The sequence below is a fragment of the Dipodomys spectabilis genome, unplaced genomic scaffold, assembly GCF_019054845.1.
Source record: "Dipodomys spectabilis isolate Male_0828 unplaced genomic scaffold, ASM1905484v1 ptg000002l, whole genome shotgun sequence".
Taxonomy (NCBI): Eukaryota; Metazoa; Chordata; class Mammalia; order Rodentia; family Heteromyidae; genus Dipodomys; species Dipodomys spectabilis.
The window spans coordinates 3,516,899-3,582,759 of record NW_024870679.1 but is presented as its reverse complement, the minus strand read 5'-3'; the positions used below and the strand labels follow the sequence as shown (position 1 = coordinate 3,582,759).

Here is a 65,861-nt window from a genome sequence, read left to right as displayed (position 1 = left end):
TCTACCACTTGAGCCACAGCTATACTTTCAACTTCTTTCTTGGTTCGTTGGAAATAAGAGTCTCGTGGACTTCCCTTCCCACACTGGATTTCAAGCATGATTCTCAGATCTCAGTCTCCTGAATACCTCGGATTACAGGCATGAGCTACCTGCACCCAGCCTGAAATTAAAACTTTTAACTAAGAATTTAAGTCCTTTCTTTTGGCATTTTTCTCAAGAAGGAACTTGTATACTTTTGTATTTGGCAACATCAGACTTTCAAGGTGTTTCATTTCTGTAGCTCTTTGTGCATACCTGGCCTGGTAGAGGCCTGAGCTAAGAGCCCTTTGGCTTCTCTCTTTAGAACAAAGAAGAACAAATTTAGTAGGCCTGGGGCCATTTCTGGCTGTTTAATCTCCCAGGATAGGCTGCAAACTTAAGGCCAGAATTTTTACTCTAATGCCAGTAACCTGAGAAGTGACTCTAAAGCATTCTTAACACAGTTTGAATGAACAGACTATTTGATTCTAAAACACTCTGTAGCTTTTCAGGTGAAGCAAACCCCTCCATTGTTTGAGTACTTTCTGGTACAACTCTTTCACTTTGCTCTAGAAAAATCAATTCCCATCATGGTAGTACACGTCTGTAATCCCAGCTACATGGGAGGTGGAGACAGGAAGATCATGGTCTCAGGCCAGCCCAGGCAAAAAGTGCAAATCTCCATGTCAAAATACTTTTTAAAAAGATAGGGGCTGCTGGGTGCCGGTGGCTCATGCCTGTCATCCTAGCTACTCAGGAGGCTGAGATCTGAGGATCGCGGTTCAAAGCCAGCCCGGGCAGGAAAGTCCGTGAAACTCTTATCTCTAATAAATTACCAGAAAACCGGAAGTGGCGCTGTAGCTGAAGTGGTAGCGCGTTAGCCTTGAGCTGAAGAGCTGAGGGATAGTGCTCAGGCCCAGAGTTCAAGCCCCACGACTGACAAAAAAAAAAAGGTAGAGGGGTGTCTGGAGGCATGGATGAAGGTAGACAAAAAAAGAGACATGGGAAAGGGCCGAAAGAGGAGATTTATTATATGTTATTATATGGCAGCCATTGAAAGACAGCACTTTAGTACATCTTCAGGGCTGCAGATATTGGCTTCAGGTTAAATAGGGAGAATTGAGGCAGAAGATGAGAAAGGTAAGTATAGTTAAAAACAGGCTTGAGTCACAAGTATGGCCTGATTGGCCATTAGTTCTGTCTTTGTCCTTGGAGGAGTTCTGGAGAAGTTACTACTTTATTACTGGAAAAGAACAGGAACACAGTGGTTTTCTGAGTTTTGGGCTGTTTTCTTTCTTTCTGGATTTGAACTGCCAACCTCAGATCTCAGCCTCCTGGCTAAAGGGCTAAGGGCTGATTACAGGTATGAGCCACCGGAGCCTGGCTGGGCTGTTTTTTTTTTTAAATAATAAGAAAACATCACTAGTTTGAAGGGCAGATTGTCTTCTACACAACATGATAAATGAACTTTTTCTTCTTTCCTGCAGTTCAAGGTGAATGTACAGGGATGGGAGCAAGGAGTAGTTCAGATCAAATAGCACAGATACAATCGCACAGATACAATCGCACAGATACGGAGCAGGGGGAATTTTAGCTCATTCACACGGGCCAGTAAAAGCATGTTTTACTTTGCTTCTTACAGTCATAGAAGAGAAAGCAAACTAAGCTAATGACAAGCTTATATAGTTTAACTTTTGAAACCCCTACCTAAATTGAGATGTTGAATTGAATCCCCTTTGTACACTATTTAAAAATTATAATAATAGAAAAAATAATCCGGATACTGGTGGCTCATGCCTGTAATCTTAGCTACTCAGGAGGCTGAGATCTAAGGATCAAGGTTCAAAGCCAGCCCAGGCAGGAAAATCTGTGAGATTCTTATCTCCAATTAACCATGAGAAAACCAGAAATGGAGCTGTGGCTAAAAGTGGTAGAGCACTAGCCTTGAGCAAAAGAGCTCAGGGATAGCACCCTGGCCTTAAGTTCAAGCCCTTACAACCAACAAAAAGAAAACAAAACCAAACCAAAAAGCCCCTCTCTTTGATCAGTAAAGGATCATCATAGGGAATACATGATCCAGTCAGCCAACTGGACTTTCCAAGCAGGACTGTTGGTTTGTACTTGCTCCTTCTAGGCACGCTATTAGTCTTGCTGCATTTGACCTTGTTAGTAAATTTATTTCCCCTGTTGGCTTTTCTGCTACTAAGGTTCAATATATTATACACATATGTGTGTGTGTGTGTGTGTATAATTGTCCATTAAATACAGCTCTATTTCTGGTTTTTTGCTGGTTAACTGAACATAAAAGTCTATTGGAGAGGCTGGGAAGGTGGCTCAGTGGTAGAGTGCTTGCCTTGCATGCATGAGGCCCTGGTTTGATTCCTCAGCATCACATAAGGAGAAAAAGCCGGAAGTGGCACTATGGCTCAAGTGATAGGGCACTAGCCTTGAGCTGAAGAGCCCAGAGTCTGGGCTGGCTTGAACTTTGAACCTCAGATCTCAGCCTTTTGAGAGTAGCTAGGATTTCAGGCTTAAACTACCAGTGTCTAACATAATCCTATTTAATTGCTATGGATATGCCTTAGGGATGTTAGCGTATTAACTGCAGAGTCCAGAAGTCAAGTTGTATCCAATACATTTTATCTTGCAGTGTTCCTTTAAACAATTAGAGCTTGTTTACTCTCTGCAGTTGGGACAGTGCACACAGAAGTTCAGAGAGTCCAACAACCCTGGAGGCAATTTCTGTGAGGTCATGAACTGACTACCATCCTCTGCTTTAGACAACTTTGAAGCATCCTTAATCCTGACTGCTCCCTCTTCTTGCCTTTCAGAGACTCAGGAGACCCCCTGGATGTCTCTCCTAGCTTGTGGGGACCTTGCTTTTGAGTGGCTTCTGGCCCAGTCTGTCCCTTCATTCTACAGAGCTCTTCTCCTGAAAGGCCCTGTGACTGGAATCTACCTCCCCAGCTCCTGAGAGCCCTTATCATGGCCAGCATGGCCTCCCTCTCCTTCTCTCAGCCTCCCTCTCTGTCCACTCCTCTTAGGGCATAAAAACATGAAGACATGCCTCATATTTCCAAGGTCTCTCCCTGGAGTTTCCACCTCGCTTGTGATGGTTAACTGCCAAATTACACTCACTATGGAGGACTATGAAGAATCTAGTGTGTGGTAGGATCTTCAGTAAAAGAAGGACCAGATGGGTGAACACTACTGTACTACTATTACCTAGCTTTCCAAATTGATATTTGAATGAATGTTAAAGTTTTCAAAACCCATTTCTTCAACTGAATCTAGAAATACTCTTCTTCATGATCAAAATTCATAAAGAAAAAGATGACAAATAATTAACGTATGATGAATGCTATACTAATTCAAAGGCTCAAATATTTGTATGTGTGCATGTCTGCATAGAAATGGTAGCATGGCCTTGCAAGATGATAGGAATTCCCTTGGAGGTCTAACACTGCCTCATCAGCCTACAACCAGTCTAATAATAAGAGCTGGAGGGTTGACCATGTCTGAGAACAGAGACAATATTTGTGATAGGTCCTTTACTCTGTCAGCCCCAGTGACTGGGTCTCTAAGCCTCCATGTTCACAGAGACCAGCACAGTATGTGATATGCCTCTCCAGGGATGAGAGGACCTCTGCCCGTCTTCCACTTCCAGCCCAATATTGGTTTGAAGAGTTAAAACCATTATTGATATGCTGGGTTCAGATTCTGTGGTCCTAACACTAGGTTCAGACTCTGCCGTCCTAACCAAGCATTAGCTGAACTAATTCCTCAGATTTATTGCCTGGAGATAACAACCTTGCCCTTATAAATTCACTTCCTTTTTAAGTTCCATTATCTGTTCTCTTAGTTATTATGTCCCTTAACTTTCTTTTAGACAAGGCAAAGTCAACCAATGGATTTCACACCTTTTGGTTTTGACTGTTTGGAAGGAAGAAGGCTGGCAGGTGGATCAATGTTCTTGTTAAGATAATGTGCGTGTGGGGGTTTTATTCCAGGTCTGAGAGACTTGGAAGGCCATTTGAACCTCCCCCCATGATAGCAAGAGCACTGAGGGGTTAGTGACCTGGGCCAGGGCTGAAACCTAGGGACCTGGACAGGCTGAGGGTCTGGCTCTGGTCTTCCTGTGGTTCTGAGTGGCACCTTGGAAGGAGAAAGGTATCTGGCCCCCTGGAGCTCTTAAGATCTTCCACTGTAGCTCATAGCTGGACTTGAACTCTGCATCCAGGCCATGGTGCTGCCAATGTGAAGTTCTGCTAGCTGACTGCAGGCCCTGTGCTGGGGACACCTCACACTCCTGGCAGGACCTTTGTCTGCTTTTGTTTTTGTTTTTTTAATTTAGATCCACTATCAGGGCCAAAATACTAAGTAGCTAGTTTACATCATCCTTAGCCAGATGAGCAATGGCTGGGTGCCACAAATTCTCTGCAGGAAAACAAGGAGACCAAATATCCTTGGTTAGGCCCTTGGGTCATTAACTATTCTATGAGGTTTTCAAGGTTTATAAAAAAAAAAATAAAAAATAACAAAAATCAAGCAGCTTTCTGATAGGTCCAACTTTTTTTCTTTCAGTAATAGATACTAAATTAAATTCTCAGGTTAGTGATATCCTCCCTCTAAAAAAAAAATGTCATTAAGTGGTTGTACAAGATGGTTTCAACATATCATAGCAGTTTATGAGTACAATGCATCTTTTTTTTTTTTTTTTTGGGTCCGGTCATGGGGCCTAAACTCTGGGTCTGGGCACTGTCCCTCAGCTCTTCAGCTCAAGGCTAACACTCTACCACTTGAGCCACAGCGCCACTTCCGGCTTTTTTCTTTTTGCTTATGTAGTGCTGAGGAATCGAACCCAGGGCCTCAGGCATGCAAGGCAAGCACTCTACCACTGAGCCACCTTCCCAGCCCCAGTACAATGCATCTTAAGGCCATACCTTCCATCTCTCTCATCTATCCCAACCTGTCTCCTCAGGTTCCTCGGCATCCTCTTTTTGGCTAAACCTCGGCATTTCTGCCCAAGGAATCTCTCCAGTTAAGAGCAAAGAGTAAGGAACTGGAAAGGGTTAATTGAGAATGCCTTGCGGTTGATCAACTTGCCACATCTGCAAAGGGCTGCCAGCTCCCGGTGGAGCTAGGGGAGGAGGGGGGTTGGGGAAAGTCTCTGGCAGGGTTTTGGGGAGCAGGCTGGGTGACCTGTGCCTTTGGTTTCTGGGAGCCCACACTTGGCTCCCTGAGGCCTGGAGGGTGAGACAGCACTAATTCATCCTCTTTCCTGCCTCTGAGTCCCTGGCTCCCTTTCCTAGTTTCCTGGCCAAGAGGCTCAGCATCCACAAGAGGAGGAGGTGCATGGGGAGTAGAAGCCAGGAAGCAGAGGGGCGGGGGAAGCAGAGGGGCGGGGAGAAGCAGAGGGGCGGGGCTGTCATCAGACCCAGACCCTGCCTCTCAATGCTCAGATAGAAAAGTCCCAGCCCTGTCCTGCAGAAAGCACTAGGCTTGGTCACAGGGAGCATCATGGCCATGACGCTGGGTTACTGGGACATCCGTGGGGTAAGGAGGCAGGGGTGGTGTCTTACCTCTGTGTGGGTGGGAGACTCAGCAAGAGGCAAAGAAAGTTGTGAGTATTTGGATAGATTCTAGATCAAGAATCCTCTGAAGGCTTTCTGGATTTCTGTGGTATAACAGCACACAGGTGCTCTCTGTCCGTCTGTCTCTCTCTTACATGCACGCATACAACTACACACACATGTGTAATGCAGGTGTGTGTAGGTAGGTGTAGGCTATGCTGACCTGGAGAAGGTGAAGTCCCACAGCCTCCCTGTCTGACCTCTGTCACCTGCCATCTCTTCCAGCTGGCTCACGCCATCCGCCTGCTCCTAGAATACACAGGCTCAAGCTATGAGGAGAAGACATACAGGATGGGGGATGGTAAGGACACCTCTTGGCCAGGCCTTTGTCCAACCCCTGCCCATTAGTGACCAACTCTGTAGGCCTCCATTACCTACACCCAGGGCCTATCTCTTCCCAAAGCCTGTAGGAGGCAGTTTGGTATGCCATTGCAGGGATCTGGGAGAGGAGGGCTGGGGTCCCCTCTGTCTGAAGTTGGGTGGGGTTGTCTAGCACTGGCCTAAACCTTTTGTGACCCTGGTCCTTAGATCCCTCAGCCCTCACAGCATTCTTCACCCCTGTAGCCTTGGAATGTGGGACACAGATGGTCAGAGTGCAGATCCACTGCCTCAGGGGGTCCTGGGGAAGGAGGGCTGGACTCAGGAAAATTTGCTTTTAATTGATCTTGTCTACCACAGCTCCTAACTATGACAAAAGCCAGTGGCTGAATGAGAAGTTCAAGCTGGGCCTGGACTTTCCCAATGTAGGTACAGGGGAAGGGGTGGTCTAGGGAAGTGTGGCCTCCCTCCTTCCTTCCCTCCTTTCCTTGCCCAGCTGAGAGTTTCTAGGATCAGTGCTTTTGCTCTCTTTCCCTCTTTCCTGGCTGTCTCTGGTTCTATGATGCTTTATGCTCCAGTTCTTGCATTCATTCTGTAGTGTATTCATGTAGGGCTCACCATGGCCAGGCACACTGAGTGCCAGGTCCTGTGTCTGCTCTAACCCAGAGAAGGGCTGCTGGGACCTGGGGCCCCTTGTGACCTTCCCTGCTTGTCCATCCAGCTGCCCTACTTGATTGATGGAGCTCACAAGATCACCCAGAGCAATGCCATCCTACGTTACATTGCCCGCAAGCACAACCTGTGTGAGTGGGGCTGGCGGCTGGGTGTGTGTGGGCACAATGGCTAGCCCCGGGGCTTGGCTGGGGCAGGATGGTGAGGATGCATCTGTATGGCCACAGGTGGGGAGACAGAGGAGGAGAAGATTCGTGTGGATGTTTTGGAGAACCAGGTTTGGGACATCCGCATTCAGCTTGTCATGGTCTGCTACAGCCCTGACTATGTGAGTTTCCCAATTGTGCTGTACCTGGCAGAGTTTGGAGCAGGAGTTAAACTGGGTTCACATGCATGCTGATCTTGTTTGTCATTTGAACTCTTTGTCATTTCTGATTCCCCACAGGACTACTTATTCATCATGATCAAAATCTGGCCATGTAAACACCAAATCAATTGCCCAATCTTAGGGAATAATTTAGCTTAGAAGTTTTGAAATTCAGTTGTTAGACTTTAGAGTTTGTTTTTAGGATCCCTTTCATCTCTGACCTTTAATTGAGCAATGGGCTCTCCCAAGATGTGGTCCCCCCACCCCTCTTCCTGCTTCTGGAATAAGAAGACTCAACCCAAGAACAAGATAGTGGAAAGTAATGCACCTTAGTCTCCAGCCCTCTGTCCAATGGTTTCCCCAAAGTTGTGCCCTTAATACCACCAGTAAGAATAAAGACTGTTTCTTAATAGTCATCCCAGGATCAGCCAGAAGATCACCATCCCTTTCCTTCCTTCCTTTCAGGATCAGACATTCTGATGGGCACTGGTGGTCTGAAGTTAGCCCTAGCAGGAAAGTCTGTGAAGACTTATCTCAAATTAACCAACAATACACCAGAAATAGAGCTGTGGCTCAAGTGGTAGAGTGCTAGTCTTGAGCAAAAAATTAAGGGACAGTAGCTAAGCTCTAAGTACAAGCCCCAGTACTGGCATACACATGCATACATGTATGTGCACACACATACAGATCAAACATTCTTCAACTTTCCTGAAAATATGCCAATATTCACCTGCCATCCATTAGGTACAACTTCCCTCCTGGGGTCTTTCAGTTCTTGCTTCTTTAATTCCCCAGTACTGGCACACACAAAAGATGTCCCGATGAGGGGCTTTTATCTGAGGGTCCTGACTTGCTGTTTTTTGCCTCAGGAGAAGCTGAAGCCTGAGTTCTTGGAGGGCCTTCCTGACAAGATGAAGCTCTTCTCCCAGTTCCTGGGGAAGCGGCCATGGTTTGCAGGGGACAAGGTAAGGAGGAGGGCCACAGGGAGGAGAACTCTTCTATTGTCACACTTTATGTGAGAATTCAGCCCACTCATTCTGTCTCTGCAGATCACCTTTGTGGATTTCCTGGCTTATGATGTCCTTGATATCCACCGAATGTTTGAACCCAAGTGCCTGGATGCGTTCCCCAACCTGAAGGACTTCATGTCCCGCTTTGAGGTGACACCCCCCAGTCCTCTTTCCTCATGGGTAAACGTCTTTTCCCCCTTTCCATGATGGCTTTCCATGATGGCTTCCTAGTCCTGGAGCTGAGTGAAGAATAATGAGGGTTTACTGAGTGCTGGCTTTCTGGCAGTCCCTGTGCTTAGCACCATATATAGTGAGCCAAGTTTATCATTATAGCATTCCTATGGGTGGACAGAGCAACCCTTCCCATTGGACAGATTAGGAACCTGAGGCTGTAGAGGGTGAGCAGCTTATTGAAGGTTCCAGTGCCAAGGGAGGTTGTGGTGGGCCTCTGGCTTAGTCTAAGGGCAACAGTCCTTGGCTGTCCTTGATTTATAGTGGAAGGAAAATCTTCAGGCCTTCTGCAGCCTGGGTTTCCTGCCCAGGACCCTGTGGAGAAGGAACACAAAAGCGTATACAGGTGTCATTGAGTAGGGTGAGACAAGTTGAGAGTAACTGAGAAGTATCAAGAAACACAGACAAGAGTCACTGTTGCTCTGCAGGGAGGTTTTACATACAGTTATGACCCCCTAATGAGAAGGCACCAAGACTGTAGTTGGTGCTTGACGAGTAGCTATGTGGGGCCCCTGTTGGAGGAGTTTATCTTCAGGTGTTCTATGGTAGGGACCTTCTGCCCCTCTTCTGTTTTCTTTCAATATTCCTGTGTTGCATCTGTGAGAGGCTCATATACTTTCTTTTATTTCTTCCTTTGTTTCTTTTCTCTTTTTTTTGTTATTGGTCATGTTCTTAAACTCAGGGCTTGAACACTGAGCTTTTTTGCTTTTTTGCTCAAGGATAGTGCTTGACCACTTTGAGCCAGCTCCACTTCTAGTTTTCTGGCAGTTAATTGGAGATAAGAGTCTCACAGACTTTCTTGCCTGGGCTGGCTTTGAACCTTGATCCTCAGATCTCAACCTCCTGAGTAACTAGGATTACATGTGTGAGCCACCAGCACCTGGCTAATTTTCCTTTCTGTTTGCTGACCTTCTCCTGTGTAAGAGGCTCTAAGTCAGGCCTCATACAACATATAAAGAGCTCCTTCATGCCTAATCTGCAAATGAGTATAGCAGAAAGTGCCCAAAACACCACCTGGGTTCTGAGAATACAGCTTGGACCTCATGCCACAGTTGATAATGATGTACTGAAAGTGCACTTGTTTATTAATACCAACAAAGCCTACTTTCTTAGAGATTTGGGAGTCAGAGGCATAATTTGCAACAGTTGTTGTTTTAGCCCGAAATCCATTCTCCGGCCTTCCTCCCCATCAAGTGAAGTCCTTTCTCAGCAAGTTCTTATCAGCTTTGGTTCTGTTCCAGGCTTGGCCTTGGGGTGTTTGAAAGCTCACTGGAGCACAGATAGGGAGGAAAAGGAGCTCTGAGAGCTGCAACATGGTCTGCTGGGTCTGGCTTATTAGATCTAGGCAGTCTTGGATCTCTGAATCCTTTTTGTTGTTGTTGTTGGTTGTGAGGCTTGAACTCTGGGCCTGGGTATTGACTGTCCTTTAGCTCTTCAGCTCAAGGCTAGCGCTCTACCACTTAAGCCACAGCACCACTTCCTGCTTTTTCTGTTTATGTGGTGCTGAGGAATTGAACCCAGGGCCTCATGCAAGTGAGGTAAGCACTCTACCACTGAGCCACCTTCCCAGCCCTCTCTGAATTCTTTTTAGTTACCTGGTTGCTGAACCTTTGTTAAGAAGTCACACAACACAACTAAATGTCATTTGGCCTGGTCCCTATATTAGGTTGCCATGAGGTTGTACAGGGACACAGTGAAATTAGACTCAGGTACTAGGTAGAGAAATTTGGACATTCTGCTCTCAGAGGACTGGGTAGGACCCTGTCCAACCTTTCCCTGTGGGTCTTCCTCCATCTTGAGCACTTTTCACTCAAGGTTTTCTGAGTTGCTTGGGTAAGACCTTGTGTATCTTCCATGCAATGCTGATAAGCTCTCAGCTCCTTTGTTCTTCTAGATCTTTCCTCCTGTGTGCAAATTCAGATGTGCAGAAACTTTCCTGTGAAGCAGAGCCACCCCTGTGGGAAGGGAAGAGGGGTGAGCACAGAAAGCATAGAGTGACAGACAGCCTGGGACTCACTAGTTCTTCTCATTAGCTCTGTAAGGAAGTTGTTTAATCTCTTTGGACCTTAGGTTTCCTACTGATCAGTGGTGAAGGCAGTTTGTATCTTGCAGGATTGCTAAGTGGATTGATGCTTTTTTCTTTTTGTGAGTCATGGGGCTTGAACTCAAGGCCCAGGTGCTGTCCCCTGAGCTCTTTTGCTCAAGCCGAGAGCTCTACTACTTTGAGTCACAGCTCTAGGACTTTCCTGCCTGGGTGGCTCCAAACTGCAATCCTCAGATCTCAGCCTCCTGAATAACTAGGATTATAGGCATTGAGCTACCAGTGCCTAGGACGAATGGATTTTCTGAGCCAATATGGAATGTTGAATATAAAGCACCTTGCCCAGTATCTACAGGACACTCAAGAGGTCCCAGCCCAGAACTGGGGAGCTGAGCAGACTGGTCTTGATTCCCATGCATGGGCTTCTCCTGGAGGGAAATTGCTTGGGTCAGTCTTCACCAGGCCTGAGCTCCTGCTTTTCCTTCCCAATTGCAGGGACTGAAGAAGATCTCTGCCTACATGAAGACCAGCCGCTTCCTCCGAAAGCCTCTGTTTTTAAAACAGGCCACATGGGGTAACAAGTAGGGGCCCTGTAATGCCAATACACACACGTGGAGAGGATCTGCACCTGTGGCCCTCTTGCTTCTTAGCACTGCTGCCTCAGTCTTCTCAATCCTTTGTCCTTCCTTCTCCTCCCTTCTCGGCAAAGGCCACTATCTCCTTCTATTCAGACCCCTCTACAGTTGAGCCTCTGTAAGCTTCAGATCCCAGTTTCTTCAACAAAGCCTCTACCTTCTTGTTCTTGCCCTGAATCTAACCATATAGCCTCTGTCCTGCTTGGAGGAGCTTGATTGACCCCAGTACCCCTGAAGTTCCTGCACCAGTTTTGTGTGTTCAGGCCCTGGTTCCCAGTGTGGGGGCTGCCCAGCCTTATGTTACCCCCAGTAAAGCCTGAGCCACACTTACTCTGTGTCTTGTCTTATTGCCTCTGGCCCTTTGGGTTGTGTTCACAAGGTTGAGGTTCTTTGCTCTATTGTCCAAAGCTGGGCTGAGTGAGGAGCTGTATGGTGTCTGGGTCATTAAATGTACCTGTATCCAAATCCCAAGTCCTGCAGAAGATGCTCCTTCTGTGCCAGGCAGCTCACTGGCTCAGGAGCATGTGGTTCCTCCAGTGGTCATGGGCAGTGTGTATCATGCTTCAGAGCAGTGCTGTGCTGATGCGAAGGCCCCAAACATCATGGGCCAACCGCTTTCTGACCTCCTATCCTGGAGCCTTCTCTGATCTGGAGATGGTCCTCTCTTCTCAAGATATATTTCACATAAACGTTTCCTGCCAAATTGTAGTTGATGTGTATATTTTCCCTCAATTCAGTTGTAAGTTTATTTTAGGAGGGAATCTAAGCCTTGTTGAACTTTTTTTTTTTTTTTGCCAATCACTGACCTGAACTCTGGGCCTGGGCGCTGTCCTTCAGCTCTTCAGCTCAAGACAAGCGCTCTACTGCTTGAGCCACTTCTGGCTTTTTCAGTTTATGTGGTGCTGAGGAATCGAACCCAGGGCCTCAGGCATGCAAGGTAAGCACTCTACCACTGAGCCACCTTCCCAGCCCTTGTTGAACTTTTTTTTATCTCTGATATGTTTGCTAGTGCCTGGCATATCACCAATGTTCAGGAAACTTAGAAATTCAAAACAGTTATCATCAGAGAAGCCTGTGTTGTCATTATGGAGTTCAGATCTCTGGAAATGTATATATACAGTCTGAGCCCAAAGGGGGATAAGGATTTTACATGTAAGGGCTTAGTTGTGAGCCAGGAACTCTTTCTTTTACAAGCACTTAAGAAGCCCCAGTTGTCCTAGCAAGAGTGTGATCTGAGATGGACAGGCCCAGTGTATGGGGCCTCAGCACAGCGTGTGTGGTGAGAGGTCCTTGAGCTTTCTATCAGTGGGATTCAAGACAGAAGCATGTGATGAGCAAGCTCTGAGACAGCAGCTGGATCTTGGGCTCTGGCCTTGGTCAGGTACTGCCTGAGACTCTGCTGTAACAGGGAACAGATCCAAGGAGGGACCCGATGGGAATTTGTCCATAGTATCACTGCGCGCTTCTGCTGCCTTGTCTTCTGAAAAAGCAAGGGAACCCAGGCAGCATGTTAGAGATCACTGTGAAAAAAGTGGCCAGTTAAAAATACAAATCTGGTGAGAGGTCATGGAACCAAAAGTTTATCTGTGTGCTGGGCACTGGTGGCGCAAGCCTGTAATCTGTGATCTGAGGATCATGGTTCAAAGCTAGCCCGAGCAGGAAAGTCCATGAGACTCTATCTTCAATTAACACCAGAAAACTGGAAGTAGTGCTATGGCTCAAAGTGGTAGAGCATTAGTCTTGAGCAAAAGAGCTCAGGGACAGCGCATAGGCCCTGAGTTCAAGCCCTACAACCAACAAAAGAAAAGAAAAATCTGTGTGTGCGTGTGTGCGTGAGTGTGTGGGTGCGCGCGCGCGCGCGTGTGTTTGTGTGTGTGTGTGTGTGTGTGTGTGTGTGTGTGTGTGTGTGTACCCAGGCACACCAGTTTTGGGAGTTTTACTCAGGGCATTTCATTATTGTTTGTTTGGTGTTTTTCATTTGTTTTTACACAGTGTTGGGGCTCTGCCATGTGAGACACACCTCCACCACTAGATTTTTTTAGGACCAGTATTGGGGCTTGAACTCAGGGCCTGGGCACTGTCTCTGAGCTTTTTCACTCAAGGCCAGTACTATACCACTTTGAGCCACAGTGCCACTTCTGGTTTTCTGGTGGTTAATTGAAGTTAAGCTCTTGTGGACTTTGCGGGCCCCAAATGGCTTCGAGAGCCTTAATCCTCACCCCCTGAGTAGCTAGGATTACAGATGTGAGCCACCAGTGCCAAGTCACTTCTGGGTTTTTATTGGTTAATTGGAGATAAGACTCTTTCAGATTTGTTTGCCTGGGCTGCCTCTGAACTTTGATCTTCAGATCTCCCCCTAATGAACAGCCAGGATTCCATGCCTGAGCCACCAGCACCCAGCTTTCAAAATTTATTTAACCCAAATCTGCTTAATTAAACACAAATAATACGTGAGCCTTTGTCTTCTACGAGATCTATGCCGGTCTCCATGGACTATGGGCTTAGGGTATGATATAGCATTGTAGTTACAATTGCTGCATATGGGTGATCCCATTGTGGTGATTCTACTCAGGGCTGGGCAGAGTTAGATACTTCCCTATTTCACACTGCACGGCACACGAAGTACAGATTTGGGACAACCCTAGTTTATTTTTTCTTTCTTCTTTATATATATATTTATTATAAAGCTACTATACAGAGGGGTTACAGTTACATGAGTAAGGTAATGAGTAAGTACATTTCCTATCGAACATTGTTACCTCCCAAATCTAGGTTTTGATCACTCTCTCAAACAACAATAAAATGCGAGCCAGGTCTCATGGGCAACCTACACTTAGGTCACCAGCTAGCACTGAAATAGTGGGAGTGCCCATAGTCCCAAAGTTAAAAAATAAACAAACCCCTTAAAACTAAATAGGCTGCTTAAGTTTCCGGAAAGGCTAGCACAGACAAAGCCATATTACAAAAACAGGATTAAGCACTTAAGCCTTTAATATCCAGATGATGTCACAAACCAACAAATATCAGCAACTTTCAGGAAACCATGACCTTACCTAATGGTCAAAGATAGGCACCAGAAATTGACCATATAGTGACTAATATAGATGAACTTCTGGATGCAGAAATAGCTGTTTAAGGAAGTAAATGAGCTTTAAGAGAACACAAAGAAACAGTTCTCTAACATAGAAATTTAATGGATTGATAGAAACAAGCAAGTAAGAAAACAAGAACCCTAGCAACCTTCAAGATGAAAAGTACTCGAAGCATATTGTAAGTGCAGGAATCAAAGAATAAATAGAATAAACAGAATAATCAAGAAAGAGACTTGAAGATAAAACATTTGAACATATAGAAAAAAAGAAAAAAATAAGAAACTATATAGGGATCTAAGGCAGCATTAAAAGAACAAAGATCTAGAATTATCAAGAAAGCCTTGACAATGCCTAGAGAATAGAAAACTTGGAGAGTTAATAACATGAAAGTTCCCAAACCTCAAGAAGGAGACAAATATCCATGTATGAGGAAGTCAAAGAGCACTAGTCAGAATTAACAAAACCAAATCTTCAAACACATAATGAAGTTTTCATAGCACAGCTGGAAGATAGAGATTCTCAAGGCAGTAAGAAAAAGAAAAAACAAAAGGAGGGGTTCCTCATTCACAGCAGAACTTCTTAGAGGAAATTTTGTCAACTAGGAGAGCACAGAATGATTTTCACAGTACTGAAGGAAAATGAAATCTTTGTTCCTAGGTTAAAAACAAACAGGCAGGGTAGCTCACACCTATTCTAGCTACTCTGGACCACTGAGATCTGAGGTTGTTCAAAGACAGCCCAATCAATTTCCTTTGAGATTTCATTTCCAATTAACCACTAGAAAACCAGAAGTAGAGCTGTGGCTCCAAGTGGTAGAGCACTAGTCTTGAGCAAAAGAGCTCAGGGATAGCACCTTGGCCCTGAATTCAAACCCCATGATTGAAAAATAACTCCCCCAAACAAAAACAACCATAACAAAAGCAACAACAACAACAAAAAGCCTAAGAGAGTAACTATCCCTAAGACATGTCCTACAAGGAATTCTAAAGGGAACTTAAGCCCCAATACTGACCCCCAAAAAAAATCCAGAAAAGGAGGAGTGTCTCAAGTGGTAGTGCACTAGCATTACATAAAAACAAACAAACAATAATGAATGCCCTGAGTTCAAACTCACAGTTTGAACTCACTTTGAAAGATGTTAATGAGTGAGAAGAAAGCATCAGAAGAAAAAAAATCTCTGGAAAAATAACTCCACAGAAAAACTCAGAAGCTTTACTACTATAAACACGGCATGGCAAACCATTCATACTTTCAATATGAAAAATGAAATCAGGGACTGGGAAGGTGGCTCAGTGGTAGAGCGCTTGCCTTGAGCTGAAGAGCTGAGGGACAGCACCCAGGCCCAGAGTTCAGGCCCCACGACCGGACCCCCCCCCCCAAAAAAAAAAAGAAAAGTGAAATCAAAACAACTAAAATAATAACTACATTAATATGTTAAGAGATAGGTAATGAACAAAAGATGCAAAATGGGATATCAAAAATGGGGACGCTTGGCCCCTGCCTGCCTGCAATCCTAGTTACACAGACGTCTAAGGTTGGAGGATCTAAGTTCAAAGCCAACCCAGAGATTCTTATCTCCAATTACCATCAAACTACCAGAAGTGGAGTTGTGACTCAAGAGACAGAGCATTACCCTTGAGCAAATAAAACTCAGGGACAATGCAGAAAACTCAGCCCACACAGAAAAATCTGTGAGACTTTTAATTACTTTTACTTAATCTCCAGTTTACTGGCAAAAATTCAGAAGTAGAGGTGTGTCTCAAATAGCAGAGCATCAGCCTTGAGTGGGAAAATGCTCAGTTAAAGCATGAGGCCCTGAGTTCAAGCCCCAGTACCAGGGTCTAAAATCAGGTTTCAGCTTTGGTGAGCCAGTCAAAAGAAAATGTCCTCATGAAGCAGTAGCCAAGGACAGCTAATTGACATTGGACAGAAAGGAGAGATGGAATTTGCACCCCTCAGCTATGACATTCTTCTTGTCTTTCCATTTGGGCCCTCATTTGCTGCTTTTTTTTTTTTTAAACCACCAGTTGGTGAAAGGGAGATTTAAATTAACTTGGAGGCCTTTTTGGATCCCTGGTTAAATGCTCTCCAATAGGGGATAATTGGACCCTGCTTTTCTTTTCTTTTGAATAGGCTGCTTGTTTTGCCAAGAAAATTTGAAATTCTGCGTTTGTTGCCTCATTTCTTTGTTGTTTGAGCTCTTTTGAACTATTTGGCCCTAGGCCATTTTTTTCTAGACAGGAAAAACTGGAAACAATTCACAACTAATTAGTAAAATTTCTTTATCCTTCCTGACAGGGAAATTTAAAGATATGGGAAGTATGAGGATCTAGGTGTTTAGGAGATCTCTGTTGTAAGTTGATTAAGAATGAAAAGCATTAAGTCTGTCTTTCCCCTTAAGGGAGAATTTTAGTTGACAGGTCTACTGAAAAATCAAAAACAGAAAATGGGATGATTTGCCTAAGGGCACACTTTGAGTTATGAAAATTATTATTGTGTAACAGCCACAGGGGGCTGGGAGAAAAAGTGAATTAGAATTTAGTTCTGTTTTCTTTTTTTTCCCTTTTGTTTTTATGCTGGTACTAGGGCTTGAACTCAGGGCCTGGGTGCTATCCCTTAGCTTTTTTGCTCTAGGTTAGCAGTCTACTTGTTAGAAGTGATTCAGGATGTTGGGACACTTAACTCGAAAGGAATTCGGCAAGGCAAAGTTTAGCTCTGCAGAAGGGTGCGCCATCAGCCAAAAATCTGGCAAGCAAGCACAAAGAGCAGGCAAGCTGCTCGGTTTTTAATCCCTAAACTTTCCAGTACTGGAACAAAGAAAAGTTACCCAAACGAACAAAAAATAAAACGCCAAACCCAAACACCCACACCTCCATCTAATCCTTTCTTTTAGATTTTTGTCCCACATTTGAGCCATTCTTGATTATTTCCATTGAAAACCTCTTGAGAACATTCTCAGACTGTCTCAGCTTTCAAAAGCATTTAATTCCAATTAGATCTGAACAAGGAGTGAGCTGGACTCCAGTACTAACTAAGCTACCCTAGTGCCTTAGAGTTCTTCACTGACTTCTGGGACCTCTGTGAATTTGAGCTTCGGATCCGATTTCAAACACTTCTACCTGAACTATCTCCGTGTAAGAACAGAGCATGCTTCAAACACTTCTACTTGAACTATCTCTGTTTCTAGAACAGCACATTCTACTTTTAAAGTATTCTGTCTCCCAACAAGAACAGAGTGAATTTTAGAAGTTCCTCAAGTGAATTAAGCACTTACCTGGAACAAATATTTTTCTTATGTTTCTTATTAGCCTGTAGCCTTTCTGCCTAGTTACTTGCTTTGCACCAGACTCCATGAAGATGTACATAGGAATATGTACATGTTCCTTCATGTTCCTGCTCTCAGACAACTTGAGATTCAGTGGTAGAAGCAGACACCTAAATAAGCCATTAAATTTTATTGTGTCAAGGACTGATCAGTGAATTCTAGGGGAACAGAAAATTGTTTTTTTTTAAATACATTTGAATCACTCTGAGAGAGGTAGTGGGGAGTTTGTTATTGGGCTAACCCAAATCTGAATGGCATAATATGCAGACATTTCTTACTTCTCATGCACTGTGAGCTCCGTTAGAGCCCTGCTGTCCACAGTTTGTCAAAAGCCTGGACTCCCAGAGGCTTCCAGGATCCTAGATCCATGAACACATGTGGTGGGAGGCCCATATGGCAACTTATACACTGGCTCTTTAAGGTCCTGCCTGGAAAATGTGTGCAATTTCTATTTGTGTTTAGTTGACCAAAGCATGAGGCTGCAGTTTGAGAGGCTGGGAGAACTGTCCTCACTGGGAAGTGAGGGAGAGGTAAGACTTCTGTTATGTAGCTAGGGATAAAACATGGTGGACACCACACATGGCAGACAACCTATAGCTCATCATGGTGCCTCTTCTCATAATTTGCTGGGTATTAGAAACGTACATTGTCTCTTTGGGGTCAAAAATGAAGAGACACAAGAGATATAGCAGATTTCATCAAGACAACTTTGTACAAAAGGGTACAATACGGTTACTTTACCCAAAGCTAGGCAGGCATACCAGACAGAGCAGTTTGCTAGGTTTTTAATCCCAGTTCAAACTGTCTTTCCTCCTTGCCAAGGAGTTAGGCTCACATTGTAAGTATAATTGATTACCAAGGTTAGAATGGGTCCTATTATCGAATTCTTACCAAAGGTTTGTTTTTTGTTTTTTTGTTTTTGTTTTTCCCTCACAGCTAGCTGGGAGTGAGGTTGGGAATGGGGTGGCTGGCAGATACAACTGGAGGAGGTTGATGAAGGCAGTGGAAAGTTTCCACTCAAAACAGGGTCTTATTCTTTTTAATTTCATCAACAAAGATTTATGTCCCTAACATGGCTAGCTGGCCACAAGCAGCACACCTGATAATTACAGTTTATTCTTTTAACACCTTCTAGGTTCATATTCCTAGTATGGCTGCTGGTCACGAACAGTACAGATAATAGTTACAGTTGAAGTCAAATTCATTACATAAGATGGAGGCACTTTGGCTTGACAGAAAAGTCTGCGTTTTCCTCACATGGGAACCCAAATGCTTCTTTCCATAATGCTGTGTGGCCACTCAATTAAGAAAAGGGTTGGGGCTGTAAAAGAAGCTATTTCAAAGATGTGTTTGCTAGGTCCTGTGCTTAAAAATACCCAAATTTGTATCTGTGCCTCTTTTTTTTTTTTTTTTTTCACCAGGTGGTTTGAACTCTGGGTGTGGGCACAATCCCTGAGCTCTTTTGCTCCACTTTTGCCACAGCTCCACTTCCTGTTTTTGAGTAGTTAATTGGAGATAAGACTCTCATGGGGACTTCGAACCTCCACTTTCATATTTCAGCCTCTTGGAGTAGCTAGGATTACAGACATGAGCCACTGGTGCATCGGTACCTTTTGATCTGTTATTCTCTGCTGCAGACCTTTTGAAATCACTTGTTTGCAGGAGCAAAGAGACAGTACAGACAACCATCTGTGGGGAAGGCAAACTGCCCCTCAAACAAGCAATGCCTTCTTCTTATCATCTTAAAGCAAGTGAGCAGAAAACAGGAGACTACCTTGTTCCTGTTCTTCTTCTCCAGAACTCCTCCAAGGAGTTCTGTGACTCTGACCTGACACTGCTTTAATTATGCATACCTTCCTCATCCCTTTCCCCATCTCTCCCAGCCAATATCTGTATCTCTGATGACAGCTGAAGATTCACTGAAGTGTTGTCTTCCCATGGCTGCCATGTAATACATCTCCTTTCTCTGCCTTTACCATGCCTCTTTATTTAGCATATGGGAGCAGGTAGCTGGATCTAACTTGAGACTTCTGGGCTCCAGACCTGGAGTCTAAAATCCTGGCTCTAGGGTGGCGCATGCAAAAGTCACTAAGCAATCAGTACAAACCACAAGGAAAGAGATATGAGAGAAGTCCCATACTATAATAATTACTGAGAAGATTCTTTTGGACTGGATTTTTGAGGCACCTCTCTACAGAGACTCTATTTCACAAAAAAAGTTATCTTCAAGTATTTATGTGACAGAGTTACCACTTAACAAAGCAACTTATGAATTCCATGCATCTTGATTAATGTCTCCCCTTCCAACATTCTAACTCTTCTAACCCACCCTTTCCTTTTTCTTAATTTTTCAGCCTATACATTGTATTCTTGACAGCATTCTGCCCCCTCCTTTTTGTCTACCCTCTCCCCTACTTTCACTTTTAAATACACTTGCTCTATGTGGTTTAAATATTTCCCTGCCTCTTAAATTCTTTAATCAGCAGAGAAAATGAATTTGTACCAGTAGGTGGTATCAAAAGCAATCAGAAATATTGATGACCATCAGTCACCGATGACTTCCACAGCGCTTAGCAGATGTAACTTCTAGGCTTGGATTAGAAGAGGAGGCATTAGGGAGAATGGGGCCGGGTGAGAGTTGAGAGCAAGAAGCAGTTTGAACAGTGCATGCAGAAGTGTAGAGATATAAACAAGAACCCAATGTTCTGGGAGAATTTCAATTTGTAAATTTATGTAACACTGTGTTGTCCCAAGGGTCCTAGAAACATTGACTGGATACGTACAACTGAGCATGGGGTTCACTGATCAGAGAAGACTGAGACTGCTGACTTGGGCAGAGCCAGCCAGGGTGGGAGCCTAGCTGCTGGTCTCTCCAGGCCACACTTGGCTGTTCCCTAGGGAACTGAGGAAGGCTGAACCCCAGACTGGGTGCCTGTGGGGTGGGGGTGATCATATGTCAGAGAGGAAGTTGGAAAGGAAGCAGAAGTCATTTTGAGGGAGCTAGAGGCAAATTTGTTGCAACTAGTTGGTCAGGAGCCATGTGTTAATTTGCATATTAGAAAAAGCACGGGTTGCCAGGTACTGGTGGCTCATGTCTGTAATTCTAGCTACTGAGGAGGCTGAGTTCTGAGGATTGCAGTTCAAAGCCCAGCCTGGGCAGGAAAGTTGGTGAGACTCCAAAACCATGCAGAAAAATGGATGTGGTGCTGTGGCTGAAAGTAGTAGAACACTAGTTTTGAGCACAAAAGCTCAGGGACAGCACACAAGCCCCAGGCTGCAAGTTCAAGCCCCACAACCACTACCACTACCACCAACAACAAAGAGAGAGAAACAGTGAGAGAGAAAGAGAGAGAGAGAGAGAGAGAGCACGCAAAAAAGCACAAGCACCGGTTAAATTTCAATTCCTGGCCAGGCACTGGTGGACACTGAGATCTGATGGAGTTTCAAAGCCAGCCGGGGGAAGGGACTCTAACCTCCAGTTAACTACCAAAAAGAAAAAAGAAAAGGCTGGAAATGGAGCTGTGGCTCAAAGTGGTACAACATTAGCTTTGAGCACAAAAGCTTAGGGACAGCATTGAGGCCCTGAGTTCAAGCCCCAGCACATAGCATACACACATACACACATACACACACACACACAATAAATAAAAATTAAGAATTTCAATTCTTCGGGGCTGGGAAAGTGGCTCAGTGGTAGAGTGCTTGCCTTTCATGCATGAGGCCCTGGGTTTGATTCCTCAGCATCACATAAGCAGAAAAAGCAGGAAGTGGTGCTGTGGCTCAAGTGGTAAAGCGCTAGCCTTGAGCTGAAGAGCTGATGGACAGTGCTCAGGCCCAGAGTTCAAGCTCCCTTCACTGTCAATTTTCTGTCAACTTTCATCAGGGTTCATTTGAGCCACCTGTCTTGAAGCTGAGGCGGAAGGAATGTGTAATTTCTATACAAAGGCCAGGTGTTCCCATAAACGCCTCTTAAGCTGGCTTTCAAGGCAGCTCCAAGTCTATAGGTATCAGTGTCCATGCCCCGCCCATCGCATCTGTGTACCAACCCTATAAGGCATTTTCTTTTAATTTCCCCAAGCTATTTCTTTCAGTCTGGGAAATGCTCTAACCTAGCTTCCCACCTTCAGCAAATACAACCGAGTCTCCCTCATACCTTTGGGGAATTGATCTGCTGAACTGAATGTACCTATTACAGTGATTTTTTTAACTTACTAAGGTGACTGTATACTAACTGCTAGTATACTCATTATGGTATTTAGATGTCTATGGGATGACAGCTTGTACCCTTTCATCCTCCATTGAACCTGTCCCTTGATTGAAGGTAGCCATTGTGGCAGCATTTCTTTCTTGGCCTATGTAAGGGACTGACTAAAGCCAGGTGAGCCCTCATCTTGTAGGAAGGATTTGCTTCTCCCAGTGGTCATCCTTGCTTTCTGGGCTGCACATCCTTATATAATCCCATTTTCTTGAGTGGGAACAGGATCTATTGGTTTGTCTTTGAAAGTATGTAGTCAACTCTCCATTGCTGTGAAAAATACTAGAGATTACCAACTTAAAAGGACAAAAGGCTTATTTTAGAGGTTTCAGTTCATGGTTGTTGGGCCCGTGGTGGCAGAAACGTGGTGGGGGAGGCCTATGCCATCTGGGGTACAAAGAGAAGGCTCAAGGTTCCAGTATCTCCCTCAGGGACACTCCTCCCATGAACTACAATAGAACCATCAGCTGGGGACCAAGCTTTGAACACATGAGCCTTTGGAGGACATTTAAGGTTCAAACAATAACAGATAGGGCAAGGTGATGGGATATCTTTGCCATGGTTATATTACAAAAGCTGCAGTGCCTCACTTTCCAGGAGACTCTTTTACTGGCTTGATGAAGCAAGTGACAATATTGGGAGGGCTCTTTCCTAAGGAACAGAAGTGGCTTCTAGCTGCCAGCAAGAAATGGAGGCTCTTCATCCAGCATGGTACAGGAAATGAATTCTGTCAACAATCACATGAACTTGGAAGTAGATCCTCATCCAACTGAACCTTGAGATGGGATTGTAGTCCTGCCTGTTGGCACAAGTCCAACCGTGCCCTCCCCATCTCCGCCTACCGCCTGTGCTAGTTTGAGTTCAGGACCTTTGCATTTGCTTGGTAAGCATTCACAACTCGAGCCACATTCAGACACCTCAGTTTTCAGATGAGAACTGAGCTATTGCCCCGTAAAGCTGAGCGGATCCTGGCCCATAGAAGCTGAGGTGATCAGCATGTTGTTTTAGTCTGCTAAGTTTGTGTCGTACACATACACAGAAGTAAAACTCCCTTCTTGGTTTTAATAATTTTTTAGATCCTGCAGATTGTCTATTTTGTCCCATTTAACTTTTGATTAAAAAATTTAAAATGATCCCTTTTCTAGTACTGAGGCTTGAACTCAGGATCTCAAGCTCTTGCTTGACTTTTGTGCTCAAAGCCACATCTCCAGGCTTGCTTCAAACCTCAAATCCTAGTCCTTCATTCTTCTGAGTAGCTAGGATTGCAGGAGTGAGCCACCAGTGCTGGGCTCTTTTTTTTTTTTTGTTTGTTTGTCATGGGGCTTGAACTCTGGGCCTGGGAGCTGTCCCTGAGCTCTTCAGCTCAAGGCAAGTGCTCTCTCTTGAGTCACAGTGCCACTTCTGGTTTTCTGGTGGTTAATTGGAGATGAGAGTCTCATGGACTTTCTTGCCTGGGGTGGCTTTGAACCATGATCCTCAGATCTCAGCCTCCTAAATAGCTAGGATCACAGGCGTAAGCCACCAGCATGGGCTTTTTAAATATAATCTTTACAGGAGCCCCTTGTGGTCTCACTTGTCATTTGTGTTTATTTGTGCCTTATCATGGAAAAGTTTTAGCATATGATACTAATTAGTAAACCTTTCATTAAAAAAAAATCTTTTCCTATACCCTACTCATACATTCTTATATTTTTATCAAGACTTCAACAGCTTTGTGTGTAATATTGGACCTTAAATTCGAGATAAGTTTAAGTGGAGTGAGGTATAAGGTTTTACAGCTTTTAATGAATAAGCTATTATCTTACCTCTATGGGCTAGCCTACCCATTTGACATACTGCTTTTATCATACCAAATATCTACACACACATGGGTCTGCTGCTGAACTCCAGTTCTGTTAAGTTCATCAGTACCACCCAACTTACTTGATTTCAGCAGGGTCATGGAGGCTCCTGGTCCACTTAAAACACAGCTATCTCCAGCAATTTAAGGTCTTTCTTTCCAGTACCCACCCTTAAGACTTAGACGCAAATTTCTAGTCTTTGATCTCAGTTAGGGAGTAAGGGAATGCCAACATCATAGTGATGGAATTCCCATCTCAATTGTTCTCTCCTTTGGCCTTTATTCCCAAGAGAAATCCAGGTGGACACCAGTAACATTAATGGTATTTATTGAAAAGAGCAGAGAAAAACAGAGTACAGAACCTTTGGGTAGGTATAAACCTGTCACCTGCTCAGCATATACACTTGTGGCCCCATTTGGCCATCTTGTTATTGATGGGCATCTTGAAGAAGCGGTCAGACTGCATGTATGAAGCTATTTTCTCCAAAGCCTGAAAGGAAAGCACACCAAACTTTTATTAGGCCCCTAGTCCAGCCTGATAGCCCCACAGTGTAAGAGCAACATTCACATGCTACTGCCTCCACTTTACTCCCACTTCCTGTAGGAAGTAGGTTGGAGTGTAGATGACCCTTTCCAGGACTTACCCAGAGTTGTCCAATCACTGATCTCATTAAGCAAAAGAAAAGAGCAGGGAGCATTACCTCAAAGCGGCACATGAATGCCTTCAGATTTGGGAACTCATCCAGGCACTTGGGCTCAAACATCCTGTTCTGGTCTAAGACATCGTAAGTGAGGAAGTCCACAAAGGTGAGCTAGGAGGAAGAGGTAGTGAGATTGTCAGGTCTGGAAAGGTCCTGACAAATAACTGCAGAGAGACAAGAGATATTATCCTTGTTCCTTCCTCTTACCTTTTCACCTGCAAACCAGGAACATTTCCCCAAGAACAAGGAGAATTGTTTCAGTTGATCAGGAAGCTGCTCCAAGTACTCAGGCTTCAATTTCTCCTGAAAAAAAAAAAAGAGTGAGAGTCAATAATCAGGGTGCTGGCCAGTGAAGGATACTTCTCTTTGCCTTCACTTGGGAGTAGCAAGAGGAGAAGGCTTTGAAAAGGAGAAAGAGCTAACACTAGAACATGACCAAACATTCAAACAAACAAACTAGCTTTGTTTTCTATTCTGATAGTTTGTGGGAGGGTGGCAGTAGCAGAAGGGAGCAGAAATAACCTTCAGGTTTCTAAATGTTCAGTTCCTCCTCCCCCCTCCTCCCCTTCCATTCTCCCTTTCTCTCTCTCTTGTGTGTATGCCATACTAGGGCTTGAACTCAGGGCCTTGTGCTCTGGCTTGGTCTTTTTGCTCAAGGATGGCACTCTATTACTTGAGCTACTCTTCTACTTCTTTTTGCTGATTAATTAGAGATAAGACTCTCTTGGATTTGCCTGATAGGGCTGGCTCCAAACCTTAATCCCCAGATCTCCTGAGTAGCGAGGATAATAGGTCTGAGCCACTAGCACCCGGCATTTAATGCTTCTTTTCTTGACTTGACCACTTAGCTAATGCCAGCTAAGGAAACTTACATGGTCCGAGTTGTAGCAAATCCGCACCAGCTGCATGCGGAAGTCCATTATCTGGTTCTCCATGATGTCCACTCGAATCTTTTCTTCTTCAGTATCACCACCTGAATTCCAAATCATGACAAGTTACCCTGGGATCATCATTGCTGTTTACTCCAGTTGGGCAGTCACATTGGACTCTCTGGTCAGCAATACCCCACTCACACATGTTGTGCTTGCGAGCGATGTAGCGCAAGATGGCATTGCTCTGGGTGATCTTGTTCTGCCCATCCAGGAGGTAAGGCAGCTGGAAAGAAAAGAATAGGTCAGACTAATAGTCTTTTTTGAATCCTTCTGTCTCCTGGGAAAGAGGAGACTAAGCAAGAGAGAAGATGCAGAAAATTTTTTTAAAAAGTGGAAAATCCTTTGTCTTCACCTAATAAACATGTGATATTTCCCCCTCCATTTTGATCTAGTCTGTCCCTGCCAAGATCCTCCCCAAACCCGGGAGGGAAGACGCAAAACTAGGTGTACTTGAAGGCCTTCCCATCTGCCCACTCCTCTCATCGCCTAGAGCCACTTACATTAGGGAAATCCAGATCGAGTTTGAATTTCACATCCAGCCATTGGCTTCGATCATAGTCAGGAGCTGTAAGAAAGAAGTGGGGAAGCAATCTCTTTACTAATCCACCTGTTGGAAAACGTTTAGGCCCAGCCCCTCAAATTCCCAGCTCCCCAAGCTTAATCGTTTAGGCCTTACGGTCTATTTGTCTTAAATATGAAGACGGAGTTGGGCCATGAACAAAGTCCTGGATCTATCCACCTGTCCTCACACAGGACAATGAAGACCTCCCACGTAACTGGGGGCTGATGTCCCACCCAACCGTGCCGTGATGCCCCCCCTCCAGGCCCAAGACAGGCACAGCTAGAGAGCCACGGCGTGGCCCGGGACGGGCCCAGACGCCCACAACGACATTACCTTCGCCGCACGTGTACCGTTTCTCCTCGTAGCAGGTATCCGTGAACTCCAGGAGCAGGCGGATGGCGTGCGCCAGCTGGGGGGAGGCAGCGGGGCTCAACGCCTGCGCGCCCCCCCACCCCCTCCCGCCAACGTCCCCCGGCAGGGCGGCCCGGGCCCCGGCATCCCGCCAGGACGGTCGTTAAGCTCACGGGCCGGTCGGCCCGATCGGCAGGGGGCGGCGTGAAGTCGCCGGGCCGGGCTGGGCGAGGCTCTGCGGGCCTCCGAGGCGGCTCAGCTTTAGGTCACCCCCGTACGGCTGTTTCTCCAGGAGATCCCCAACCCCCAGCCCCGGCCCCGGCCCCCTCGGCGGCGGTCTGTCCGACCAGGCGGCTCGGCTGTCGAGAGGGCCCTCACTCACCCCGCGAATATCCCAGTAACCCAGAACCATCGACGATGACTTGGACGACATGGTGTGACTGTTTGCAAGTCTTGCAGAGCGGGAGATGGGTGCCAGGCGCAGGTCTTATACTCCCCTGGGGGGCGGGGCCGAGGGGCGAGGCCGGCGCGAGCTGCTTGGCCCCGCCCCGGCGCTGGCCCCGCCCCGCTCCGTCCGCGGCCCTGCCCCCCCTCGCGGCCACTCGGTCCTGCGCAGGCGCGACTTCTGTCCACTTTAGGGTTTGGGGCCAAGGGGGGCGGGGGCGCGGCGGGGGCGCGGCGGGGGCGCGGCGAAGCTCTGAGGCTCTGCCCATCCCTACTGTGGGAAACCTCACTTCACCAGTAGTGGCAGTAAGAGTGACCTTGGTTCTCAGGGCTAATAAAACTCATATGTGTCCTTCCTTCCTTCCCTCCTCTTCCCTCCCCTCCCTCCCCTCTTCCCTCCCTTCTTTCCTCTCCCCTCCCTCCCCTTCCCTCCTCCCTTTCTTCCCTCCCTCCCTCCTTTCCTTCTTCCTTCCTTCCTTCCTTTCTTCCCTCCCTCCCTCCCTCCTTCCTTCCCTTCCTTCCTTCATTCCCTCCCTCCCTCCTTCCTTCCTTCCTTCCCTTTCTCTCCTTTCCTTCGTTCTTTCGTTCTTCCTTTCTCACTCCCTCCTTCCCTCCCTCCTTCCCTCCCCCCTTCCCTCCCCCTTCCCTCCCTCCTTCCCTCCCTCCTTCCCTCCCTCCTTCCTCTCCTCCCTCCCTCCTTCCCCTCCTCCCTCTCTCCTTCCCTCCCCCTTCCCTCCCTCCTTCCCTCCTTCCTTCCTCTCCTCCCTCCCTCCCTCCCTCCCTCCCTCCTTCCTTCCTTCCTTCCTTCACTTTCTCTCCTTTCCTTTGTTCTTTCGTTCTGCCTTTCTCCCTCCCTCCTTCCCTCTCTCCCTCCTTCCTTCCCTTTCTCCCTCCCTCCCTCCTTCTTCCTTCCTTCTTTCCTTCTTTCCTTCCTTCCTTCCCTTTTTCTCCTTTTGTTTGTTCTTTGGTTCCCTTCTCCCTCCCTCCCTCTTTCCCTTTCTCCCTCCCTCCGTCCTTCCCTTTCTCCCCCCCCCTCCTCTCCTCTCCCCTGCCCCTCCCTTTTTTTTCTTGCCTGGGGGCCTCGTGGCAGTCCACAAAAGTCAGGTGGACTTGGATCACCAGAGAATGGTTATCAGTTTCCAGTTTGGGGGGAGTGGGAAAAGCTGGAAAAGGAGGACAAGGTGATCAAAAAGAAAAACTTGTCCAGTGTCAGTAGCTTAGGCTTGTAATCCTAGATACTCAGGAGGTCGAAATCTGAGGACTGCAGTTCAAAACCAACCTGGGTAGAAAATTGGTGAGACTCTCATCTCCAAAAAGCTGGTAGTGGGGGAGTGGCTCATGTGATAGAGCACTAGCCTGTAGCCCAAAATCAAAGGGACAGTGCATAAACCCTGTGCCCCAATACTGGCACACACACAGACACAAAAACATAAATTGTGTAAACACTTAAAACTAAGGTAGGAAGTGATTTGGAAGGAAGCATCATGTGAAATTTATAGAGGGGGTAGATCACTTCAGGCCAAGCAGAAGGAGGAGGTAGGCATTGAGTAAGGTCACAGGAATATGGGAAATACAAATGTGTACAGAAATAACTATACTTAAAGTTGGGTTAGGCTGGGTTTTAAGGTTGTGATGGGCTGTGAGGAGACAGTGGGAACAGCATCTGGCCAACAGGTTGTAGAAGACCTTGACCAGCAGAAAGAAGAGTCTGGATGTTTTAACCCTGGTCTGTGGAAATTGTCTAGATCACACAGTTTAATAGAAATGTTAGACAAGCCATATGTGTGATTTAAAAATGTTTCTAGTTAAAGGAAACAGGGATTGCTGGGTGCTGATGGCTCATGCCAGAAGGCTGAGGTCTGAGGATTGTGGTTCAAAGCCAGCACAGGCAGAAAAGTCCTTGAGACTCTTCACTCCTTTTAAGTACCAAAATGCAGGGAGTGAAATCAACGGAGAGGGCGAGGCCCAGAGTTCAAGCTCCAATAATGGCACACATAAACAAAATGAAACAGGTAAATTAATAACAGCTCAATACATCAAAAATACTGTTATTTCAGCACGTAATTAATATGAAAATTATTGAGATGTTTTCTATTGTTTGCTTTTGTATTGTCTTCAAAACACAGTCTGTATCTTACAGTTACTTACAGCACCTCTCAAGGCAGGCTCCAGGCAACTCGTTGACTAGTCTGTTGGACAGGGCAGGTTCTGATGCTTTGCGGAGATGAGTTATTTTGTCAGAGTCCTCTAGTAAAATGACCCTAGTGGGTGCAGAGTGTATGGAAGGATGTGGCCATGTTTTCCATTTGCTCCTTCCTCCAGCTATTCATCTATACAGCAGTGTTTATTAACATGCCTTTTAGGGGGCAGGCACTGTTTTAGGTGTTGGGAATATAGAACTGAAATCAATACACCAAACCCCCTCACCTCAGGAAACTTACATTCTAACAGACACAAATGAGTACGTAACAAATTCATAGTAATGAAACTGGAGCCTTCTCAGGTGCTTGTGTTTTCTCATTCCCCCACTTCTAATGTTATGCCACAGTACCCCAAACCGGCAGACAGCATTTCTTCTCTGCTACTTTCACTGTACTGTGATCTTGAAAATGGACTTTTAGAGCCTAGACCCAAACTCCTGGGACTTCACGTTACATCTTGCCACTCCATTCTGTATTCCAAATAAAGAGACAAAGTAAAGGGCAGAGAAAAGAGGTCATGGCGTGGACTTGCCATGGAAAGATAGCGCTTCAGGTCACCTTCAGCCATCTTTTCTCAGCAGACATCTGCCTTAGGTTTAAACAGCAGGAAGAATTGGAGGCAAGGGATGAGAGGTATGCATAAACAAATCTGGGCCCAGGTGTGTTCCAGTGGTTATAGGTGGCAATGGTAGTCACAGGTGGTCTGGTAGCTCACTGTTCAGGATTGGACAAGTGAGACCTTGTTATCATGAGTCATTGTTACCAAGCAGGTAATCTAGTTGTTACTGGGTTCCAAGATGATTGCAAAGTGCTTGTAGGAGAGAATGATGCAGAGCAGTGGACACAGTTACAAAATGGAGGCTGGGATGCCAAGCTGTTCTCCTACTTTAGCTTAATTCGTGGGCCCGAGTAAGGAGGCAGTGCTCCTCACAAAAGCGCATTTAAGAAACAAAGGTTTTGTGTTCTTTCTTTAATTTGTTGCTATTTTTGTTATCTCTTCTTTTTGTCTTATCTTTGGGACGGTAAGGGAGGACACAGAAATGGAGGGACAAAGGGTCAACAAACGCAGCAGTGGTACTCACTGAACACTATTTTGAAAATGAACTATACAACTTTGGGGTGAGGACGAGAGGGAAAAACGGGGAGAGAGGGAGGGAAAGGATGACACTGTCCAAAAAGAAATGTACTCTTTACCTGACTTATGTAACTGTAACCCCTCTTACATCATCTTTATAATAACAATAAAAAATTTTAAAAATAAATGTTACAATAAGTCAAAGAATTATGCACATACTATGTAGAGAAAGAAAAGAGAGATGAGCTCTAGGGAATGGTGGAGGGTGTGAGAGCTGGGCTAGGAAGGAGATTTGTGTTTTTAAAGGAGTGTGTGTGTGTGTGAGTGTGTGTGTGTGTGTGTGTGTGTGTGTGTGTGTGTGTGTGTGTGATGGACTTGACTTCCCAAGCTGGCTTCTAACTACAATCCTTAGATCTCAGCCTCCTGAGTAACTAGGATTACAGGCCTGAGCCACAAGTGCCAGGCAGAGATGTTAACTTTTAAACAAAGGCCTGAAGCAGATGTGGAATCCAGCCACAGTGTTACAGAGGACTCTAGAGAAATCTAGGCAGAGCAAGCAACAAATAGAGATAATCATCACTGTGCAGACAACATTAAAAAACCAGGTGAGATTGTAAAGCATTAACTCCTTACTGGGACCCATGAGTTAACTGAAAGAATTCTGTCACCCCAACTTCAGTTTTGTATGCATGGCCTTTGTTTTAAGCTATGTATTTTGCAATCACTTCAATTCTAAGCAGCACACTGAGCACACTCTTTAGGACAAGAGACAGAAGTTAAGAAGCTAAGAAACAACAGATCTGGGTAACAAATCCACTCCCCCCATGAGGACAATTATCTGTAATAACAAGGCTGCACCTTGGAGCAGTCATAGTCATATCATGGGAACCAGCTGGCTTTCCTTAAGTGGTGTGGTGATAATAACTTCTCTGTATCCTGAGAACAGGACTGAGATGATGGTTCATCAGGACCCACCAGATCAGTGCTGAGACAATGAGAATGTTGATGGCTATGCTTCTCTCTTTCTTTTCCCCCAAATTCTTTGTCTATTCAAAGCTGTTTGTACTCCAAAGATGGCTGAAGATGGACTGAAGTGCTGCTTTCCCATGGCTGCCCATGCTAAGGAATAAACCTCCTCTCTCTTTGGCAGGACCTGATGTGTGGAAGGGCCTGATGAGTCTGGGGCTGGGGAGGAGGGTGTCTTAAACTCAGATTTCATTATTGCCACGGAAGTGAGGTCAGCAGAGAAGAGCAGAGTTCGGAAGGCTTGCATTTAGAAGTCAGCAAGTAACAATGAACAAACCAAGGTGGTCTCTATAAAAAAGTAGCCAGGGTTGTCAGAGGAAAACAGGTAGTTGGAAACTAAGTGAAGACCATTAGAAGGTGGGAATGAGTGAGTCTATCAAATATGACTAAAAGATCCAGGAAGCTGAAGCCTAAGAGTTATCAACTGGATTTAGCAACATGGACACAATGGTGACCTTGATTGAACAAGCTATCGGTAGGAGTTCCCTGAAGGTCCTGGGAAGAAGCTAGCTTCTGTTTGTGCAGAGGCCATGAGAAAGGAAAATAGGCCGCAGAGTTGTAACAATGTCACTGCTGGGTGGTAGAGATAGGATTTGTGAGCTGACTAGGGAGGAGGAAGGAGGAGGGAGGAGGGTACCCAGCCTGTACAGCATGACCTTATGGGGCTCCCGGCCCTTTTCTCTCTAGCCTAGTAGTGGGAAATCAGTTTTCCCATTAGTTCAACTGAAGTAAATCTTGAGCTTTAATTAATTACTTAATTACTTTTTGGTACAGTACTGGATCTTGAATTCAAGGCCTGGGCATTGTCCCTTAGCTTTTTTGTTGTTGTTGTTGTTGGTCCTAGGGCTTGAACTCTGGGCCTATGTGCTGTCCCTCAGCAATTCGGGTCAAGGATAGCACGCTACCATTTGAGCCATAGTGCCACTTATGGTTTTCTGGTGGTTAATTGGAGATAAGAGTCTCACAGACTTTCCAGCCCAAGCTGGCTTTGAACCATGATCCTCAGATCTCAGCCTCCTGAGTAGCTAGGATTATGGGTGTAAGCCACCAGTGCCTGGCTTCTTGTTGTTGTTATTATTACTTTTATTATTATTGCCTTTGCCAAAGTTTGATCTCAAGGTCTTTTACTCAGTTGGCTTATTTGTTCTGCTGACACTCTATACCTCCAACCTGACTTTTTGATGGTTATTTTGGAGATAGTCTCAAGGACTTTTCTGCCTGAGCTGGCTTTGAGCCATAACACTATAGATTTCAGCCTCCTGAGTAGCTAGATGTGAGCAACCAATGCCCAGCTTGTGTTGGCTATTTGTTGAGATAGGGGTTCATTTTATGTCCTGGCTGTCCTGGCCTTCAGTCCTCCTAGTAGCCAGCCACTGGTTGAGATGAAGTCTTGTAAACTCTCTTGACTGGGCTGGCCTCAAACAGTCATCCCTTGTTTCACCTCCCAAGTAGCTTGGATTACAGGCTTGAGCCACTGTGTCCTGCTGGGAATTTATAAAAAGACACTTGGCTAAAAAAGAACAAAGGGAACAAATGACAACCTAGGGACACGTGACCTTAAACTACCTGGGTTTTTCCTTCTAAGATAACAAAAAGCCAGTCACACATTCACTTGAGGCATGAGCACCTTTGATATTCTAGGCAATGATTATTGCTAATTTAGCTAATTTATTCTAATATCAGCTTAACAAGTTTGTAAAGTAGGTATTTTGTCCATTTTATATCTCTAAAAGAACTGAGGCCCAGGAAAGTTGGGTGTTGCCCAAGTTTCCATGGAGAGTCTGCATTCAGAATGAGGTCTGTGTGTCCAGCCCACCTAAACTGACGATCCTGACAGCTCCTCACTTCATCTCAGTCTTTTCTGTAAAGTTTGGGGGGAATATTGGCATCAAACACTATTTTTTTATCTTGTTAGTTTCCCTGGTTCTAGGGCCCTTCCAGCTCTGAGAAGCCCCCAGGTAATGAGTTACTGTGTCCTTCTTTCATTCTGAACAATCTTGCTTTTGGTTAAACTTGACCTTGTAAGTCACACCTTAAGACTCTTACTAGACTTTTTCTCTTTGATGAGAGGGAATTTTTGCTTTCCTATTCTGTGTTCCTAGCTGCAAGAGATGGTTTTTTGGAAGAATGATATAAGCAGTCCTCAAATAGGTTACTCTGTATCCCATACAATGTTAGAGTCATGTAGAAATTTAATTAAGAGAGACTTAAAGGAACATTTTAAAGAATGTTTAAATCCATAAATATGTCAGACTTCATAGATGAAATCAATAAAAGCACAGATCCTTTTATGTGGAGATGGGAATTCATTCCATGACAAATTTTGAGGTGAAAGTCAGCTATTTTCACTGAAAAACATTAGAAGCCACAGATGACCCAACAATCTCCCCTTAACCTTAGAGAGAACAGGAACCCAAGGAGTGGAAACACTTGAATTCCCAGAGCAGAATGACTTTCCCTTTCTGGTCACATCCCTTCTGCTCTGCCACTAATTACCACTAGGAGGAAATTCAGCTCACTGAACTTCAGGAGACAAAAGTCCCATTGAGGAAGTTCTCAAGTACAGCACTGTGGATCACGTGTTCTTCACTGCCCTGAAGTTCAATACTTAGCCATGTTGGGTACCTTGACTTTATGCCGAAGGATACAGGTGGTGAGCATTGCCTTGTTTGGAGTTTGATTAGAAAGAGAGTGGAGAGAGCTAGGCACTAGTGGCTCATTCCTGTAACCCTCGCTACTTTGGAGGCTGAGATCTGAGGGTTGCAGTTCAAAGCCAACCCATGCAGCAAAAAGTCCATGAAACTCTTATCTCCAATTACACACACACACACACACACACACACACACACACACACACACACACACACACACACACACACACACACACACACACACACACACACACACACACACCAGAAGTGAAGCTCTGGGTCAAGTGGTAGAGTGCTGCACAAAAATTTAGGGGACAGTGCCCAGATCCTGAGTTCAAGTCCCAGGATGGACATAAAATACAAAAAGGAAAAAAGGAAGAGTCAGGCAAGCTCGGACCACAGGTATCAAATGCTAACTCCAGGCTCCAGGTTGCAGCATAGATTTCCTTTCCCATTCAGACACTCTGGCCAGTGATAGAGGTAGAGTTGCTGATGTTCAAGTGCTGTGTCTCAGCCCTGCCCTGCCCTTCCTTTGGCTCCCATCAGGCCCAGAAGAAGCTGCAACAGGTTTGAAGGTGCTTTTTATTGGGGAAGAGAAGGACTGAACAGACTTTTGACAAGCATGGGCATAATTGAGCCAGGCTTAGGAAAGGGATAAAATAAATAGGCAGTAACTGAGGCAGGCTCCAGCACAGTAAGAAAGGTACCATTTGCTGCAGTATCTGGACCTATTCATCTCTTCGCTGAAATGTGTGGTTTGCCATGAGCTGGGAAGCTGGAAGAGGAATTCTTGGGGCTCTAAAGGGGACCACATGCTCCATCTTGCATCTGAGAGCTCCTTAGTCTTGGAAGTATCTGAGCTGCTGCCTAAGGACTTATCTGAAGGAAGAAAAGGATTCTGATGGGGCTGGTGCTAGCTGAGGGAGCACCAAAGCTCATACCACAAATAAGATGGTGCTTCAAGGCATACCTGAGTGCAGGAAGGCAGCCCCTTGGAGAATTATCCCTTGCCAAAACACCTGCCATGCTCATTTCCACCCTGGTTGGGGCCACTGGCTTGCTCACTCCACACTCTTTCTCTCATCCTGGGGGGACCAGCCCTTCCCAATGGTAGTCAGGATTCCAGGATGCACTTACTCCCAGTGTCCTTCTGACAGCCTCCAGCCGGGACAGAATCCTTGGGGCCTCCTGTGGACACAGCATCTGCAGCTCTCCAGGTCGCATGCGAAGTAGTTGGCTTCCCATCAGGGTCCCAAGGCTCTTCACCGTGCTAGGAACAAAACCGAAGCCACCAGGAATGAGGTGGAAAGGATGCAAGACTTGCATATTTGGGTAGAGTAAGGGCTGTTTTGGGTTTGGAGAGTGGGGTTACAGAAACATTCATGGAACTGGGTGTTCGAAAGTAAAGGAGCCAATTGGCTTTGGCTTCAACCTACTTCAGGACTCCCAGGTTTGAAGATAGAATGTGCTGAATAGCTGAACCAGGAGCTGAGATTCTAAGTTCATTATTTAGGAGCTTGATCCTTGAGGATCCCTGCAATCTTCACTCTGGCAGGGGTTCCCCCACTTGATGCCCTGTCTTAGGCTTAGGCCAGCTCCCTCTTTTTTGTTCTGGCACTAGGATTTGAACTCAGGGCCTTACACTCTTGCTTAGCTTTTTTTACTCAAGGTTGGCCCTCTACCACTTGAGCCACACCTCCACTTCTGTTTTGCTGGTAAATTGGTGGTAAGAATCTCACAGACTTTTATGCCCTATTTCGTTTGTGTTTCTGCTTGATCTACAGTCCCCAGATCTCCTCCTGAGTAGCTAGGATTACAGGTGTGAGTCACCAGTGACTGGCATTAGCCCTTCTGTCTGTCTTCTGCAGCCTGGGATGGAGTTGTCATGTACAATAGGGGCGGGCTGCATGTTCTAGATCTCTGGGTGACTGTAGTTATACTGTGAGTCCTTCACTAGGCTCTCCGTCCACACCTCATAGGACTGGCCACTCACATAGTGGAGAAGTTCTCTGCTTTCAGCCAGGCTGTGACCTCCTCAGGCTTGGAGCTCATTCGAAGCATTGGAGCCTAGAATGGGAGGAGGGGCAATGAGGGCTCATGTCATCTCACAGTTCCCCACAGTGGGTCCCTTCTCTGGGCTCCCAATAAATCACTTATTTAATCCCCTGCTGTTCTGGTCTGGCAGGCATCCTGATTTGTTCCCTTCTGTGGCTCTATGATGAACTTGGTACCCTCTAAGCATGCAACAATACTGAACAATAATCAATAATCAAATAAGAACTATCCCCTTGCCAGGTGTCGGTGGCTCACGTCTGTAATCCTAGCTACTCAAGAGGCTGAGATCTGAGGATCATAGTTCAAAGCCAGCTTGGGCAGGAAAGTGTTGTGACACTCTTCAATTAGCCACCAGAAAACCAGAAGTGGCGCTGTGGCTCAAGTGGCAGAGTGCTAGCCTCGAGCTGAAGAGCTGAGGGACAGCACCCAGGCCCAGAGTTCAAGCCCCATGACTGACAAATAAAAGAAAAGAACTATCCCCTCCTCTTGTCATCCTGTCTTCCTTGTCCACCCCCTCTTCTCCACTCTGACTCAGGGCTTCTAGACAGCTTAGGCTATGTAATACCCGAGGGGGTGACTGGCCCTGACTCCCAGGGACCCCCATCTGTAGGGGCTCCAGGATGTTGCTGGGGATGTAGCCACGCTGTCCAGTCTCGTTCTTCACCAGCCACCACCGCTTGCTCTGGTCCAGGACCTGTCAAGAGTCACTACTTCAGTCACCTGAGGCTCTGTCCTGGAAGCTACCACCACCCCCTCCCCCCCACCCTTGCCCCCAAGGCTCTGACTCTCCCAACTCATTTCCCACTTCTTCCTCCTCTGTTGGCCACCCAGGCTGGCAGCCCAACTAGCCAGACCACCCACTCGATGCCAACTCAAGCCCTGGCCTCACCTCTAGCACCTCTCCCTGGAGCACAGTCAGTTCCTGTGGGTTCCTTGCTTCAAACTCATATAGCACCTGCATCTTCAGGATGGGCTTGGTCGATCTGGGATGGAGGTCATCCCAAGGTTGAAGACCATGGCTGTTTGTCTCTTCCCGAGCAAAGTGTGAGGTGCTCTCTGACCTAGGCCTTTGATCATGAAGGAAAATCAGGATGGCTGGAGAAGGAGCCCCAGAAGTGATACCCCAGTATTAGTCCCAGTCCCAGTCCCTAAGAGCTCCTAATGCCTCCTGGCTAGAATCTGGTGGTAACTTTGAGGATCGCCCAGAATTTGATGGCAGCAGGTGGTATTTAGGGGTGGGAGGCAGGAGGGCTCTGAAATATTGTTGGTCTCTGAAGACATTTCCAGCAGAGCAATTTTCTAGCTCTTGAGCTCTGCTCTGAACACTTTATGACTGAGCTCTAGGAAATCTAAGGCATGTGTGGGTAGTATCTATCAGAAGGGACTGGAGTTTAGCTGGTTAAAAAAATGCTGCTTTTGTATCCAAGATGGGGAAAAGTATCTTTGCAGATGTCTGCATCTCACTACAAGAGAGCACAGAGGATCTCTGTGATCCTGGAGGCACTTCCTTTCCCTTCCTCCCACGGCCAAGCAGTTCCCAGTAAGCTCTGGCTTACCTAGAAAAGGAGTCCTGGTGTCTTAAGGGTGCCTGCTAGGAACAAAAACAGAGGGAGTGAGAGTGGGAGGCAACCATGATGGTGATAGGGCGATCAGATTCCAAGCCTGCACAGCTACTTCCTGTCCCACCCCTTCCTCCTCCACTTAAGCCCTTAGTCCTGTGATTGGGATTTGGACCTGGAGGGCTATCTATACTGAGCATCCCTTACCGGGGAGGAGGGCTCTGGAGGCTGCCATCCATCATAGAATGTGGGTTGGTAAGGTGAGGGCTCAGTGCCTGTCCAGTCATCCCTGGGGAGAGAACAAAGCTGAGTCCACCGTGTCTCTGTATTGGGCTTTGGGGACATGGAAAGGGAGGGGATGAGAAGGCGTAGGCCCACAGATCATCTAGTTATAATGGGGACACAGACTATGTACACAGATGAAAGGCCACAGAGTGCCTATAAAGGAGCAAAGGAACAGACAGTTAAGCATGAATAAATATTACAATGTAGGCATCTGTGGGCCCCTCTCAGCTTCATTCTTGCGCATTGATCCCCAGTAATATAGCAGATACTTTATTACCCTTGCTGGAGATGACAACTAAAATGTTGGGTGCCAGAATATTGGGGCCCTGGAGATATTTTTCTAACTTGTTTTAAGTCTCTGTTTTTCCAGATAAATAGCATGTGGATCTTAGTCTCTTTTTTCTTTTCTTATTAATTGTGTGTGCGCGCACACACAGACACACACAGACAGACACATACACACACACACACACACACACATGCACATCTGTGTCATACTGGGGTTTGAACTCAGGACCTGGATAACTATCCCTTAGCTTTTTCACTCAAGGCTGACATTCCACCATTTGAACCACACCTCTACTTCTGGCTTTTTGCTGGTTAATTGGCTCAGCCAGAGAAACTCTTATCTCCAATTGACCAGCAAAATCTCAACCTCCTGAGCAGCTAGGATTACAGGCATGAACCACCAGCACCCTGTATGATCCATTTTTCTAAGGTCTCAAATTCTTTGTACTGGTCCCAGGGCTTGAACTCAGGGACTGAGCACTGTTCCTGAGTTTTTGTGCTTCATGCTAGCACTCTACCACTTGAACCACAGCTTCACTTCCAGCTTTTTTGGGGTGTTTAATTGGAGATAAGAGTCTTATGGACTTTCCTGCTTGGACTGGGATCAAACTGTGATCCTTAGATCTCAGCCTCCTGAGTAGCTAGTATTTATAGGTATGAGCCACTGGTGCCTGGCTTCAGATGAGATTTTGAGACAAAAAGAAATGATACATCTAATACAATTCTTTAATGTTCAAGTATTTGAGACCTTCTTGTTTAAGCCCATTGCAAAACTTCTGCTTTCCTTTCTTGCTAGTGCTGGACAGATGTGAGGGCTTACTCCACACTGAGTTCTGGGTAGTTGAACATGAGATGGGAGGTTCAGAAACCATAAATGATTTCATTTTTTGAGTTAAAAGAGAACAACATAGAATCAGATCACACTAGGGTAAACAATTCATTGATGAATAAATGGATAAAGTGTGACACAACCACGCAATGAACATAAAAAAGAAAGGAGGACATGAGGAGTGAAATAAGCCAGTCACAAAATGACAAATAATGTTTGATTCTACTAACATCAGGAAACTAGAACAGACAAATTTATAGAGATAGTAGAATAGAGGTAACCCTGAGAGAATGATAAGGAAATATTATTTAAGGATAACTTTCTGCTTGGAATTGTAAGAATGAGCTGGAACTACATAATGATTGTTGGGTGCACCTCATATTCACTCACCGGCTGATGGTCCAGGACGTACCCAGCCCCTTCCAGAAGTTACTTTCATTTGGGCTTAGACAGGACTGCAGCAGGTTGATGGCTTTGGGAGTGAGCAGAGGTGAGACCACCTGGGCTGTCAGGCCAGGGTCAGGGCACTGGGACAGGATCTAACAGAAGGGTGGAGGCCAGATAAGGAAAGGGCCCAGAGTGTGCTCAGGGTTCCAGTGTCCATGGCTCTGATGCCAACCAACTAGCCTACTAAGGGTCCTCTGTTATATGCCAGAGATGGTCTCTTGGCCTTATAGGAGAAGGTGTTGGGTTAAGTGAGGGGCAGACCTCACTGCTTCCCTTGTCCCTCACCTCCCTTAACACCTTTCTTTCTTGACCTGAGAAAGCCCCTTCTTGTCCTTCTTGACTTCAGCTTGTTTGTCTTTAACACTCTATTCTTCCCCTACTCACGAAGTTCAGAGTTTGGAAGATGATGTGCACGAATTCTGGGGCACTTGTCTCCTGCATCCTGATGGCCAGTTTCCCCTGGGGATGTATAAAAATGTCTGTCACCGCCCTTCACCTCACAACACCTCCACCAGGGTCCCAGTGCCACATAATTGTTTGTGCTTTAGCTGGGAACCTGGCACACTCCAAAACTTCCCAGGAGAGAAACAGGGAAAGGCTCGGGATGCTGAAGTTAGAGACTGGGTGGTGGTGGGGGAGACAAGGGATGAGGAATGACAGGGACCACAGACCAAGAGGTTGAAGCTCAATTTGATCTTCTGGAAGCAGTCAATGAAATGCTCCTGTGGGACTCCTATGGGATATGGACAAAAATGGGTGTCACAGATCATCCCAAGTTACACCTCCCCCCCTACTTGTTTCCCTAGGTGCACAGCACTCACCATCCTGTTTCTTGCTCTTTTTTTCCCAGGCCTTCTTCTTCTTCTTGTGATTGGCTTTTCCCTGGATCTCCTTCAGCTTCCATGAGAACACCTCAATGTCCTTTAGGATGTGATTGAGTATCTCCTGGACCCAAACAACCCATGGCCTTGAGTGGGCAGATAGACTGGTCGTAGACCTCTCAACCCTGTCTGCTGTCCCTTCCCTGCTACCAGCCCCAGCCTTAGTCCCAGCATGGGTTCTGTTGAACAAGCCTGCCTTGGCTACCCCAGGAATCTGACTTTCTAGGGGGAGAATGTCTGCAGGTTCTGACCAGCAGATTCTAGGGCAATGAATGAAGAAATATGATTAAATATGCTATCTTATATTTGATACTTTATTATTAATTAATATTTCAATACCACCGTGGGGCAAGGCATGGGTTAACTGGCAGACAGGGTTCAATGGAACATGCCCCCCTATCCTTTACTTTTATAAGTTCAGATTGTTGACCTGAAGCGTTCTTAAAGGAGTTAAGGAAAAATAAACAAAAAGGCAAAGATAGATAACAAGCAATCAGGAGGTATTAATGTAAGCAGTTTCATAACACATCCAGGATACTAGGGAATCACTGAGATAAGTTCATTCAGGGACTCCTACTGTCTTGACCGGATTACTGCAGAAGGTCAGCTACTCATAATTTTCTGTCTGTACTTAGATGTAGGACAAACAACCACATAACCAAGATTTTTCCACTGACAGCACTCAAACTCCAAGCTCACCAGTCCTATCTCCTGTAGCCAGCCTAGAGTCCTCTCAGGACTCTAGGGTTCCCATAATTCTCCCTTCTCCCAAGCCCAGAAAGCCCAAGACATTCTCTATTACCTCATCTCTCTCAGGGTCCTCAGGGGATGGGCTCCTCCTTGGAGGGGGTGGAGTGAAGGCATTTGGTTCTTGAGTACTGTGGTAGCGTAGCAGGGGTTTTGGGGATGGTGGGAGGCCTGGAATTTAGAGGATCAAGGGCTACAGCTTCTCTGACTTTAAACCTTCTTACCTGTCCTTATGTCTGGAACTTACTGTGTTCTGGAGTCATCTGGTGGAGTTGTTCTGGTGAGGATCTCCACTCTACAGAGGGTGCCTGATCTATAGGAAAGGGCCTTTCCAGAAAAGGCCCTCTCCATCTGTTCTGGCCTGGATGATAAAGGCCTCCAAATTTAGGTTTGCTGGGGACATGGTGAAGGATACATGATCAATAAGACTCTTGGAACAAAGGCCCTGCCCACACTTCTGCTCCAGGACCCAGGGGCACCCATCACCTCTCTCCAGGAGCCCCAGTTCTGCTCCTTGGTCTCCTTCCAACTCCATCCTGACTCATTTCCCTGGTGCCCAAGTCCTCGTAGGTCCCATAACAGTGTGAAGTGACAATGTCCTGTGTCCCCTGGGCCCCACTCCTCCCCCTGCTCATCTCTGCCCTAGCCCTTTTTCATTCTAGACCTTGCTTTGTTAGGCTCTTGAGCTCCTCAAGATGAGGGATCAAGGTCTTCCTTGCCAGGAGATACTTACCTTTGTTCTGTCTCTTCCTCCAGGGCTTTCTGTAGGCTTGTCTTCAATCGCTCTGCCTAAAGGAAGCAGCAGTCAGGTGTGTGTGTGTGTGTGTGTGTGTGTGTGTGTGTGTGTGTGTGATGGTCATTGAACCCCATCTTTGGCCACTTACTCGCACTTCGTGGCACTGGAAAAGCAGCGTGCTGGTGCTTGGCAGGCCAGACTCTTGCACAGTGATGGACAAGATAGAGTTGTAGGAGCAGGTGTTCAGTGCCACATCTAAGGCCTTGATGTTGTCAAGTCGATAAGAGTCCAGCTCCTCCTGAACCAAGAAAAGTAGTTAACTGCTAGGCCACTGAGAGCCAAATTGGGCTCCTGGGAGCTGTATGAGATTTCCCCCACCCTCTAGTGGCCCACAGTTAGGATGTATACACTGACCCCTGTTCTTTTGTCCCTTGCCCCTGGACCCTTGAATCTTCCTAGATCTGGGTGTGCATTGTATGTGGGGAGGTATATAGGGCTTCGTAGAAAAGCCTGATGCTTGCTCTTCCACAGGCTGGGTAGGCCAGGACCTGTGGCTATGTTTGGTGGGAGGGCTGACCTTTGTCTCGATGTCCAGCAGCTGGAGCCAGCCATCCCTGACCTGAAGGATCAGGTCTTGACTCCATACTCGGCCTTGTGCTTCCATCTCCTGCAGCTTCTGCAAGGCATCCTTGGGCTCCTGGACTCTCTGTGTCCCCAGCTTACATGTCATCAGGTGCTAAGGAAAAACAAGGAGGCCACACTAGGAGGTTTGGAGGCGGTGGGGGGCAGGGGAAAGGCAGGAAGAGAAGAAAGATGTGTTCTTGGTTTATTCTAAGGAATGGGGGGATTTCCCAGGCTCCCGAAAGGGCAATGGGACCACTGAAGTCACAGCAGGCAGGCTAGGGAAAGGGCATCTGGGCCTGAGGCTTAGTTGCTGCAGGAAGGCTTCTAGGACTCAAAGGAAGGACAGGCCCAAGGCAGCTGAGTGCCGGTAGCTATGGGCTCTCGTCTCCTAACAAGCAATGTCAGAGCTTCTCTGTTGAACCCTCAGACTCTACCCTGTTTCCTTTACTGCACTTGAGATATCACCTTCCAACAGCATCCCTGTCTTTGCTCCTATACCATATGCCTTTTCACTTCTGCCAATTCAGGCCCTGAGTTTTTCAGGAAGATCCAGCTTACCTTCTGATTGTTGCAGAGATCTGGAGTGATTTGTTTCCACTCAAGTCCTTTGCTTCCTTCTAGCCTCATCTTTTGGTGGGCTTTGTCTTTGCCCAAACTCCTCCAGTGGGCCTTTCCCCAGCCCAACTCTGCCTCTGCCACTCCCATCTTCCAAGGGGAAATGCAATCTGCCTTTTGCCCCTAGATCTGCCACTGCATATCCCTACTTGGATCCAGATCCCTCCTTGTGTTCACACTGCCTAGAGAGAAGTCTGATTTATCCTCAGTCAGCTGAGAATCCACTTCCCATCACTCATGGGGTTTCCTGCTTCATTCCAGCCTAATACCGAAGATGCCAGGTGGGAGCTTCTACCCTACACGCTATGTCTCTCACCATGTCCTCAGCACTGCATGCTCCTCTAGCCATGTCTTTGTAGCTTGCCTTTGCTTTCCTGGCAGCCCTTCAGATAACTTGATCTCAAAATGCCAGCCATCCTCTTGTGGTTCCAGCAGCTCAGCTTAGACTGGGAGCTCAGACAGACTCTCCCCTTTGCAATGATGGTCTTCTTAAGCCCTCATAAGCTACATCCCTCCCCCTCTCCTTTCTTCAGGCATGCATTGTCTCCAACAAAGAGCTAGTCCCTGGAGATGGTATGATAGGAGGTGGGCCAAGTGGGTTTAAGGTAAGGTGGCTTTAAAGTGGCCTTTTGCCTGTCCCTCTGCTTCTTTCTGCCCAAGTACTGGACTTCACTTGGTCCTGTTTAATCAACCCTGACCACACCCTCTCTCACCCTAGCACTTAGCAGATGCTCAACCAAGCTCCAGTCTTGTTGGCTCTATTTCCAAGGGATTTGGCCAGACTAAGCTATTGGCTTCCATGGCGTGGGTATGGGCAGAGCAGTAGACACATAGGAGCCCCTGGTTTTAAAATCTGCCTGGGGCCCCAGCAGTACTCACCTCCACCCTGTGCTGTAGGAGGGTGGGCTCTGAGGTCAGGTTCTGGGAGTACTCCTTCCGGTGCACTGTTGGGTATCAGCAGGACAGGAGGCAGTAGAAGAATTGGAGTGAGGCTCGGGCAATGGCTGGCCCAGTCATAGGGAGGACCAGGCCAGAGGACAGGGATTTGGGAGCTCAGCTCAGTGGGGAGTTGAGCAGAGCCAAGTAGGGCAGGGAAAGGGGTAGGGAGAGCTTACAGTAAATGGCTCTGCTGCTGGGCCGGGACATGTTGCCACTGCTGAGGAAGCTCCCTAGAACCAAGTGAATCAGAGACAGCCATTAGAGCTGGGGAGAGGAGTACAAGGCACAACAGAGCAAACTGCTGTTCTTGCTCTGATCTGGGGTCTCTGGAATCAGACTCCTGGCTCCAGAAAGTGTTCTGTTCCAAGGAGCCCTCATCCTGACTGGGCTTAGAGACCCGGGACTACAGAAGGAAAGGCTTTGGCCACTACTGCATGGCTGGCTTCCCATTATTTGGCTCTAGGACTGGATCCTACCCCTGGGCCTGGGAGTTAGAGGATGAACCTTACCCACTTCTGCAGAGAGGGCAAGGGCTTAGCGGAGTTTTCTGACACAACAAACTTGAGTTTTCAATCCTGTTTCAGTTTTCATGAAAATTAGCTCCTGCTAACCTCCAAGCTAGAGACCCTCTAGAGGAGTGTGCAAGCTTACATGCATGCTTGCAAGTATGTGCACGTGTGTGGACTGTGAGAGCGATCTGGACCTGCCTGAATGTCTGACTACACACACTTCTTCTAGGACACTATATCCTTGTCCTCGTTAGGCCTTTTTCGACTACCACACTGCCTGGAGCACCACTCCAATGCCACACTATGCCTGTGCGTTCCTGTCTTGACACCTGTGTCCAGGACTCTCAAGAACCCACATGGTTCAATCTTTACCAACACCCATGTCCTTGGCCCTAAGTGCTGAGCAGTGTTCTAAGGGCTTTACCTTTGATAACTCCTTTAATCCTCAAGTCTGGGGGCCTCTAGTATCTCCTCTCACGAGTTGAGAACTCTGACACTTAAAGGGGCAGAAGACTTGGGGTCTCAAGGAATGCTTTAACCAAGAGTGAACCCAGGCCCGTCTGCCTGGCCACTCTATGTTTTAATTGCTTTATAAACGTGTGCTTATTAGGCCAGAATCCAGGAGGTCTGGGATCCAAATCTTTTGAAAAGTAAGAAAATTAGATATAGTATGAGTTTTTGTGTGTGTGTGTGTGTTTGTGGTGGGGTTAGTCAAGGGGGTCAAGGGTGTGGGTCAAGGGTGTGCGTCATCCGGGTGAGGCATGTATGCATCATGGGTCTCCACACGTGTTTGGGGGTGCACCTGTGTAGTACAGAATCTTAGAGTATCCTGGACAAAGTATAAGTGAGCACCCACACCTTTTTATTAGGTCTGGTATAAAAATGGGGAATCTGGGAAGCTGAGATGGGAAAATGGATAACGAGTGAAGAATGGTGGGAGTAGGGGAGGAGGAGGTGAGTAGATCTCTGTTGCCTGTTTTCCCAAGAGAAAGGGTGCTGGAAGCCCCCCCACCCCCCTTGCCACACACACACTATGGCACTGGCTTCCTGCTTCTAGAAGTGGAAGAGAAAAGGGAGTCCAGTTCTACCCAGCTCCTCGCTCCTCCTTCACACCAGGTGGTCGCTGTGGGGCACGTGTGTGCCTGTGGGTGGGTAAACACCTGCGGCTAAAGACCTTGGCAGCCCCCATTTGTACTCCAAACGCAGGAGCTTAACACAAGGAAGGAGTAGCTATATTACAGACATTGGTGGAAGCATTCATAGAGGCTGCCAGAACCCTGAGCTCTTCTTCATAACTACCCAACCCTCCAGCCCCTGGAGAGTCCTTCAGACCCTACCTGGGATGATCCTCCTGCCTGCATCTGGGAAGGGGCTGGGACAGGCCCTGGCCGAGGGTGCCACCAAACTGTCCCCACCTGCTGGCCCTGGGATCCCCTCTCCCTTCAAGCCCTGATCTTCCCCATGGGACAAGCTCTTACCTGGTGCCAATGCAGCTTGGTGGCTGGTCCCCTAATGGGGGGCTGGTGCTTGAGCCAGTCGTCTGGTGGCTTGGCTTGAGGCAGAGCCCTACTGGCAGCCAGATGGCCCTGGGAGAGCAGGGGACTCCGTGGTGGTGAGACTAATGGAGCCAGCCACACCTGTGCCCTTTGGACTCTGGTAGGTGGGAAGGCCTCCTAAGCCACCACCCACCCAACACTGAGCTGGAGCTGAGGAAGCGCCCTGCTTCCCAGCTTCCTCCTTCGTGGCTTTCTGGACTGGGACTAGCCCCTGGTCCCTCTGCCTTTTGGGTACTTTCTCTGGGTCCCAGGATAGCATGAGGCACTAGGCCTAGGCCTAGAAAGCCTGGGTTTGTAATGGGGGACAGGTCATCCAGAGGTAAACTTAAGACTTTGGGGAAGCTGTGGGTTTGTTTGTGTGATGTAAGTTCACATGTGCTGCACCCAGGGGCACGTGATCGCGTGTCTAGGAAGTGACTGTGAACAGGGCACGGGCCTGTCAGAGAACATGGAGGCTGGCCCAGGGTCACAGGGGCATGGAGTGGCCAGGGCTAAGGTTTCTCATGTGTGGGGTTTGTCTGGTGTTTTCTCCCACCCAGCAGGAGCTCCTCCCACCCATCCTCCACACCCCGCCCCCTCCCTTCCACTTCCTTCTCTATTACCCTCACCCCTGGAGGATGCCTGGCTGCCTCCAGAAAAAAAAAAAAAAAAAAATGAGAACTTAGGCTTCCCTCTGACCCTATTTAAGAGACCCTGCACTTTTTTTCCCTTTTTTTTTCTTTTCTTCTTTCTTTTTTTTTTGGTTCGGTTGTGGGGCCTGAACTCTAGGCCTGGGTGCTGTCCCTCAGCTCTTCAGCTCAAGGCTAGTGCTTTACCACTTGAGCCACAGCACCACTTCCAGCTTTTTTTTTTTTCCTGCTTATGTGGTGCTGAGGAATCAAACCCAGTACATGCAAGGCAAGCGCTCTACTACTGAGCCACCTTCCCAACCCTTTCCCATTTTCTTGTGTGTGTGTGTGTGTGTGTGTGTGTGTGTGTATATGTGTGTATGTGTGTTGGTACTAAGATTTGACTTTTGGCCTGGGTACTGTTCCTGAGCTTATTTTTGCTTAAGGCTAGCCTTCTACTATTTGAGCCAATACTTTTAGCTTTTTGGTGGATAATTGGCTATAAGAGTTACACCAAATTTCCTGCCTGGGCTGACTTTGAACCAAGACCCTTACCAGTTAGGATTTATAGGTCCTATACTGGAGACACAGGAACCTGGCAGACTCTGCATTTTAAAAACTTGCCTTGAGAGCCGGGCGCCGGTGGTTGATGTCTATAATCCTAGCTACTCAGGAGGCTGAGATCTGAGGATCACGGTTCAAAGCCATCCCGGGCAGGAAAGTTCGTGAGACTCTTATCTCCAATAAAACCACTAGAAAACCGGAAGTGGCGCTGTGGCTCAAGTGGTAGACTGCTTGCCTTGAGCTGAAGAGCGCCCAGGCCCAGAGTTCAAGCCCCATGGTCAACAACAACAACAAAAATTTTGCCTTGACACTCAGGATGGGCCAGTCTCTCTACCCTCTAGAACCAAAGGAGCAAAGGGTTGGGAGGGAAGAGGTGGGGGATAGAATGAAAGAGAAGAAGCAAAACTGATCCTTGGAAAATGATCCTCTTGCCACAGAGCCCCAGGCCCAGCAGCTCTTAGGATTTGTTATGGAGTGTGCTGCCTTCAGCCTGCATTTCTATCCTCATCCTCCCTCAGACCAGCCAGGGGATCTTGGCATCTCCTCATTCCCCCACCCAGCAACACTGCTCTGCTGACCTAGAGTCCAGGGATTGCCACTAGTGAGGGGCCTCCCCACCTGGGCTGGTATGGGCCTGTGGGAAAGTCTATCTAGCAGCCAGCTTCTGTGGCCCCAAATGGCAGGTGCCTGTTGGGCCTACACCTAGCCATGACCTCGTGAGAACCAGTCCTCCTCGATCTCTCTGGATGTCCTGTTCCCTAGGACTCAGAGCCTTCAACCTCCTTTCAGGACAGGACAGCCTGACCTTCATTGCCTCCCCCAGTGTCAGCCCCCAAGTTCATCAAGGCCATAACCACATTCCACACACTCAGCCCCAGCTTGGGTGCCCAGCCAAGACCTCATTCCTACCCAGCTCAGGCCAGATTGTCCTTCCCACAGTCCTATGCCCAGGGCAGTGTGAGAACAGTAGGATTCTCAGAGGCGACCTGAGAGGGGCTGGATCTACTTCATATCTTTGGATAGAGAAAAAGAGTAAGCCATGTGATATCCGGGCCATCTTGTACTCTGCAGTGTCCTTGGGTGCTCTGAGGCCCAAGGTCCTCTGGTAGCAGCTTTGTAGTAGTGGGTTAGGGGAGGGGGCTTGGGCTTTGGGGGCTATGCAATGTGGACATCTCCCCGAGTAAGAGGAAGGATAGAAGGTTTGGAATTGAGGCTTCTGCCCAAATACACCTCCAGGTGTGCGAGTAAGCTTCACTGAGATATGAGCACTTGGAACTCAAGAGGGAGGAGGATGGAAGCAGAATCCAGAAAGAAACCTCCTGAGACTATAGAGGCTGGGTATCTCACACTTCCATAGATAGATTGATTCCCTCCCTCCTTCACTCACTCAAAATTTCCTGTGGACTCCAAAGCTTTGTCTGCCAGGCATCGTGCTTACTTGGAGGGCTGACATCCCCTCAGAATGCAGCTGGAGTTCATTATCTCCCTTCAAACAACTCCAGGCCTTCCCCCACATTCCCATCTCACCCAGCAGTATGTGTCAGTGGAGAGCTGAGGTCATCCTGAGCCCTCCCTCAGCCCCCATGCCCAAACCACTACTGCTGGCAGGTTCCACTGCTTCAGCCCATTATATTACAGCACTACCCCTTCTCTGTGACTACCCTTCTTTGGGCCTGTTCCAACTCTCTGCCTTTGCCTATGCAGCCGTCCTTTGACCATCTTTCTGCTCTCTGCTTCCACCACCTTTCCCTTTTTTTGAGCTGGTCCTAGGGTTTGAACTCGGCGCCTAGGCGTTATCCCTGAGTTTTTGTGCTCAACGCTAGGGCTCTACTACTTGAGCTCCACCTCATGTCTGGAGTTTTGATGTTTAATTGGAGATAAGAGTCTCATGGGTTTTTCCTGCTCAACCTGGCTTTGAACCATGATTCGCAGATCTCAACTTCTAAGTAGCGAGGATTACATGTGTGAGCCCCCAGCCCCCAGCCTCCAGCTCACCCTTCTTCTTATTAATCCTTCTTGTTGGCTGTGGACAGAGGCTCTTTCTTGACTAGCAATTTTATCACCTACTCCTCTGACCCAAAGTATCAGTTCTTGGGACAAAGTTCTAACTTCCATCATGGCAAATGAAGGCCCTTGTGAGTCCCAGGTTTCAGTCTGACTGTATCTTATCTTTTTTCACTCCTTGTCCCTTGAACTTTACACTCAGCTTAGAGGCTCATGTAATCCCATCTGAGCCATAGAAACTGAGCCGGCCACACTCTGCCTGGGTTGGCCACTGGAGGCACATTCTGTGCCTCAGGTCTTCATGCCTGCTCTGCCTCTCTGGACTATCCTAGATGCCCAGGGCCATAAGACTCTGACTTTGGCCCCCAGGCCTTGCTACATGTCTTCCATTACTGCTTGTGTTACATTGAAAAACATGTCCCCACCCCTGGCCTCTCTGGGAACCTTGATGGTTTTTTTTTTAATCACATTCTGGTAAACAGAAAAATTTACAAAGAAATAAATGCACCATCCAGTGTCTAGCACAATGAGCCACACTGTGCTTGGGGGCATCAAAGAATAGATACCAGGAGAAATCTCTGGGGCCAACAGGAAGTGGTAAGGAATACCATACAGGGGCAATCAACAGTTCTTCTAGATGCAGAAGTGACGTGGCATGGTGGAGATTTGGGTATGCCAGAGCCTGAACTCCCTGGTGTGTGTGTGTGTGTGTGTGTGTGTGTGTGTGTGTGTGTGTAGTGGCAAGTATTATTGGTAAAGGCTGCTGAAGAAGGGTAGGCACACCAGTTTTAGGATGAAGAGAGCAAGGAGCCCTTCTAAGCTGCCCTGGTCGTACCCAGGAAGTAGGCCCGGATCCTTCAGAAGCATCAGAACAGGCACTGGTCAGGACTGGGGCACTAAAGGGTATTGAGGAAGAGCTGCGCGTTCACACCCTTGCTAGGATGTGAGCCAGGCAGAGAGGAGTCAACAAGAAACATGTCCCTCCTCTGGAAACATACATTCCAGAGGTAGAAGAAACAAACACACCCAGGTGGCCACTGTTCAAAGTCCCAACACTCAGACAAGCTAGAGTCTTTTTTCCTGATGGGGGTACTGTGCTGAGCTTGCCCATGATTAACAGAGCCTGCACCTCAAGGACTCTCCCAGAGACAGAGAGCTTCTCAACACGCTTCATTCTTTCCCAAAGTCCTTCAAGATGCCGGAGAGAAGCCACAGGGGTTCCAGAAAACCTCATCAGCATCCTCAGGATGCAGCCATTGTGAAGTGGACAGATGTGGTCATTGGGAGTTGACAGCTGGTTTCCATTCTAGCAGTGTGACCATGGCCCCTCCTCTCCAAAGCTCAGCTTCATCAGTTAGAAGGGCTGCTTCATCTGACTGCTATGTGAACTAATGGCACATGCTACCTGAAAAGAGATTTATAATACACTGAAGTTGCTTTTCTGACACCTGAAAGAATGAGGAGGAGGGAAAAAAATCTTTAAATGACAATTTAAGCCAAGTGCTGGTAGCTCATACCTATAATGCTAGCTACTCAGAGGTTGGGATTTGATGATAAAAGTGCAAAGCCAGCATGGATAGGAAAATGCATGACTTATTTTTAATTAATCACCAAAAAGGTGGAAACAGAACTGTGGCTCAAGAGGTAAAGCGACAGCCTTGAGTAAAAAAGCCTAGGTACAGCACCCAGATCCTGTGTTCAAGCCCTAGGACCACACACACACACACACACACACACACACACACACACACACACACAGATAATTCAAAGGGACAGGCTCTTATATTTCAAACTATTGCTCACATACCATATAAAACACTTTATCAAAGTGTGTAATTATTATATTTGAGAGATGGCAAAAAAGTAATAAATAAGGATAACACATAAGGATAATCAATGACCTGGTAAGTGACAGAAAGGAAATAGAGAAGAGGATGTAAATGAGGAGAAGGGAAGGAGGGAGGGAATAAGGGAGGGAGGTTGTTTTGGCTCCTTGATTTCAGAGAAGACCCTACTGGGAGGAGGGAAGCTGCCAGCTGGGACAGGGGTGTGGGAAGAAGGCAGGAAAGGGAGCAACAAGGCAAAGGCTGGAAGCTGGGAAGGAAGTCAGGGTGGCTAGAGTGGAATAAGTGGAATGAAATGCCCTGAGATGGGAGTAACTGGATCACACAGGTCCTGAAAGCCTTGCCAGAGTCTAGCTTTCATTCCCAGGGTAGTTGTAGGATACTAAAGTTTTAGGTAGATGAATCTTATCTGTTATTATTATTACTGTTATTACTAAACAGAGTTTTACTGAGCCGAGGACTTGTTAGGCAGATGTTATACCCTTGAGCCACTCTACCACCCTTTTTGGTGATGCTGCTGCTGTTTATGATGTTGATGATGATGATGATGGTTTGTGTTGGTACTGGGGCTTGAACTCAGGGCCTGGGTGCTGTCTCTGAGTTTTCATGCTAAGATTAGCATTCTACAACTTGAGTTACACTGCATATCTGGCTTTTCGGTGGTTAATTGAAGGGTCTTACGGACTTAAAAAAAAATCTGGTTGGCTTTGAACCATAATCCTCAGATCCCAGCCTCCTGAGTAGCTAGGATTATAGGCGTGAGCCACCAGTGCCAGCATATTGCTTATTTTCTAAAATGGGATCTTGCTTTATGACTGGACTGACTTGGACTTGGAACCTCCTGTTTGTGCTTCCCCATGTCGTGAGCCACCAGGATGACAGGCATGAGCCACCACACCCAGTCATTGGTTGAGATGGAGTCTCCCATGCTTTTTGTTTTGTTTTGTTTTTTTCTTCCTGAGCTGGCCCTAAATCATAATCCCTAGATCTCCAGCTCCCAAGTAGCTAGGATTACAGGTTTGAGCCACTGCCTGGGGTTCTAACCTTGTTTAGATAGTTTCTCTGGCTGTATTGGGGACAGTGTGTTATAGTGGGGGTGGGGTGTGGACCTCCAGGCCAGGACAGTGGGTGGGCAGTGAGGATGGAGCAGGTGGACAAGACAGATGTGTTATTGGTACAGTTGGGAAACGGGGAGAGGCTTGAGTATTGGGGAAGAAGAAGGTTTGGGAGATGGAAGGCATGAGGAGTTTCAGTTCCATCTGGATGACTTCCTTTAAGATGTTTCTCAGACTTCAGAGAGGTGGTAGGAAGGGAGAGTGAGCTTGAATTGGGAGCTCAGTGGAGTAATACCCCCACATTACAGCCATCCCAAACCATGAGTAGGGAGGTTCTTCAGTGTAGGGGAGAGTTTGTCATGTGGATAATGGGAGAAACTTGGAGGTTGTAAGTATACAATATTACCCAGTCGCCAAAGGCTGGATGAGACCACTGAAAGAATGATTGCCTAGAGGAGGAAAGCGGAACTCAGGCTTGAGTTCATGCAAGAGATTGGCAGAGTGAGGGGAAATTGACCTAGGAGATGGGTGGGGTATCTGATAAGTTCCCAGAAGAGCTCAGCTCCCTTGGAGGGGGAGAATTTTAAAGGAAGGTAAGGCTGGGTATTGGTGGCTCATACCCTGCAATCCTAGCTACTCAGGAGGCTGAGATCTGAGGATCAAAGTTTGAAGACAGCCTGAGTAGGAAAGTCCATCAGACTCTTATCTCCAATTAGCCACCAATAAAGCTGGAAGTAGAGGTGTGGTTCAAGTGATAGAGTGCCATCCTTGAGAAAATTAAGAAATAGTGCCCAGGTCCTGAGTTCAAGCCCAGTATGCGTGCGCACGCACACACACACACACACACATACACACACACACAGAAGAAGGACCTGGATCAGGTGTGATCAGGTATGTATCTGACTTTGTGGGAGTTAGGGGCAGTTTCTTGACAGGTGGTGGGTATGGAGTGGAGAAAGGGCTGAGGGGAGGGATTTGAGGGGAGAGGTGGTGGACATGGACATTGGGAACAGAGGCCTTGCTGGGAGGCTGTAGCAGGGTCCGGCACAGTATGGAGACTGCTTCAGAAGAGTTTAAGGTGGAAGGCAACACATGTTTATTTGCTAGAGAAGCTAACGAGGCAACAGAGATCTGGCTGGAGTGTGGGTGGAGGAACTGGCTCTGGAGGAGGGCAGGTCATGCCCCATCCGTGGGCAAAATCCTGCTTTCCTTCTGCATGAAGGCAGTGGAAGAATGTAGAGGAGGACAATCTGAGGACAAATGGCTGATTCTCTGGGCAGGGTACTATGGAAGTCTGAGTTTTCAGAACACCAGAACTGACCTAAATAAGCCTTCCAGCTTTACTTAGTCTTGGCTGAGCAGTATATTTTAGTCTCCTAACTAGCTTTGCAGTAAATAATGCTCCTGCCATAAGACCATGGTAGCAGATGCCTAGGTTACTTTTCATGAACCTGAAGGCCACTTTTGCCAAAAGCACTGACTCTGACTCATCACCTGAAGATGTCCCATAAGTGACTCATGCCCGGTGGAAAGACTCCACCGTCACCTTCATCCCTGTCTTCATGACAGGTATTGCTTTTCTCCTTTAACCTTTGGTTTGGATGTTTTCCGCTCAGCTCTGTGCTTGGCTGGGCTAGTCATGTAGGAAATATTAGACCAGAACTGGTCATTTGAAGTTGCCTTTTTTCCCCCTGAAACTTCCCTATTCAGTACTTTCCAAGGCTGAAGATATCCATAGAAGAGCAATAGATACTCTCAAGATTTACAGGGGCCGTCAGGATCAATGTGTTATCAAACACCAAGTTTTCCCATGTCCCGTTCCAGACCACTGGAGCAGCCCCTGAGAGTCCTTTTTCCATTCCTAAACCTCGTTCTCTCCTTTTTGCCCAAAGGAGCTGGAAACTCAGTAGTGCTCAGTCTTGATTTTGTAGGCCTTTTCTTTGCTCTGACAATTTGTCATCAACATATTGCCTTTTTGAGGGCAGTGGGGGAAGGGACTTCAGTTTAGTCTCAGATATTTGTGCTCTGGGAAGCTGCTTTGTCCAGGGATGGGAGATTGGAGCCTGGATCTGAGAGCCACTCCATTTTCCCAATCTACCCTCATTCTTCTACCTTTTTCTAATTCCCTGTTAGCTGAGTGCCACTGCAGATCTTTCTCAGTTTCTCCCCCTCCCTTGCCACATTCTGTATGGGTATCTTGGGCCTTCTTGATCTGGATCCATTGAGTAACTCCTACAAGTGCCCCCTCCTACCTTCCCTCTGCCCCGCATCCAACCTCATCCAGGTACATAGGGCTGCGGCCCACAGCCCTTCACCCCATGACCCCGATGGTCCTCGCGGATGCTGGGAAAGCCCTTCAACAGAGCCCTGGACCTTGGACTATGATTCAGAGCATCTCAGGAGAGCCCTACTAGACAGGAGCCACAGGCCAGGCTGGGAAAGAGCACAGAGGAAAAACTCTCCCGGATCTCAAGGGTGGGGTCTAGTCTGGCTCAGCTTCCGTGTGTGAGGCAGATGAGGAGAGATGGAGAAGGATGGTCCCATGGAAAGGGACCTGGGGCTGCCGAGGTGCTGGAGTGGCTGTTTGCAGCCTCTCTCTGTGTATGGAAGGGACAGGCCTTGGACAGCGTCTCTCCCTGGCTCACCCCAGCTCCTCCCCAGTCTTCAGACCACTGGCCAAACCGGGAACAATGCTGCCATTCAAATCCACAAGAACAGTCAGCTACGTGGGAGAAAGTTCACTGTGTGGTATTAACTGTAAAAGGCAACTGTAAATGTAAAATCCTACTTTTAAGAAAACAAACCAGCACACAAATGAGGAAGTAAATAGGAATTATGTAAATGTAACATAGAAGAAACTCAATAAACCCTATCATCAAATGAACAGAAACAGAAAACATTGCAATTACGTAAATGTAAACATAGAAAACATTCGTGATGCCACCATGGGAAATCTAAGCATTTATTTAGCTTAGTCTGTCACATGTACCCATCTAGAGACTTCATTGAAAATGCTCACAACCCCTTGACATAGGTACCGTGATTTTCATCTCCAATTCACATAGGACAAAATCCAGGATGAAGAAACAGAGAAGCTAAGTGACTTGTCACAGGCCACACAGCCAACCTGTAAACAACAGAAGTGCAATTTGAACCTAAGCAGCTAGGCTTGCAAATAGAGACATTGCAAGCAGTCACAATTCTTTCAAGATGTGTGTGGTCTTGCTTTTCTATGTTTTCCAATTTGATACTTCTGGTTGCTTTGCTCTGGGATTGAACCCAGGGCTTTGGACATGCTAGGAAAGAGCTCGACCACAGTTAACAATCAATAATCAATATATCTTCACTCTCATGCTAGTCCACATGAAATACAAGTAGCTTCATTTTTAAAATTTTTGTCAGTTGTAGGGCTTGAACTCAGGGCCCAGGCACTGTCCCTGAGCTTTATCTGCTCAAGGATAGTCTCTACAACTTTGACCTACAGCTCTACTTCTGGTTTTCTGGTGGTTAATTGAACATAAGAGTCTCATAGACTTTCCTGACCAGGTTGGCTTTGTCCCATGATCCTCAGGTTACACAGGGTTACAGGCGTGAGCCACTAGTGCCCAGCCATTTTTTTTAATACTATTTTTAAGTAGTTGTACAAAGGAATTACCATTCAACAAATCAGTTTATTCATCCTGATAGATGTCAACCTTGTCTTTAATATTCAATGTATATCCTGTGAAACTAAAAAAACTGAGGGGTTGGGAGGGATGAAAGAAAATGATGAAAGGGGTAACATTAAGCAAATAACTTTTTTTAAAAAAATGCCAGTCCTGAGGCTTGAGCTTCTTTTGCTCAAGGCTAGCACTCTACCACTCAAACCACAGCTCTACTTGCAGCTTTTTGGTAGTTTATTAGAGATAAAAGCTCTTCCTGAGCTGGCTTAGAGTCAAGCTCCTCAGATCTCAGCTTCCTGAGGAGCTAGGATTATAGGCGTGAGCTACCAGTGCCTGGCTTGAACAAATAACTTTTTTTTTTTTAAATTTTCATCAAGTAGCTGTACAAATGAGTTGCCATTCAACAAAGCAGTTTTTGAACACTGTGCCTCTTGATCAATGTCACCCCTTTTACATTCTCACCTCTACCTCCTACCTCACACAATTCCTCATTTTTCTTAATTTTCGGGTTTTGTATTGAAGTTTTGGCCATTTAACAAAGCAGTTTATATATATACAGCACATCTAGATCTCTGTCATCCGTTCAACATCATCTCTCTCCTTCAACCTCCCCCTTCTCTTATTTTTTTCTCAGTTCTTTGGCAGATACAATGCATTCTTGCCAACATTCTACTCATTTCCCTCATTTATTCTCTCCTTGCCCCCACCCCTTGCAAGTACCCAGTTCCTAACACTTATTTTGTTGGACTTAGACTTAATCTTTCTAAAAAATATACTATTTGCATTCTCATAGCGTCTATTGTTAATTAATTTATAACTGCTTGGATGCCACTCAGTGTGTTTACTTATAGATTTATAGGCAAATTCTAGCTCCCACAAATGAGGGAAATCACTCAACCTGTGTTTCTCTGGGTCTGGCTAACTTCACTTAATAGAATTTCTTCCAAGTTTTCCATTTCCCTACAAATGGTACAGTATCATTCTTTCTGATGGATGAGTAAAATTTTGTTGTGTATCTACACCACATTTTCTTGATCCATTTGTCCTTTGAAGGGCATCTGGGCTGATTCCATATCTTGGCTATGGTAAACAATACTGCAATGAACCTGGTTGTGCTGGTGGCTTTAGTGTGGCCTTGTTTGTGCTCTATTAGATAAATGCCCAAGAGTGGAATTGCTGGGTCATAGAGTAGTTCTATGTTTAGTTTTTGGGGGGAACCTCATGCTGCTTTCCAGAATGGTTGAAAAGTTTACATTCCCACCAACAGTGTAATAGAGTTCCCTTTTGACAATTTTAAAGTAATCTAATAAGACAAAACTAATCAAGGAAGGTACTCGTCTTGCAGCTCTGGGACTCTGTCTTGCCCATAGGTGGTTATCAAAGGGCAAGCTCAGAGGCCTAAGGCCAGGAGAGCCCTGCTCCCTGTCCTGCTCTATGGCCCCTTGACCATCCCAGAGGCCTTGGGCTGAGGTCCTTGGGAACCTCAGGCTTCCCACTGAAGTCATTACGTCTTGGGCCAGACCCAGGCTTCCCCTTGGTTGACTTTGAAAGGTGTTGGCTATGGAGCTTTAGGGGCAATATTTATGTAAGTGTTCACTTGTATGTCTGCACAGCTCTCACAAGGAAGTCCGGAAGTCTGTCCTGGGTTCTTGGCCACATATCTCCATGCAGATTCTTCTTCTAAACAGAGCAAGATCCCCTCTTGCAGTCTCAGCACCTGGGACCCTCTTAGTGGCCAGGAGCTCACTGTCTCCACGGAGAAGGAGGTCATATGAGAGACAACACAATATGGAAGGAGAGAGAGGTGCAGAAACACTGCAAGCTATAGCTTGCTGTGATTTGGTCTTGGAACCTTAGTCCTTTAAGCTTGAAAAAGCTGATGCTGACAGCAAAGTTTACATAGGACAGCAGGTCACACATGTGACTTCTATAGAAGGCCATTCTATAGTCCTTCTTGTTATTGTCAGCTCTTCCTGTGGAGCCACACAGAACAGTCCCCTCCTGAGCCCTATCTCCTCACCAGACATACTCTGCACAGCTTCCTCAGTCTGAAATGGTTTCTCCCCATCAAACTTCCAGGGAAAGCTGGGTGATGTGCAAAATCCTAGCTGTGTGACAGAGGCTCATATCTGTAATCTTAGCTGCTCAGGAGGCTGAAATCCAGAGGATGGAGACTTAAGGCCAGGCCAGACAGAAAAATGCATTAGACTCTATTTCCAAAAACACCAAGCAACAGCTAGGCTAGAGGCATGGCTCAAATGGTTGAGCACCAGCTAAGCAAGTAGGAGACTTTGAGTTTAAACTTTGGTACAGAGGTTTTTTTTTTAAAAAAAAAAAAAGCAAAAAAAAAAAGTCCAAACAAACAAAAAATCAAAAAATGACCTAAATTCTCATGCAAAGTCTGACTCAGGAGACTGAGAAGGAATCTCAGAGTGCCAACAGTTACAAGTCAGTGCCCAGTGTTCTACCACGCAGCAGGTAGACTATCACCATCCCCACAAGTGACTGAGCCAGGGAGCAGCCTAGCCAGCTTGGATGTGAGAGTCCTCCCTTCAGCTGCCTCCAGCAATGCCACTGAGTCTACGGGGTCTGCTTGTGGCTCAGAGAAGCAGTCACTTCAGTGGAGTGGGCTCTGTGACACTCTGCTCTGAAAGTGGACAGCACTATGGCTAGAAGCCCTGACCTCTGCAACTTGACCCTCGAGGTACCCAGAACGCTCTTCCAAATAGAGATCTGGATAGACAGCCTCTTCAGGGTTCCAAAATGAGCTTGACAGCACAGTCTGTGGTCCTGTTGCCCTCCTTTACATCAGCCGGGGTCTTAACCCTATGAACAGAGACCAGAACCCAGGCTACCAACTGTCCAGCCTTACGAGGCCTGCCAGGGATTTCAGAACAAGTCCTCCTGCGGAAGTGAGAAAGCCGTGGGACAGATGGTTGGGGGTGGGGAAGGGGGCTGTGATGGAATCCTGAGGTCCACAGAGCAACAAATTTTGGGTCTAAACTATGTCCTCCAGAGAGAATGGGCATCTGTGTGTTTCTAGGGGAACCAAATCCCCCCAAAGCTGTGGCTTCTGTGACTCAAGTCAGGACCAATTATGCTGGCCCTTTAGTCCTCTGGGAATGTGGCTTCCTGGGCTGGAGCGGACCATACCTGTTAATCTCTAACTTCCTGAAACACTCTCAGACAGGGCACAGAGCCAGAGCAGGCCCTGCTCCAACTGGCTAGCTTTGCCCGTTAGAACATTACTCCTGAGGCCAGGATCCATCTGAACTCGAAAGTGTCTACCCTTTGAAGCTCTCTTTGAGGTGAGGCCTTCAGATAGTGAAGACAGAATCTTGGTATCCTGGGGCCATCCCAGAGCATCATCAGAGCCAGAACCCTGGGTTCCACTGAACTCTCTGAACCTCATTTTCTTCATTGGTGGACAAGAAACAACCACAAGTATAATGTATAGCCCAGCCAGGTTCTGTGCTAAGCCTGTCACATGCATGGTACAGCCCTGGTTTAACATCTGATACCTTGGCCAGCTCTGGGAACTTGGTCCAGGCTGTCTGCAGAAATATGCTGCCTCCCTCTGCTGGGCAGTAGGTGAATTGCAGCAGGGACAAAGGTAGAATCACTGTTGGGAGGGACCTGAGGTGACCAGGCCCAGCCTGGTATTTTACAGATGAGCAAACTGAGCTTAATACCAGCCACCTCACTGATGGCTTCCTTGAAGTTTGTTTGTGTGTGGCTCCCAGACTGAGAAGCTCCTCCTACAGATGGGGCAAGGAAGTTCAGGATTTTATATCTTTTCTGTGTGATACTCATAGCCAGGCAGACACTTAATGGTTGAAGAAAGAAAGAAGCAAGGAAAGAGGGAGGAAGGGAGGGAGGGAAGAAGGCAGGAGAGAAGGAAGAAAGGAAAGAAGGAAGGGATAGAGGGAGGAGGAAGGGAGATAGGAGGGAGGAGAGAAGGAGAGGGAGAAGAAGGAAAGGAAAGAGGAGAAGGGAGAAGGAAGGATGGCTGGAAGGAAGGAAAGAAATAAAGCAGAAGAGAAAAGAAAAAAAGAAGGGAAGGAGAAAGGGAGGGAGGGAAGGAGGAAAATGGGAACTGAAACTTGGCTGAATGGCGGCTGAGAGAGGAGAGAGTGAGCCAGAACTTTGCTGGGGGCAGGGGCTCAGTGTTCCTCAGATACAAACTCCTTCCACATCTGGCTACATGCTAGGAGACCGCCAGCCCCCCCTCAGAGGGACTTCCTGCCTGTCTCTAACAGTTGGATAACTTCTAAGGGCAGGGGTCTAGAGATGATTCTAAACCTCCCTGAAGTCATCCTTCTTCCTCTGGGAGGTACCCTGAGCAAGGGCTGATGGGAGGGATGGAAATGGGAGAGGCTGGGATGTGGTCTTCTTTCCCTCTCAGGACCCACCATGTACAGACTGTCCAGGGCCGCATGCTTACAAGCTATAGGCAACAGTAGCTGCTAGAGGATTAGGACCCCAGAGAAGCAGCCGTCGGCAAGGAGGTGACACTTGAACTGGTCTGGAAATAGAGAGGAAAGGCAAGACCACTGCTGGTGGGAGTAATATGGCATAGAGGTTGAAGATCAGGATACACAGGCCTGTGTGTCCAGGGACAAAGCACACTCACTTTAACGGGTACCTGCCTTGGAACTCAGTTTGGAAGGTGTCAGTTTGGGAGTACTTTGCCAGACCCCCAAACCCACAGAGCAATGTGCTGTACTGGGTGGTCTTGATCTTCCAGAGCTATCTCAGGAGGTCAGTCTGGCGCTCTCTGGCGTTTTTCCACCTGCAGTTCACCCTTGGTCTCAGCAATGGCCAGCAGGGGGCAGGGCTAACCCATGTTCCCTTAGCTCAGGACCCATCCAGTCCAGGACTCCTTGCCAGAGGCTTGGCCCTTTTGGGAGTAAAGAATCCCAGGAGAGGAGGAAACCATCCAGCTGTGCACATCTGGGGGAGGGGAGGCCAGTTTATGGCGATCAAAGTGAGGTCGAGTGACTTTCTTGACCTCCTGTTTCCAGCCCAGCTTCCCAGCTGTGGCTGTGTTGCCTTTGGTATCTGTGGCCCTGCCTTTCTGAATCCAGAGGTGCCTGCTTTGGGCCTCCAGGGAACCTCAAGGGCTTTGGGATCAAAAATTAGAGCCAAAAATGCAGCTGGAGAGAAAGAAGTGTCAGCCATGCTGGCTCCTTCCCTAAGAAGGATGGGCGGTACTCAGATGGTGGATGGCACTCATGGATATTAACTGACACTTGCCAGAGTCTCTGTGCTAGCAACAGAATGCATCCAGAAAACTTTGCTGCCACGAGGCATCCTTAAGTAGCTCCAGACTTAGCTGGAAGAGGTGAAAGGAACTTTAGATACAGAGAGAGGAGGGGAGAATTGAAGATTATAGACTGAGCAGGTGATAAGGAATGGGGTCTTGAAACATGAATAGGATTTGACCGGCTGGAATAAAGGCCTGGAGGTGAGTTTGGGTTTAAGAAAATGGTTGTACATAGTGTGTGTGTGTGTGTGTGTGTGTGTGTGTGTGTGTGTGTGTGTGTGTGTGTGTGTGTGTGCTGGCACTGGTACTTTTACTCAATGCCTTATATTCTTCCTTGGTTTTGTCCCTCACAGTTGGCACTCTACCAATGGAGCCACATCTCCACTTCTGGCTTTTTGCCAGAAGTGAAAGTTGGAGATAAGAGCCTCAGATTTGTCTGCCTGGGCTGACTCTGAGCAGGGATCCTTAGATTTCAGTCTCTTGAGTCGCTATGATTATAGGCATGAGCCACTGGTGCCTGCCTGTATATACTTTTCAATAACTACTTGGTAGGTGGGCAACATTGGGCAGCAATACTTGTTGAATTGTTTCTAATACACACATCAACCCTTAAGGTGCCAGGATCATCTTGTTACAGATGAAGCATCACAGAAATAAAGTAGAAACCCTGGGACATCTCAGTCTTGTTCCACGTGGCCCTAGGAAACCTCTGTAAGACTGGAGTTGGGGGTGTATAGGGAGATGACATACAGACCAGAAATAACCTTTGCATTCCGGAGGCCTCACCCCGTATCCTGGCTAGGCTATCAGATCCGATCAGAACGTGTTCACTTATTGTAAGGGGCCATCTGTGTGTCTTATCTTCTCACTTTTTCTTTTCCTTTTAGAAAAGCTCTTGTGCAAATTCCTTTCATGGAGGGGCACAGCTTTTGTCCTGGCTTTGAAAGGAGCCTGGGATGGGGTAAGAGGGAAGAGGGGCTGGGCTAGAAAGCAGAGCAAACAGCCCACACCCTTCAGGCCAGGGGCTGCCATTTGAAGGTTATTTTCCTTCCCCAGGACCCATTCGTCTGTTCCTCTGGGTGGGATGGAGGTCCTGAGAAGATAGACCTCTTGTGTCTCCCCTCCTGTTAAGCACTTTTGGAGAAGCCTGACATAATGTCTCCTTTCATTGCCCTATCTTAATCTGCCCAGCTGCCAGAACACAATCCCATACTGACTGAGCCTCCCATACACAGCAGAAAGGTGTTTCCCCTGAGTTAACATGATGCTGACATTTGGTGAGGGGCATTCTGGTACCTAGATGATGCCTTCTGAATGTGCCCTGCCAGGTAAAAGACATGATCTGGCTCTTTGGGGGGTCCCTTTTAGAAAGGCATATTATAAAAATCCTGCTTCTTAGCAGGCATGGTGGTGCATACTTGTAATCCCAACTGCTAGGGAGGAGGCAGAGATAGGAGAATCATTGAGTTTGAGTCTGGGTAGTTAGTAAGACACAATGAAAGTGTGGCACAAGTAGTAGAGAACTTGCCTAGCAAGTGAGAGGCTCTCTACCACAATCCCAGTACTGCAAACAACAACAATAACAAAACAACAAAACATCCCAAATCCAAAATACCCCCAAACCCCCTAAACAAACAAACAAAAAGCCCACTTCTTGATACTATGGTTTTGGTGGGTAGGATTTTGGGAGGATGTAAACATTTAGGCCATAACACTCTTTCCCTAGCACCCCCAAATCCATGTTATTCTCTCATACAAAATGCATGCATGTCTTGGCAATACCTTCACTTAGCTTGACCCAGTGTCAGCTTTAAAGTCTAAGACCAAAGCTTTGCCTAGTCACATATAGATGAGACTCAAGGGCAGATCAAAGAGAGGCAAACTGCTTTCCAGCTATGAGCAGGTGCAGCCAAACTATTTTGTGCTTGTGAAATACAATGGGGAGACAAGCACAGGATACACATTTCCATCACAGAAAGGGGCCATGGGCAAGAAGAAAGGGGTAAGATCACCCAAGTAAGTTGAAAGTGAACTGGCTGAACAATATGAAATCTTAAGACTCAAGAATAGTCTTGTTTGGCTTGATGCTCTGCCCATAGACATGCTAGGGCAGAAGCTAGGTATTTAAGTCTCTGGATGACCCGCTCTCAAGCATTTCTTAGTACTGCCTATGTTTCATGAGCTATATGGAAGACTGTGGCTCTTACAGGCTTGAATTGCATGCTGATGGCTCACTCAACTGAGATTTTGGGAGTAGTTTATCCCCATGGCTCTAGGGGACATTGCTCTAGTATAGACTCTTTGCACTGGCCCTACCCTTGCTGTGGCCCTCTGCCTGGGTTGTGCATCAGTCTCTTGGTGGCCCTAACCTCCTGAGTAGCTAGGATTACAGGTGTGAGCCACTAGTGCCCAGCTTGCTTGGCTACATTCTTTTTTTAAAAAATTAATTTTATTTATTTTTTTGTTTATGTGATACTAAGAAATCAAACCCAGGGCCTCATGCATGCTAGGCAAGCACTCTACTACTAAGTCATTTTCCTAGTCCTTGACTACATTCTTTTTTTTTTTTTTTTTTTGCTTATGTGGTGCTGAGGAATTGAACCCAAGACTTCATGCATGAGAGGCAAGCACTTTACCACTGAGCCAACTTCCCAGCCCCTTGGCTACATTCTTGATGGTCTCTTCCAAACACACTTTTTCAATCCTTTCACTATGAATAAGGTGAGAAATAGCTGGTCTTAATATTCTGCTTTTTATTTGGGGGGGGGGGTCCTGTCATGGGGCCTGAACTCTGGGCCTGGGCGCTGTCCCTCAGCATTTCAGCTCAAGGCTAGCGCTCTACCAGTTGAGCCACAGCGCCACTTCCAGCTTTTTTCTTTTTGCTTATGTGGTGCTGAGGAATCAAACCCAGGACTTCATGCGTGCAAGGCAAGCGCTCTACCACTGAGCCACCTTCCCAGCCTCTCTGGTTTTCTTTTGATGAACATTTCCATCTTAATATCATTTATTTTTTTCTTGCATTCTCTTTTAAGTACTCAAGAGAGTTCCAACACCACATTTTAGATTTTTTTTTTTTTTCAGTCGTGGGGCCTGAACTCTGGGCTTGGGTGCTGTCCCTTAGCATTTCAGCTCAAGGCTAGTGCTCTACCACTTGAGCCACAGCACCATTTCTGGCCTTTTCTGCTTATGTGGTGCTGAGGAATAGAACCCAGGGCCTCATGCATGCAAGGCAAGCACTCTACCACTGAGCCACCTTCCCAGCCCAACACATTTTAGATTTTTTGTTTTGGTGCTAAATTCTTTTTTAGTCTGTTCAGCCTGCTATGAGAAAATACCATAGGCTAGGCAAACTTAACCTCTCATAGTCCCTGAGACTAGAAAGTCTATAATCAACACTGGCAGATGTAGAGTTTGGTGAGGGCTTGTCTTCTAGCAGTGACTTCACATGGAATGTCAAGACCGCTCCCCGAGACCTTGTAATCATTCACAAAGACCCCAACTCTTAAGGGTTGGGATTTGGGGAGAGCACAGAAATTCAGAATATAGCAGTACCTTTCTCAGTAATCATCTAGTCCTTCCAAATTGGGAACACTCACCTTTTTCATTTCCAAGATCCCTTTAAATAATTAATTCAAAAAATGATGGCAGTTAGCAGAAGGCTGGATATGGTGCCATATGTCTATAATGGGGGCTATTTGAGAGGTATATGTAGGCAGACCACAGTCCAAACTTTGCCTCAGGCAAAAAGCTTGAGATCCTTCCTGAAAAATAAACAAAGCAAAAGGGATAGGATACGACTTTAGTGGAGAGTGCTTGCCTAGCAAGTGTGAAGCCCTCAGTTCAAATCCAAGTATTAAAAAAAAATTATCATTTCGTCTCCTTTTATATCCCATAGGATCACTCTCATAATTCCTTGTTTAGCCCTAAAATAGATGTAGCTTCTGGTCTTTATATGTGCTTGATTTTCATTATTTGGTGTTGGGTTTTTTTTGTAAACTGTGTTTCTTTTGTCTTTTCTTTTTTGGTACTGGGGATCGAACCCAGGATGTTGCACTTGCTAGGCAAGTGCTTTGCCACTGAGCTACATCCCAGCCCGATTATTTGGTGTTAGATCTTGGTTATGCTGCACCTGTAGATCCACCTGTTCTTTGTGCTAACAGCGAAGTCTAATATAAAGATTTGATTCATCAGATGACTTGTTTGTTGGTTGGCTTTTGGTGGGCATTTAGGCTGGTCCTAGTTTTTGTCATTACAAATCACATGGAGATGAATAACTGCGTTTTTAAATTCATTCATTGCCAGCTGACAGATAATATTTGTGTTTAAAGTTTCAATGTAGTCGTGTGTGTGTATGTGTGTGTGTGTGTGTGTGTGTGTGTGTATGTTGGGGGGGGTTGGGGGGGTTGGGGGGCTAGAACTCAGGGCCTGTGTGTTGTCCCTGAGCTTCTTTGTGCTCAAAGCTAGTGCTCTGCCACTTGAGCCAGAGAGCCACATCTGGTTTTTGAGTGGTTTATTGCGGATAAGAGTCTCACAGGGACTTTTCTGCCAAAGCTGTCTTCGAACCGTGATCCTCAGATCTCAGTCTCCTGAGTAGCTAGGATTATAGAAGTGAGCCACTGGTACCCAGCCCATGAACCTCTTATCTCCAATAAACTATTCAGCCAGAAGGGGTGCTGAGGCTCAAGTGATAGAGTACAAGCTTTGAGCAAAAGAAGCTCAGAGATAGAGTTCAAGATGACAAAGAGTCAAGCCTCAGGATGGGCAAAAAAAAAAAAAAAAAAAATTCAATGTCTGTTCCCAAATTACCTTCCAAAAACATGATTATAATTTATAGTTTCACCAATAATATGTGAGAATGTTGATTCCCTTTTATATTTGCATTGATAGTGGTCTTATAAAACTTTTAAATCTTTCTAATTTAGTAAAAAAAAAATGGTTATGGGATTTTAAATTTCCAAGTGATTTCAAGAGTGGTGCTGAGCATATTTTCCTATCTAGTAGTTTCTCAGGAGATATGCTTAGGATATATGTTCCAGGGCCTCTAGTGAATACCTGAATATGTTTTTTCCTCTATACACACACACACACACACACACACACACACACACACATGGTATGTGTATGAATGCATGCCAGTACTGGGGCTTAAACTCAGGGCCTTAGCTTTTTTGCTTACATTTAGCACTCTACCACTTGAGCCATGGCCCTAATTCCAGCTATTTGCTGGTTAATTGAAGGTAAGAGTCATGTAGATTTCTCTGTCCAGACTGGCTTTGAATAGAGATCCTCAGATATCAGCTTCCTAAGTAGCTAGGATTACAGATGTGAAGTCACTGGTGCCCAGCTACCAGCCCTGCTTTTTGCAGGCTGGAGATTGAGTTGTGTAGACTTTTCTGCCTGGGCTGACT

General features: G+C 46.6%; 3 protein-coding genes across 3 annotated transcripts; 1 reads left to right on the top strand and 2 right to left on the bottom strand.

The window, feature by feature from the left end:
• Positions 1–5,501: 5,501 nt before the first annotated feature.
• LOC122108215 (glutathione S-transferase Mu 1-like) lies at positions 5,502–11,251 on the top strand. Its single transcript, XM_042680203.1, has 8 exons — positions 5,502–5,574; positions 5,877–5,952; positions 6,330–6,394; positions 6,691–6,772; positions 6,869–6,969; positions 7,878–7,973; positions 8,058–8,168; positions 10,786–11,251. The coding sequence occupies exons 1-8, from the start codon at positions 5,539–5,541 to the stop codon at positions 10,873–10,875; spliced, it is 657 nt and encodes a 218-aa protein (XP_042536137.1). The 5' UTR covers positions 5,502–5,538; the 3' UTR covers positions 10,876–11,251.
• A 12,497-nt stretch (positions 11,252–23,748) lies between these two features.
• Gstm3 (glutathione S-transferase mu 3) lies at positions 23,749–26,477 on the bottom strand. The gene is made up of 8 exons (XM_042680183.1): positions 26,366–26,477; positions 25,966–26,041; positions 25,571–25,635; positions 25,212–25,293; positions 25,011–25,111; positions 24,346–24,441; positions 24,139–24,249; positions 23,749–23,927 (listed from the first exon to the last, which is right to left on the bottom strand). Exons 1-8 carry the CDS (start codon positions 26,414–26,416, stop codon positions 23,829–23,831), a joined length of 681 nt encoding a protein of 226 aa, XP_042536117.1. The 5' UTR covers positions 26,417–26,477; the 3' UTR covers positions 23,749–23,828.
• Positions 26,478–34,012: 7,535 nt separating this feature from the next.
• Positions 34,013–45,440, bottom strand: Eps8l3 (EPS8 like 3). The gene is made up of 19 exons (XM_042681533.1): positions 45,373–45,440; positions 43,562–43,615; positions 43,326–43,390; positions 41,785–41,943; positions 41,356–41,505; positions 41,205–41,260; positions 40,719–40,864; positions 40,527–40,642; positions 39,665–39,788; positions 39,515–39,576; positions 39,228–39,302; positions 38,787–38,935; positions 37,202–37,283; positions 36,992–37,026; positions 36,325–36,502; positions 36,001–36,129; positions 35,374–35,447; positions 34,518–34,650; positions 34,013–34,259 (listed from the first exon to the last, which is right to left on the bottom strand). The coding sequence occupies exons 2-19, from the start codon at positions 43,590–43,592 to the stop codon at positions 34,248–34,250; spliced, it is 1,776 nt and encodes a 591-aa protein (XP_042537467.1). The 5' UTR covers positions 43,593–43,615; positions 45,373–45,440; the 3' UTR covers positions 34,013–34,247.
• Between the last annotated feature and the right edge of the window lie 20,421 nt (positions 45,441–65,861).

Excerpts from the sequence above, each read along its gene's own strand:
- LOC122108215 (XM_042680203.1), top strand. The coding sequence starts at position 5,539 with ATGGCCATGACGCTGGGTTACTGGGACATCCGTGGG. Across the intron at positions 7,974-8,057 it reads CATGGTTTGCAGGGGACAAG|ATCACCTTTGTGGATTTCCT; the intron begins GTAAGGAGGAGG and ends CTGTCTCTGCAG. Across the intron at positions 8,169-10,785 it reads ACTTCATGTCCCGCTTTGAG|GGACTGAAGAAGATCTCTGC; the intron begins GTGACACCCCCC and ends TCCCAATTGCAG.
- Gstm3 (XM_042680183.1), bottom strand. The coding sequence starts at position 26,416 with ATGTCGTCCAAGTCATCGTCGATGGTTCTGGGTTACTGGGATATTCGC. Across the intron at positions 25,112-25,211 it reads CGCTCGCAAGCACAACATGT|GTGGTGATACTGAAGAAGAA; the intron begins GTGAGTGGGGTA and ends TTTGGAATTCAG. Across the intron at positions 24,250-24,345 it reads CCTGGTTTGCAGGTGAAAAG|CTCACCTTTGTGGACTTCCT; the intron begins GTAAGAGGAAGG and ends TCTTCCTCCTAG.
- Eps8l3 (XM_042681533.1), bottom strand. The coding sequence starts at position 43,592 with ATGTCCCGGCCCAGCAGCAGAGCCATTTACT. Across the intron at positions 39,577-39,664 it reads AAAGAGCAAGAAACAGGATG|GAGTCCCACAGGAGCATTTC; the intron begins GTGAGTGCTGTG and ends CATATCCCATAG. Across the intron at positions 35,448-36,000 it reads AGGGCCAGTCACCCCCTCGG|GCTCCAATGCTTCGAATGAG; the intron begins GTATTACATAGC and ends CTCCCATTCTAG.